Source organism: Ursus arctos, unplaced genomic scaffold, assembly GCF_023065955.2.
Source record: "Ursus arctos isolate Adak ecotype North America unplaced genomic scaffold, UrsArc2.0 scaffold_17, whole genome shotgun sequence".
Classification (NCBI taxonomy): domain Eukaryota; kingdom Metazoa; phylum Chordata; class Mammalia; order Carnivora; family Ursidae; genus Ursus; species Ursus arctos.
Window position 1 is genome coordinate 57,984,200 of NW_026622841.1, and position 72,089 is coordinate 58,056,288.

Sequence of the window (72,089 nt, forward strand, 5' to 3'; positions counted from 1 at the left end):
AATCTTTTACCCAAAGAAATCCAATCCATCAAGTCAAAGTGGAGGGTCTAAGATGGCCAAAGGTGGGCCCATGAGTAATGAGAGAAAATAGTAGTATGCAACATTCAGAATGAGAAAGAACAAATGATTACATAGGCAGAGGATGCTTTTTAAAGTTTCTTTTTCAATTTCCTCCCTATAACTCTTCATCTTTATCTTCTTCCTAAACATTATATTTGTTATATAAATTCCCTCACTGCTTCCACATAAATGCAAGTAGGACATTTCCTTAACCACATCGCCTTTGTTGCTTCACCATAGTCTGGACCCATCCATGAAATAGTCAGCATTGGCTTCTACCACCCTCATTTGGAGTCCCCTCCTTCCCCCATCCCTGTCACCTAGCATGTGCAACTCTTGTGACCACACCTCACTCTACCTCCCTCCCCACACACATGTACTAAATGACATCCATTGAAAGGAAATATGTGAACATGCCACTTGTAGCCAAAAGACCTTTGGAAAGTCAATGTCCCCTCCCTTCTGTAACATCTCCCTCGATGCTGATAACTTTCTAAAGACACAAAATCTTAGCCCAAAAGGAACAGCTCAGAACATTTCATCCTAAAGCAGCAGAATACAAATTCTTTTCAAGTGTATATGGGACATTCTCTAGAATAGATCACATACTAGGTCACAAATCAGGCCTCAACCAGTACAAAAAGATTGAGATTATACCATGCATATTTTCTGACCACAATGCTATGAAACCTGAAGTCAACCACAAGAAAAAATTTAGAAAGACTACAATATGTGGAGGTTAAACACCCTACTCAGGAATGAATGGGTCAACCAGGAAAATAAAAGAATTTTTAAAAATACATGGAAACAAATGATAATGAAAACACAGCAGTCCAAAACCTTTGGGATGCAGCAAAAGTGGCCAAAAGAGAGAAGTGTATAGCAGTACAGTCCTGCCTCAGGAAGCAAGAAAAATCTCAAATACACAACCTAAATTTACACCTAATAGAGCTAGAAAAAGAACAAAAAAATGAAGTATAAAGCCAGTAGAGGAAGGGAAATAACAAAAATTAGAGCAGAAATAAATGATATAGAAACAAACAAAAAAAAACAGTAGAAGCGATCACTGAAACTAAGAGCTGGTTCCTTGAACGACTTAATAAAATTAATAAAACCCTAAGCAGATTTATCAAAAAGAAAAGAGGAAACACCCAAATAAATAAAATTGTAAATGGGAGAAGAGCAATCACAACCAGTACCACAGAAATACAAACAATTTTAAGAGAATATTATGAAAAATTATATGCCAACATATTGGACAATCTGGAAGAAATGGAGAAATTCCTAGAAACATATAAACTACCAAAACAGAAAATGTAAGAAATAGAAAACTTGAACAGACTGATAACCAGCAAAGAAATTGAACCAATAGTCAAAAATCTCCCAACAAACAAAAGTCCAGGGCCAGATGGCTTCCCATGGGAATTCTACCAAACATTTAAAGAAGAGTTAATACCTATTCTTCTCAAACTGTTCCCAAAAAATAGAAATGTAAAGAAAACTTCCAAACTCATTCTATAAGGCCAGCATTCCCTTGATTCCAAAACCATTAAAAAAGAGAAATACAGGCCAATATCCCTGATGAACACGGATACAAAAATCCTCAACAAAATACGAGCAAAATGAAATCTAACAGTACATGAAAAGAATCACTCACCACCATCAAGTGGGATCTATTCCTGGGCTTTAAACGTGGTTCAGTATTCACAAATGAACCAGTATGATATAGCACATTAATAAAAGAAAGGATAAGAACTATATGATCCTCTGAATAGATGCAGAAAAAGTGGGGGTTTCAAGAACGCAAGACAGGGATTTGAAGATGGAGAGGGTCCATGGGAATTTTTGAAGGACACCACAGAAATACCTGTTCTACCTGGCTCCCAGAGTTTCTCTCACACCCAGATGCATTTAAGATTTGTCTGCATTGGGGTTTCTCTCTCCCTCCCTTTCCCATCAGACCCCCTGAGAGCTCTCCCTCGGTGACATCAGTTTCCTCAAGCGGACCTCACAGCAGCTATGAGCACCCGACAGCAGCATTTGGGAGCCGAGACCATCTATTGCACCTGAGCTTTTCAGGTTTTGAAGACCCCTTCAGAATAGCCTCACCAAGGTAGTTGAGCCCTTTATCAACATATGGTTTTATCACTGTTACTAGAGAGTACAACAGTGTTCATCACTGTTACTAGAGAGTAGAACTCTTTCAGTTTAGGAAAGAGCAAAGCGGTAGCTTCTACACAGAAGGCAGTTTTGTTTGGGGATAAATTAAAAACACATGCAAAACTTTCTTCCAATTCAACATAGATTTCGATGTGTAGCTTGTACCTAAGGGTATCTGAAATCAGGGAGTGCCGCATTCAAAGTGAACAGGGAGAGACATTTCGAACTTTCTCTCCTGACATTTTATCAAGTACAAGACAATAGTGGGTAAGGGCCAAGGCCAGTCTGGAGAATCTATGATGCAATTCTACCATTTTGCAAGTCACTAACTGATCCAAGCTTCAACTTATTCATTCAAAAAAGGAAGAGTAATCCAAACTCACTTCATTGTAATAGTGTAAGGAGGTGTTAACTATCACGGATAGTGTCCACTAAAATCATATGCACAGTATGGAAAGCTTTTTCAACGTATTGAGAAATTATAGAGCCAGTGAAATAATCAAGCCTTGAATTAAGTGTTTTCATTTGCATTTCCCCCACACTCCTCACCATCATGACTAACAATCACAGACTCAAAATTGAAAGGTACCTGAGTGGTCATTGCAGTACAACTGACTCAGCAGTTATCCATGATCTTGTCTTCTCCTCACATTCTTAAATACCAGTATTTTTTATCACACACTCAGAAGATGCCTAGATTCATGCCAAAATGTGCTTATGGGAGGAGATGAGACTAATAAATATCTTACCATGAAACTAACACAGAGTCATCTTCTAGAATTAGCCGAAATAAACTTACAATTTAAGAAAAAAAAAGATTAAGCTAGGACGCATTTTGATGTCATTATGGACAAAACTGAAGGAGTGCTTGTAGAAATAGGAGGAGTGGGACAAATTGAGAATTTAGAGCCAAAGCATAATTCTGCCTACCTACAGTCCATTCTTTCTGTTTTGTTTTATTTCATAGCCATTCTTCTTTTTTTTTTTAATATAATTGACATTGTCTAAGGGATCCATCCATTCTTATGGCAAAAGTGTAAATTAAGGTTTAAACTTCCAAAAGTGCAGAATAGACATTATCTAAAGTTAAATTATTATTCAAAAATAATTTCTGTTTATAAAATTCATTGTGTAGCCAGGTGTATTTTGGGGTAAATGGCTATAAATACAGATTACCCATCTGCTGCTGTCTTTGAAAAATGCAGTACTTCTAATTCTCATTTTATTTCTCCTTTGCTCTCATGCTGTCAATAGCTTCAAAGTGAGGACCATAGACAGTAAAGATATGCAGGGGATCCAGAAGTTGATGTAAATCAGGCCCACTGTGGATTGATTTTGGATGCAGCTGTTACTCAATTTTACAACACACATTCACTGTACTTTTGTGTTTTTCTAAATCACAAAAGTCAGTAATTTAACAGAGTCCTGTAAGACAGTTCAAAATAACTTCTCCTCTTTCAACCATTTGAATATTTTACTGGAGTACCTTTGATGCCAGTGAAATTATTCTCACTTTTAAAAGTAATTAACGCTTTGTGCAAAGAGGTAAAATAGGAGTATTCTTGAAGTTGATTAGTATAAGAAAAATTTATTTTATTCTTTATTGTTTGTAATTTTTTTCCTATAAAATATTATTTTAAAATTTCTAAAAGGTGTCTATGCTCTGAAGATGAAATAATTACTGTATAATCTTTACAAAGATGTTAGTTTTCCAAAACTACCAAATATAAAATATTCAGATATGAAAAAATGGTACATGTCATATATGTGATAAGTTTTATCATCGTAGGTTTAAAAATTATTCTTGAGGCTTGTCATCTCAGACATGTAAGGCATGAAATTGTTAACCACAGAGATAAGAATTTTGGCATACAAACGCAAGCTCTATCTTGAAACTAGTTCTTTTTCTTTATATGTTTATGGCAAAATATGTGATAAAAGTATAAAGTTTAAAATTTGAAGCCCTTCCAAAGGGTAGTGATTAAAATCACATTGAAATGACTACATGAAAAGGTACTCATTCTTCACATATTGTAGGAGTTATTTGTGTTAAAAATAATTCAGCTGAGTAAATTTTAAAGATCTATTGGCTTTATTCAATGATTTGTGATTCTGGCAGCATCCCATCTAGCAGTTAGAAAAGAACTCTGAAGAGCTGTATAAGATAACAAAAAGTGGATAGGTTGTGGCAAGGTCACGTTCCTGTAGGGCACTCAGGGTTCTATCAGGCAGATTACCTCACTAGTGCTGATTAGGCAGCTCCTAATTGCCTGGTTTGAGAATCCATTTCTGGGAGAGCTCAAACCATAAATTAAATTAAGTCTTGGTTTGGTGACTGTGGGGCTTAGCATAAGTGACTCCGTTGTAGGCCTGTTGTTTTGTTTTCTATATCTTGTGAGATACTGTATCCTCAAATGTTCCTGTTTTGGGTTACGTTTATTATGCTCTCTCTCTCTCTGTCAAATAATTAGCATTGTTTTTATTAACTGAAGATATTGTATTAAAATTTTACATCTAGATCCACTCTGAGTAGTTTGCAAAACCATTAGGAATTGGTTAGTAAACTAATGAAAGCTCATTTCTTGAGATCTCTAATAAAAAACTTCTCTTAACCCATTGTAGGACAAATTGCCTCCAAAGATTTTATTGAATATTTATACATTTTTATTTTAATTTCTATACAAGGGTTAATGAAGGACTTACTTGGAATCCTCTTCAATTTCTTTTCTTTTTCTTTTTCTTTTTTTTCAACCTTTTCATTCTCTTTCCCTACCATCCTCCAATTTTTAGCCTCTGGCAAGAAAAATATGAATCCAGAGGCAAACTTTTTGACCACTAATTTCAAAAGCTATCTAGTAAGAAAAGGGGTTCTACTGAAAGCTAAAAGTGAAACCAAATTAAAGTACAAAAACTGACATTGGAATCAATAATGCAAAAAGTAAGGACTTCACTGAATTTCACTTTCACTAAAATCCTTCATGTGTCTATAGAATGGTGACCTTGAAAACAGTTACATGTTTTTGCTTTTATTCCCAAGGGCTACTTGCCAACCATATTATGCTTTCCAAGTTGGATCTCATTTTGCGGTTGCCCTTTAATCACTGAAGGTCCCTTTTTATCATTTCTGTACTAATTGGTGTTAAAACACTTGACAATTTATTGTGATTTAAGTTTCATTAGCTTGCATCTCTTTCCCCATTCAATGATTAATAGAGATGTTAAATATATTACAACCTAATAACAATGCCCTCTCTACCCTGCCTGTATCTCTCCTCAACTAGTTAGCAATATGTTTTCTTGATGGAAGCAAAATATGGTTTCAGTTCAGTGTCCTGTGAAGAATTAGGCTGCTGAACTTTGATAACGTGAAGATTCGTGGTCCCAGTCAGCCTATGATATTATATAAGTTGAGAGTTGTTATTTTAATTAATGGATAAAAATTTATGTCAGTATTTGTATGAAATCAAATAATAGCCTTTTAGATATGAAACTTATTTCTAAAAAAAATTTTCACACACACACACATGCATGCACATGCACACAGTCCTTAGCATATAGATATTTTAAAAACTAATTTACAAATTCCAATTTACACTTTTCAATTTCTTGAAGACATCTTAAAGTGGATTTACTCCAAAAGGTGGGCTTCAATTAACCTCATCTCAGAATGATTCTTGCACCATTTTTAAAAACAATTTTATTGAGATGAAATTCATGTATCATAAAATTCACCCTTTTAAAATAAAAAGTGGTTTTTCATATATGCAGTGGTGCAACCATCAGCTGCTACCTTAACTGTAAGGCATGTATTGTCATATGTTGTTATTACAACATTTTTTAAATATTACTTGACTATGTTATTTATTGTAGCTTATATATTTACTTCCTGGTTATTTTATACAGACATTATTTTCTTGACATGATTCCAAGTTCATTATTGGCCCAACAGATATGCTTTTTTTTATAATTTTTATTTTGTCCAACAGATATGCTTTTAACACAATATTTAATTGGATTTTTTGAGTATAGCAACAAGGTAAAATGAATATGTGTCAGATGACATTAGGCTGATTTTATAAAGGAAATCCCCCAAAAGCCTTTATACAACTCATTGTCTCAAGTTCAGATGCTGTCCTTAGACCCTGGCAGGTGGGTCTTTATCTAGGTCTCTATTCCTCAGAGATTGCACTGGTTTGAATAGCTTCCCCCGACACCAAAAAAAAATTTGTCTACCCAGAACCTCAGTATATAATCTTATTTGTAAAGAGGGTCTTTGCTAATGTAATGAAGTTGAGATGAGGTCATACCGAAATAGGGTGTGCCCCTAAATCCAGTGTATATGGCAGTCTTATAACAAGATACAGATTTGGACACAGAGACAAAAGGCCATGTGAAGGCATAGGCAGAGATTGGTGTGAAGTGTCTACCAGACAAGGAACATCAAGGATTGCCAGCAACCACTGAAAGCTAGAAGAGGCCATAATTCCACTCTAGAGCCGTCAGAGGAAGGATGGCCCTGCCGACACCTTGATTTCAGGTTTCTAGATTGTAGAACTGATAGAATAGCTTTTCTGACATTTTAAGCCACACGTTTTGTGGTACTTTATTTATAGCAGCCCCAGGGAACAATACAGGATCTCCACACTTGGGATATCTTCCTCAAAAATGTTTAAGTTCCCCTCTGGTGTCCAGGTACGGTATCCATGGGAAACAAGATGACTGAAGCAGCATCATGTATAAATGATAAAACTAGGATTAAATACATGGCATTAGGAAAATTTAGAGGTAAGATATATATTGTTTCTAAATGGACATTCCAAAGAGTCAGAACATTCTGTAAAATAACAGTATTGCTACCTTTTTCTTTGGATGGAAGATATGAAATTAACCAGGAATGGTGCATTTGGCAAAAAAGGACATGAAAAGCTAATGAATGTCTGGGTCAGAGGATCTGAAGAGGAAAAGATGGTGCTTGAATACTGCATTTAGTATTCACATTCTGTGATTGGACAATTAACAAAATGTAAGGTTTTTTTTTCTGTACTCATTATTCTCCATCTTCATTGATGAATGATTATATATCACATGGGCCCATGGCATAGATTTTTTTTTTTGAAGAGATTTTATTTATTTGAGAGAGAGAGAGGATGCACGGGTCAGGGAGGGGGCAGAGGGAGAGTGACAAGCAGACACCCCACTGAGTGGGGAGCCCATCATGGGGCTCAATCCCAGGACCCTGAGATCATGACCTGAGCTAAAGTCAGATACTTAACCGACTGAGCCACTCAGGTGCCAAGATTTTAATAATATATTTATAGTCGAATGGTATTATAGACAAAATCACAACAGAAACCATTGACTCAAGGACCCACAGAGCCCAGGGATGGTCCAGACACACCCATACTAAATATTAGAAACTAAGGGGAAAGAGAATTTGTAAAGAGGATTGTCTGAATCCTCTTTATGTTCATTAATACTTGCCTATCCAACCTTCCAACAAAAGTAAGGGGAATCGGTAGGATGCTCTTGTCTCCAAGATGAGGTTGGGTTTCCGTGGGATAAATAGAAGAGCTTAATATATATCCTTTGGATTTTGGGGGGCATACTCGTATCTGACATATGGCTGAGGAGCCTGAAGGCAAGAGCCTGTTTCCTCAGGCAGCAGGAAAGATACAAAGATAGAAGGGGGGAGGGGCACAAGACTTTGTTGTGAAGTAACTGAACTTCCCTGAATGTAAGGTAAAGTTTGCCTTAGAGGTTCCTACGGTCCAAAGACAACCTCCAGGAGAGAGGAAGGCACTACATGGGAATCACTTAGGTCGAGCTTGACTGGTGATCATCTGATCCTGAGAGACAATCACAAACAAATAGATATAAAAACCGCATACATCCTGTTCTAGGGTAGTAACAGTGAAAAGACCAACAGTATTGTTGGTTTTGGTCAGACAGATTTAAGTTTTGGTCAGGCCCTGAGATTACAAATTAGAATTAAAAATAGCAGTCAATAAAGAACTTTCTTTTATCCCTACTTCTGGTCCCTCTCCAGGCTTTCACCAGGAATGTGAAAATGGCATTTTGTAGTGAAGGGGAAATAAACATGGAAAAAGAAAATCAACAATCTCTTCACATATTTAACCACAACTTGGTGAAGAAAGAAAAAAAGCATTTTCATACTGTTCATTATCTGCTGAGTTGAGACTGTTTGCAACTTAAAGTGAGAGTTAAAAAATGGTGGCAGCGACTTGCTGGAGGCGGAGCCCACATGCAAGAGGCAGCACCTGCACACTGGAGTCGGCCTTCGCAGCCGTGAAGGGAGCAGGGGCATGCAGGGAGTGCGCCCCTGCTGGAGGTGGGTCCAGCGCCCCCCCCCCCCACTGGAGACAGCAGGGGCAACCACGGATGCAGCGCCCCTGCTGCAGGCACGGCGGCGGTGCCCACTGAGCTGGAGGCCTACAGCAACCACAGAGGCAACACTGTGGTGGCGCCAGACCACAGAAGCGGCGCCCTTGCCGGAGCTGCAGGCGGCTGGAGGCGGCACCTGCATCAGCATCCTTCCTGGTGGCCGGTGCCCACTGCAGTGGAGGAGTGGCCCTTCACACTGGAGGCGGCAGGGGCGACCACAAAATGCAGCATCCCTGCCAGAGATGCCCACTGCGGCGCCCCTGCTGGAGGCTCCCGGGGCACCGTTCTGCAGGCGGCGCCCACCGTACAGGAGACAGCAGAGGCGACACTGGAGGCCCCGCATGCTAGATGCTTCTTCTCACTTCCGTGCTGCGCGGACTCTGGTGCGGACGGCGATAGCAGCGCTGCAGTCTTCGGCAGCGTTGATGGAGTCGTCGGCAATGGCGGGAGGTGTCCTCGGCGTTGAAGGAGTCAGCGGGAGCGGCGGCGTTCCTGGAGGCAGCACCGGCTGCGTTACTATAGGGGCTTCGACTAAAGAGGTCTCAGTGTTGGAGGCAGCCCCAGCTTCGGCAGCACTGGAGGTGGCGCCTCCCTCTGACGACCTGGTGCGCTGCCTCGGGCTTGAAGGTGGCATCGCTGGAGGCGGCATCAACAGATTCGGCCTCGGCTCTGGAGGTGGCTGCGGTGGCTGTGGAGGCAGTGGCAACGAGGGCGACGGTGAGTTCCCAAGTGGCATGGGCTGCATCCCAAGGGGCGGTGAGGGTGGTGACGGCAGCGGCGGGGAGTTCCATGGTCATGCTGTGGCGCCGGTGTTGATTTCCGTGGTGTTGACGGTGGTGGCGCGTCAGTGAGGTCAGGGGCCCTGGTGGCAACGGCACGTGCATTGTAGGTGCGCAGTGACGTCAAGGGCCATGGAGTCGTGGGTTCCCTTGCGGGGAAGAGGATGGCATGGTTGGTTAGGGCTCTGAGTCCCAGGCAGCGGTGAGGGCGAGGATTGTGAGTTGTCACCGGGTGGTGAGGGCAGCAGCAGTATGGTCCTAGGCAGAGACGGAAGAGGGCGTGGGAGGTATGTTCAGCGGTGGCCACAGCAGGAAAGGCTGTTACTTGGGTGGTGGGGAGATGGGTTGGGTTGGAAAGGGCTCTTTATGGATATATTTCTCCATGGATATGGTCTTGTAGGTTATTCTTCTCTCTTGGCTCCTCTAAGTTATGTTATGTACATACAGTCTTGTATTATAATTTGTTTTATAGATGTTTTATATATTGTATACTTGAATATGATGCTTTATATGTTAAATTAATTACATATGATTAATGCTGCAATGAAGATGTAGGTATAAATATGTTTTCAAATAGGTATTTTCATTTTGTTCCAATAAAAGCTAAGAAGAGAAATTACTGGATTGTAGGATAGCTCTCTTTTTAATTTTTCTTTTGTTTGCGGAGGCTGCATACTGCTTTCCACAGCGTGTGCACCTACTTATGTACCCACCAACAGTGCACCAGGGATCCCTTTCCTTCACATCTTAGCTAACGTTTGTTATTTCTGTCTTTTTGATACTAAGCCTTCTAAGCAGCGTGAGGCGATACCTCAGTGTTGTTTCAATTTGCATTTCCCTGATGATTATTGATGTGGAGCACCTTTTCACGGAACTGTTGACGTCTCTGTGTCTTCTCTGCATAATGTCCATTTGGAAAATCCTTCCTCTTTGTTTGTTTTTTGTTGTTGTGATTGAGTTGTAGGAATTCATTCTATATATTGGAAAGTCACCTTTTATGAGATTTATGAGTAGCAAATCTTTTCTCCCAGGCGGTAGGTTGCCTCTTTATTTAGATGGTGATTTTCATGGTTGGGCAGGAGTTTTTTAGTTTGTTGTAGCTTCGCTCATTTACTTTTGCTTTTATTGCCTTGGCTTTTGGAACATGATTCAAAAAAAAAAAAATCACGCCTCAGAACTACGTAGGGCAGCTTTGTTCCTATGTCTCCTGCTAAGAGTTGTAAGGTTTCAGGTCTTGAATTCATTTTGAGTTAATGTTTGTGTCGAGTGTAAGATAGTGGTACGGATTCATTCTTTTGCATGGGTCTGTTCAGTTTTTCCAGCACCGCTTAGTAAAGGGACTGTCCTTTCCCCCTTGTATATTCTTGGCTCCTTGGTCATAAGGTACTGGACCGTAGATGTGTGGGTTTACTTCTGGGCTCTGTCTTCTGTTCTGGTGATCTGTGTGTCTGCTTTGATGCCAGTATGCCAGCAATCAGTAGAGCTTTGTAATAGAGTTTGAAATGAGGGAACACAGATTTTTATGCATTTTTACCCTGCTACTTTACTGAATTTGTTCAGTAGTTTTTTTTTTTCTTTTGTGGTTGTATTTAGGGTTTTCTACATATAATATCATGTCATCTGAAAAAAGTGACCTTCACTTCCTGTTTTCCAGTTTGGATGCCTTTTATTGATTTATTTTTCTTGTGTAATTGCTCTGGCTAGGATTTCCAGTATTGCGGTTGACGCTTGGCCAACGTGGGTCTGAACTGGGCAGTCTGCTTATTACCTGGGTTTTTTCAGTAAATAGACGTTGCTCTAAATGTATTGTCCATAAGGTTTTTCCTTGTTATTTCTTTTCAGATTTTTATTTAAGTGTTAGTTAAGGTGACCTTATAGATGGCCTGCTGCCACCTTTACCGTGAGCGGAGAGTGGGATGGGTGCACTGCAGCGCAGGGTAGTGTTATGCTGGGGTCAGGGAAGGAGGAGGAGAACGTTCCAGCGACCCTCTGGTGACACCCACGGCCTGCCCTGCAGCCCCTCGGTGTGGTTCCAAGAGAGGGAGGTGGTCCTGGGCCAGCTGACCCCTGTTTCCTTCCGCCTGTAGGTGTGAAGAAATAGCGGCACTATGAGCTCATCCGGATGGCATACAACATCACTGGTGAGAGCCCGCCTAGTGTGCCCGTGGAGATGCTTGTTGTCGAGGCTGCTAAGCTCCAGGCACCACTACTCCTCAACCTACCTACTAAAACTTGTGGAAGCAGCAGGCCCTGGGTGGGCAAGCCCGGTACAGGTACAAGGCAGTGGCACATAGGGAGGCAGGGCCACACCTGCACAATGTGGTCACCACGCAGAGTGCCATGTTCATGCCCACTGCCCGGCAATGAGACTCGCCTCGCCAGCCAGATGAACTGCCCCAGGCTGGAAAAGCAGCATGGGTGAGAGTCCCAGCCTCGGAGTCCTGAATGCAGTTCCTTACTCCTTGAGGACAGCCCTGGGGTCAGGGAAGTGGCAGGAGAGGAACACAACACACTGGGGGATTCCTGCACCCTGAGTCCTACAAAGCCCATCCCCAGAAGGCCCAGAGTGAACATCAGTGGGCACAGAAACGGCGGGACCACAGGGGCATCGGGGACCTACATCTCTACCAGTTAGGATTCCACTGAAGGAACCTGGGGCTCTGGGTCCTCTTCTCCTTCACTGATACCCCATCCACAGGGTAATGGGGAGCTGAGCCTCTCTTGGGGGCTTGAGCCTCTGGCGCGACCCTTGCAAAAGGGCCTCTGAGCAGAGCTGGGTCCCCTGGCCAAGATTATGCAGAGGCGTGTTCATGCATTGGCTGCCTTTCCCTGCACACCTGCACCCTCACGGCCTCTGGGGCATCATCTCTCCTACAGCCACACTCTACAGAGCAGCCTACTAGGGGACAAGTGCCCAGCCTAGGCCCTAGGGGTGATGTGGCTGCTGCCTCCTGGCAGCGTGAGTCTCCAGCTGCAGACGGGCAAGCTGGAAGCATCTCTGATTGCCTTCTGAGAGATCGCCTGGTTTTTTGCCAGTTTCCAAACTGTTCCTGCGAACGGGGCAAGCTCCGGTGGTTCTGTGCATGAGTTCCATTTGCGTAGGTTAGCCTGAGACCGTATACATCCATGCGGCGGAGAGCCCTGCTTCTTGCACCTGGGAGGCAGGGGGGTGGCCCTCCTCGCTCTAGGGACTGAGCTCTGAGGGATGGCAGTGTGGCATCCCAAAAGGGTCCAGCTTGTGGGACTCCAGAGGCTTCAGGAGCCCAGCCCGGGGTAGGGCCCTCAGGTCGGGGACTAGCACCCACACTGCTGCCTGGGCTCAGGAGAAAGATGGTGGCACAGGGCTTATGGATAAGACAAACGGTGGGTCGTTCCAGAAAACAGTCTCCAACCAAGGCAGGGCCTTATTTGCTGTCAGCTATGGATGGATGCCCAACGTGTGCTTTTTGTAAATTGAGGTATTTTGGGAACCAAAAAAAAAAAAAAAAAAAAAAGAAGAAGAAAAAAAAGGAAATAAAAACTCATTGAAAATCATAAACTGATTCTAAATGGCCACAGCCTGTTGGGGGCCCAGCTCTGGAGGTCAGCATTGCTACGTTCACCCTACCAGAGTATTTGGTGTTGACTCATGCCCATGAGAACTCAGAGCCTTCCTGCCCACTCACCTTCCAGCTTGCAGGCCCTCCTCCTCATAGCCACAGCTCTGACCTCGACCAGCAGGCCGTGGTGTCCCCTGTCAGCCCCGCCAGTGCACCTCACAGGACGTCTGACTGTAGGAGAGAGAAGCCAGAGGGCCTGAGCTGACCCTTGACCCCTTGGCCTCCACCTCCTGAGCATCTGAGGTAATTCTGCCCAGGCTCTGTTCACCCTGGTTCTTACCTCTGGCACCAAGCGCTGCAGCACCATGAAAAGGCAAAGCGAGAAGAGGTTTGGAGGTTGGTGACAAGGCCTCACCATGTTAACCCAGAAAGCAGAGATTTGATGCAATGGTTGCCAGCTTCTGTGACATTCATAGTGGGTTTTAAGGGTTTGGTTCTGTGTCAAGGTGGAACTGTTCTCAGTCACTGTGTTTGGGTTGTGTGGAAGGGTTTGCAATCCTACTAATGATACAGAACACTTTCTAAAATGTTCGGTTGGCCAGATGCCTCTTGTTAAATGATCTGATCATGTCTGTGGCTTCTCTTGTACAAGTAGTTCAGGATTTGCCAAAATGTCTTTCCGTGTAATGGCTTAAGTCAGTCAACAGAGTGCTTGGGCAAAAATTCCAAGCTGTTAATTTTGGGCTCTGTGGTCTTAAAATGTCCTGCTTCTCCTCAGATGAGACCATACTCTACAGTCATTGAACAAACCACTACATTATGGAGTTGAATGTGAACCAGGTAAAAAATGCATATTTTTGAGACATCCAGCAGAAGTCATAATCACCCTGATGACTTTGGGGGCCCAGTGGGGTCCCTAAAGAGGGACCAAGAACAAAATCACATTCAGCTGGGTGAGGCCCAGAGCCTACAGCTGGGAGTCCTGTGCTCCCTCTGTCTTAGGGAACATTTTTTTCAAGAACGTTCAGGGCCAAAAGATTGGGGACTGGCTGCTCCAGAGATGAGGTGTGACAGAAGCCAGACAGAGGCCCAAACGAGCCCCTCAGAAGGCCTCCATGGACATGTCTGCTAGAGAGGTTCATCATCCACCTCACTAGGGCCACGCGCCCCCCGCGTGGGCCTGGACATAAGGCACTTCTGGCCCAGTGCCACCTGTAGCACGGATGTCCCCAGTCCCCCCGAGACAGGAAATGAAATCTGCCGTGTCCACACGCTGGAACCTACACAGCTGTTTGAACGTGTGAGCTGAAGTAACATCAGTAGGCACAGAGCAAGCCTCAGGTTATGCCCTTTGGAGGAAAAAGAAGGGTGCTCCGTCTAGTGTGTGCACCCATGTGTGTAAATGCACACATATACACACACACTCAGGATGTGTAAAGACCGCCTCTGGAATGATGGACAAGAACTCGTTAACATTGGTTACCTCCAGCCTTGGCACGGTCTGAATTTGTCACCACGCACACAGTATATCTTCTCAAACAGAAGAGGAAAATGATGCCAGGGCATCAAGGCTGACTGCCCCCCTCCCCAATGCCTATCCTATCCGGGCATCCTGGGCGCTGGTCACAGATGTGAATTGAAGAGGGTGGGCTGTGACCTAGCCATGTCATCTTGGGAGGATTGCTGCTGCTCTCCAATTTGTTAATTTTTTATAATATCGCACTAAGCTGTTTTGAGATGTAAGTGAGAAGTGGGTGGGGGAAGCTGTCTGCAGACTCCTGTTGTCCCCAGCACGATCAGCTCAGGGCACCTCGAGCAAGAACTGGTCCCTCCAGTGGGGGCCTGTCCACCCAGACGTCCACAGAAAAAGCAGAGGTGGAGGGCCCCGGCACCTGCTTAGACAAAGAAGTCCAGACTGCCGCACACCAACCACGCCAAGACTTCATTGCCAACCGCTTCCTGCTCGTAGGCTTTTAGGTAAATGTACCACCATCCAAATCAAAATCCACTACACTGGTTCAGAGCCCTCACTCTGAAAGAGAAGTGTGGTCAACATTTTGTTCTGGGACAACTTAGGCCCTTTTAGCTAAGAAATTGTACCTTGGGTCAGTCCCATCATCTGTTTAGAGTTCCGTAGTACTGGAAAGTGTCATACATTTTTTGTCTTTGTTTTTTTTTTTTAATTAGTAATGAGGTTTTAGAAATATTTGCGTATCTAACCTGTGACATGAAAACACAGGGACCAAAGCCCGTTCTCCCCTTGCCCTGTTCCCTCTTCTCCCTCCCAAACCCCCATCATGTGTACGTGTCCTGGCCTCCTGAGTAGTCTCTGCTGATGACTGTCTCTCATGATGCCAAGAACAAGCACCACTAAATGTGGTTTCTGAATTTGCTGTTGCCTTTGAGTGACTCTGAATCTAAGTGGATAAGATCTTACAAAATATGGGGTTGATGGGGACAGAGAATGATGAAAATAGCTCTTCTGAGAAAACATTTTGAAATCCAGAGCACAACACATTGTCCGATTTGGTTTATGCTAAGATCACAATCTGAGAATTTAAGGGACAGAGGTTTCCAGGAACATCCCAGGCAGGTCACTGGGTCTTGCAGTGAGAGAGCAGGCCTGGGAACACCTGCAAGGTGGGGCCGGTGAGGTCTCTGATGGAGATCAGGGCTTGGCAAACCACAGCCCAGTCCACAGGAGGAGCTGGGTGTCAGTCATAGGAGTTGAAGTCCATTCCGGTGAAAGTGGCTTTTTTTTTTTTTTAAGTGAGAAACATGGACCCATTGGTTTATTCCCTCTAATTTGGTGGCACAGGAAGTGGTGAACAGTAGCTGATGAGGTCCCTTCTGTCGTGGTTAGTCTAGAGAGTCTTTAATTTGGAGTCTCTTGCGAAATACACAATCACCTGGCATTAGTCCATGCTCTCCTTATTCTTCTTCATTTGGGCTTTCGTCGAGGACGGAGTTGGGAATTTTTAGTCAGCACAGTGTTCGTGATTTGGACAGACAGAAATCCCCCTCAGTAGTGCTGACACGTTTGGAAGTACTGATCTGTTGAAGTGAGCTTGCCTCCTTTCTTTGTTACCTGTTCCCCAGTGTTGCAGTCAGTATTTCTCAGAACACTTCACCATTGGGTATATTCGTAATGAACAATTGCCAGTGTCCCAACTCCTGTCTCCATTGCACAACCAAGAGAACAATTCCTTGTGAAGTATTTTCCCAGTTTGAGTTCTGTGATGTGAATGTCAAGGGAGGGATTTTCCACCTTGCTTTGGGATCGGTGTCCATCTGGTCCAGTGTGTCATTCAGAGTCCTTGTTTCCTTGTTGATTCTCTGCCAAATGATCTCTCCATTGCAGTGAGTGGGGTGTTAAAGTCCCCTAGTATTATTCTATTATTTTCGATGTGTTTCTTTAATTTTGTTATTAATTAGCTCAGATTAATTGGTGCTCCTGTGTTAGGGGCATAAATATTTACAATTGTTAGATAGTGTTGGAAAGACCCTTTAAGTTGGATATAGTGTCCTTCCTCATCTCTTATTAGAGTCTTTGGTTGAAAATTTAATTTGTCTGGTATGTGGATTGCCACTCCAGCTTTCTTTTGACGTCAATTAGCATGATAAATGATTTTCCATCCCCTCACTTCAAATTTGCAGGTGTCTCTGGGTCTAAAAGGAGTCTCTTGCAGAAAGCATGTTGATGGTAACTGTCTTTCTCTGCTTGACTTATTTCGCTTAGCATTATCACTCATTTATGGAACATAAGAAGTAGGAAGATCAGTAGCAGAAGAAAGGGAGGAAGAAAGGGGGGGTAAACAGAAGGGGGAATGAACCATGAGAGACTATGGACTCTGGGAAACAAACTGAGGGTTTCGGGGAGGGGGGGATGGGATAGGCTGGTGATGGGTATTAAGGAGGGCACATATTGCATGGTGCACTGGGTGTTATACGCAACTAATGAATCATGGAACATTACATCAAAAACTAGGGATGTACTGTATGGTGACTAACATAATAAAAAATATTATTATTAAAAAAAAGGAAAGCATGTTGACGGGTCTTGCTTTTTATCTAATCTGATAGGCTCCTGTCTTTGGATTGGGCCATTGAGCCTATTTACATTCAGAGTAACTACTGAGAGCTGTGAATTTACTGACATTGTATTGCTTGTAAACTCCCTGTTTCTGTATATTGGCTCTGTTCCTTTCTGATCTGTGTTCCTTCTGGGCTCTCTCTTTGCTTCATTGTCCCCTTTTAATATGTTATTTTAATAATACAATGCCAATCTAAAGAATTCTAGTATAACCGTTCTAGTAACCGATTGGTTACTCCTTAGTTTTCACTGGAGGCAAAGGTTTGTAAAAGTTAAAATTCTGCTAAGTGTACATTGAGATTGCTGGAAATGATAGGGGAAGCATCTGTGTATGCAAGAAAAATTAAGCTGTATTTTTGATAAGGGCACTATAAGGAATGAGAATACACTTTTGTTCAGGAAAGAATAAAAAGTAATTTTGTTATTTTGTTCTAAATAAAGACTGTTGATTCAGAGAGAAAAGTCTTAGGACAAAATCTGAATGAAAAAGAAAGGTGTAGGAAGTTTGTGAAGAGAAACTTCGGAAAAGACTTCTATGTATGGTCAGGACTAAGATTGAAATGAATGGATTTTATAGGTACGATGGTATAAGTCTGAAATTCTGCTTTTTTCCTCTCTGTTAAAAGGACAAAGTTTTCCTGGATGGTTGGTCTGCTCTTGATGAGAGTTGTATCCCCGAGTCCATAGTCTCTCATGGTTCATCTCCCCCTCTGTTCCCCCCCACCTTCATTTTCCCTTCCTTCTTCTAAGGATCTCCCTGCTATTCCTTATGTTCCACAAATAAGTGAAAGACTATGGATTCAGGGAAGCAAAGGAGGGTTGTAGAGGGGAGGGCGGTAGGGAAATGGGTTAGACCGGTGAAGGGTATTCAGAAGAGCACGTATTGCATGGAGAACTGCTTGTTATATGCAAACAATGAATCATGGGACACTACATCAAAAGTGAATGATGTACTGTATGGTGACTAACATACCGTTAAAAAAAAAAAGATGAAAGATTAAAAAGAGGGAGTTGTAAACAAAGATGTTATTACTATTACTATTATGTGTTTTCTTTACCTTTCCAGAAAAGCAAAGTTTCTATGTTTTGTCTTTGTCAGGTTTTTGATGACTTAAGAGGACTGAAATGTCTCAATCTGAAAGAAGCTAAGTTTTGCTAAGGATTCCATAATCTTCCCTAAAATCTCTTTTGGCCACCTTGGTTAAGTTTAAATACTGAGTTTTGTCATGATCCATATATCTATTTAGGCCTATGCTTTAAAACATTCTGAGTTTTTTAACAAATTGCCTGCGATTTAAATTGTAAGTGGAGACTTTGCTTTTCTGTTCTTTTCATTTTACTAATTAGGCTTCTTTGGTATGTTAAGTCACTTGGGAAGCATTGTCAAATAAATGATGGGAAACCATGGGTTCTGTTGTATGGGTAAATGTTATAAATGTTTTAGAAATTATGTGAATTCCTCAAGCTTTAATATGTCTCAGTATAAGGTCATCACTCGATATGCTAATTATTGAAATGTTCTGTGTCACAGAAGTAACGGGATTTCCTTGTCAAGTGCATTGTAATGAGCTCTCATCAGATCTTGAGCCATGTACATTTGTGATTCTTTTGTCATTTATGCCCTTGTCGAATGTGTTTCATCCTCAAGGAGATTCATGAAAGGAATTTTTGACAAATATAAGTTCTGATCTTTAAAATCCTAAAACTAAACTGGGTAAGAATTTCCAGAACTAATGGAGCCGGTTTTGTTGCATTCAAACAGAACAAGAATTAATACTATGGGACAGAAAGAATTGAGGACGACGATGATAGTTTTTGTGACTCTTGCTTGAAACATTGCTGGTTCTTTAATATGTGTTCTTCCAGATTTAAGGAAACTTTATCTTAAAATATCCATGATATAGGGGAATATGATAAAATATGTTTTTGTGAACAAGTGGAAACATTTCACTTTTCTCCCTACCTGAATCCTCCAGAATTCAGAAGCTCTCGGTGAGTATTCTTTCTTTCAAGGTAATTTTGATTATTTGCCTAAGTTCAACACAAGTCTGTTTTCCTTGCAACAGGTCACTCCTGGAAACTTTAGTTATTTTACCAAGGCATTGAATGAAGTGTCCTGTTAGAGAGAGAGAGACATGCATATAGACCCTGATATGACCAGACAAGTTGAAGGATATAAGGTTGACTTCATGGAGCCCCTTGGAAATATTGTCCTGATAACCTTGCTTACAGGATTCCCAGGAGCCTTGCCAGATGAGTAAAGAGTGTTACTCCCTGGCAGGTATCGGAACCTCAGGATAGTTTGGGGATCTCAAAAAGAAGAATTGACCCAAATCTACAGGTACTGCAGGCAAGTCTGTTGTGAGTATTTGGCTTGGCCTCTGGCCTCAAGACACAATTGCAAGTTCAATCTAGAAGATTCCTTATGAAAAGTTCTGGCAAAGCAAGCTTTACAAATGTATATGGTCCATTACTGTTCTTGCTGAGCTTAGTTAGAATAGATGCTATGTGAAGTAAGTCAAGCAGAGAAAGACAATTACATGGTTTCACTTATTTGTGGAACATAAGGAGTAGCAGGGAGATCATTAGGAGACGGAAGGGAAAGAGGAAGGGGGACGGATAACAGAGGGAGAGAGGAACCATGAGAGACTCTGGACTCAGGGAAACAAACTGAGGGTTTTAGAGAGGAAGGGGGTTGGGGGATGGGCTAGCCGGGAGAAGGGTATTAAGGAGGGCACGTGTTGCATGGAGCACTCGGTGTTATACACAATCAATGAATCATGGGACACTACATCAGAAGCTAATGATGTACTGTATGGTGACTCACATATTATAATAATTTAAAAAGTGTAAAAAAAAGAGTAGATGCTAAGCCAGCAAGTGTGCAATGATCGCTGCGGCCTTCTTTCATCTAAGAAACAATCACAAATCAGTGTAACTGAAAAGCATCACCCATCTGGATTAGCACACACTGCAAACATGCCTGATATTTCTGTGTCTCAAAATGGGTCCCCTTAAGCTATGAAACCATTTAGTTTGCAAATTTGGGTTGGAGACATCACTTTTGACACTGACAGTGTTTTCTGATTGGGCAAATCCTATCGGAATGCCACCCAAAGTAATCTCGGAATCCCCTAGAAGCTGGTGGTTAGAGTGCTTGCACTTTGGGTCAGTATCATAAATGTTGGTTAGGATTTAAACCCCTTTAAATCTCCTCAGAAATTTAAATTTTCATTTTGTGGTGATGAGTTTTTTGACTTTAGGTGTCTGTGAGAGGCAAATCTTAACAAGAAAAGACCACAGGCCGATTTCAGCCAAATAGAGACTTTAGAGATGGCAAAGATCAGGGTTTACTCTCAACAAGTGTTAATGCAATTTGCCTGTTGAACCTCACAGATTTCTCTTTAAGAATGAAATACTGCTAAGATGCTATTAAAAATAGAGTTGTGAAAGAAGGAATAAGACTGAGAGAGTCACTCACATAGAGTTGAAAAGACCTGGAGGAGGTAGGGTTTATGCACCTCTCCTGTTTCAGTTCCATATAATGGAAGATCCAGGGGTTGATGAATGAGAACACATTTCAAATTGAAAGAAGATTCCAGGAGGAGTAAGCGTTGCTAAGACAGTCCTGCAAAATGTTGTTGAAATAGGGTTGATGCACATCTTCTGTTTAGGTTCTGGGAGCAGCATGAACTTTGGACTTTTGTCAGTAGTTGCAAATGATCACTGACCTCTGGGCCACCTCCAGGACCACATCCTCCTGCTTTGGTCTGAAATAGACATCATGGAACACCTGGTAGCTAAACCGCCAACCACGCATTAGTTTAAGGTCTGCTAGCAGCAATCCTAATTCTTTCCCAGCTTGTGTGACCCTGTGATTTTGACCTCTTTGAGCCTGCACTCCCTGCTGGCAGTGTGGAGCACACTTTCAGTTTGGGGGTGACTCTGTGTCTCCCCGAGTGCAATCCCTAAGACCTGAACTCAATGCTGTACTTGTTTTACAGACGGTTCTTCTTGGCTCACATTCCTTGGCCTAGTGGGTAGGATGCAACACGTCTGACCTCTGCGTCTTTGCCGCAGGTTCCAGTGAGATAGGTACAAGAATGGTACACCCTGTCATCTCCCCGGTGGTTTTGCATCACAGTGGTAAGTTGTCTTGGTTCTGAACCTCCCACCAGGGTTGAGGTTCAGGCCTTTATTTGGATGTTCTCTTTTGGTGGTTTCTGTCTTTACATCTGAGGGGAAAAGATACCTTCTTCTTGGCTATGACATTGGAGCCAAGACCTTAAAAAGAAAATACACAGTTGGTTCTCTGGGGAAAAGACCTTAGTAGGACAGATTTAGAAAGTTCTGCAAATCCCCACCCCACACAAAAACTCTGAACCAGAGGTTGCTTCTGTTCGCAGAATCCTGAGTTAGTGCAGGTTTACCTCATAAATAGAGCTATCCAACATTTAGTGAGCATGTAGCAGCTGTCAGCACTGTGCTGGGTGTTCTATAGCCAAGGATCTGGTCCTAGCACAAACAGATCAGGTCTTGCTGATGAAGAAAGTTTCCATACAAGTTGCAGTCTCACCTCCCTAAGTGCTTTCCTTAGAGCCCTGGAGACACTCCCAATCCTCCCCTTCTTTTCTGAGATCACCACTTACCTACCATCTGGGGAGGGATCTTGATCTGCTTGTTTTCTGTCTCTGTGATAAGAAGAAAAGCCATCTTCTCGAAAATATGTCCAAAAGGTTAATGAGGTAATCATCTCAAACCTTGGAACCATCATCATGAATTTAGTGCCGTTAGATCTTATTGAGGTCCTTGATGTCATGTGTAAGTGGAAGAGGGGATTTGACAACTTAGTTTAATCAAAAGTTATAGGGGCGCCTGGGTGGCACAGCGGTTAAGCGTCTGCCTTCGGCTCAGGGCGTGATCCCGGCATTATGGGATCGAGCCCCACATCAGGCTCCTCCACTATGAGCCTGCTTCTTCCTCTCCCACTCCCCCTGCTTGTGTTCCCTCTCTCGCTGGCTGTCTCTATCTCTGTCAAATAAATAAAATCTTTAAAAAAAAAAAGTTATAGAGGTGCTGAGATCTATAAACAAATCACACAGTTGGAAGAGAATATGGTGCTCCTTTATTCTGGTTCTGGCTTAACACCTTTTGCTCATGATTTGTCCGTGGTCTTTTAAATCTGAGCTTCTCGGTGATTCCATTTCAGCCACCTCAGGTCTCTGTGTTGAGTACTTTCAGGACCAAGTTCAAACTATCTAACAGGGCATACGAGGCTCTTTACCATCACTATATTAATTTGGTGTCCTCTCTCCAACCCCCTTATGGTCCAGTCACAGTAAGCGTTGCTGTGTCTGTTGTTTGCATTCACACCCTCCCTGTGTTCCCACCCTTTGCACTCCAGGCCTTCAAGAATCGGCCATGTTCCTTTCTCTATGAAGCTCCTTAACCTCCCCCTCAGCCCACATCATCTACCCTGTACCTCCATAATGATGTCCTTGTCTTCCTTTGGTTCTCCGTAGGCTTCCAGCCATTTTCCAACAATATTTATTGCACACATACTGTGGATATGTAAACAAGAGGCGTTCTAGCAGATTAGTAAGACACCGAGCTCTAGGGCCAGACTCCCTGGGTGTGCATCTTAACCCTGCCCCTTCTCCTTAGGCAAGTCACTTGACCTCTTGGGTCCAGGTTTCCTTGCCTGTAATGCAAGGATTATAATCCTACCTGTCTCAGAGTTGCTGTTAGGATTCAGTGTTGTGGAGATTCTCCAAAGAAAGCACTCCATCATAGTCATTGTCTTTATGGTACTTGAATGGAAGCTCCACAAGGAGAGGGAATTTCCGCTTCCTGATCTAAGCCCAGGTCAGTGCCTGGCACTAGTAGATGCTTTAAACATACGGTGAATGAATATATGAATTTGCCAGGCGTTCTTCTAGTCTCAGGGCAAGCAGCTTTGAATAAAATAAACAAGATCCCTTTCTCATGGCTTCTACTGTAAGCTTTAGACAGAAGCACACACTTTCATGTAATAGCAGGTGCTGTGAAGAATGTACAACAGGGAAGTGGGATTGAGGCTAGGGATGGAGGAGCAGTATTAAGTGAGGATGGGCCAACCACACAGAGGATCCAGGTGAGGATTTCAGCCAAGGGCCCAGAATTCCCGAGGGAAAAAGAAGCTCTGCTGGTTAATAGAGCCTCCCCATTTTCTCCAAAGGGCTCTTGGAATGTCTGTCTTCCCCACTAGACTAGGAACGTCTGAAAAGAGGGACTCCATCGTGTAATTATTTATAAATATCCTCGCTGGTGATTAGTTGGACACTTGATAAATACTTGTTGATTAAACAAAGGAATCCATGTAGGAAAGGGCCTTCCCGTTTGGAAATGCAGGCTCTGGACTCTTCTACCTGCCTGTTTTCTTTTCTCCTTGTATATTCTGCCTTCCTGAAGTCTAGGCCAAGGAATACATCTGAGCATTGACTCATCTTCCTTCCAGTGCTATCCCTGAACTCTAACATTAGGAGGTCACTTTTCCCCCCAGATCCCAACATTTATTAATCCCCTTTTTGGTAAGAATTAGGTTCAGAGCTGCAGAAACTGTTCTGTAAATGGAAAAAAATTTAGTAAAAGATTTTGGTTTTCAGAAAGTCATTTCATTTGACGAATTTTAAACATTTGCTCTTTGAGAAGCTCCTTTTCGGTTATCAACATAAAAATGAACCTATCATTTAAATATCCATGCTGTATTACTGTCCAGCACTGAGTTATGAACTTGTGATGTTGTGATTTATAATACACATGTGATCTTACCCCGTTTCTGCAGCAAAGCTCCTAAAGCCCTTGGAATTCCTAAGTGTGGAGGGTGATGGGGTATCTTTTGCTGTGTTAATGAGAGACTTTGGGACTGAGGAGGGGCTGGTTGCCTGCCAGTGGAACCAACCACTTGATTATTGGGTGGCAACTTTCACGCCCACCCTCCACCTCCTGGGAGGGGAGAGGGGCTGGAGACCAATGATTGTCATCGAATCATTAAATCATGCCCATGTAATGAAGCCTCCACAAATACCCTGAAGGACGGGTTCTGAGAGCTTCTGGGTTGGTGAACATTGGAGGTGCTGGGAGAGTGGCGCTCTGGAACGGAGCATGGAAACTCTATATACTCCTTTCCCCGTACCTTGCCCTACACAGATCTTCTTTCTTACTCTTCCTGAGTTGTATCCTTTTATAATAAACCGATAGGTTTGTAAGTAAAATGTTTCTCTGAATTTTGTGAGCCACTGTAACAAATTAATTGAGCCTAAGGAGGCAGTGGTTGGAACCTCCCATCTGTGGCCAGTCAAGCACAGGTGGCAAACTGGACTTGTGATGGGCATCTGAAGGGTGATGGGGGTCCAGTGTGGTGGGACTGAGCTGGGCAAGCTAACACTATCTCCAGATAGGTCGTGTCAGAAAAGGACATGCAGGTGGTGTCAAAGACTTGCTTGTCACATGGAAAAAACACATTGCAACTGGTGTCAGAATTGTAGAACTTTATTGAAAGTTGATACAGGGATTTGAAAATTAAATGAAATCATTGATGGTCTGGTTTATCTCCAGGGATGGGGGGAATGGAAGTCCATGCAATACTTGTTAAACTAACACACTTACTACGTAAGACCATCACAGAGCCCAGAGGAGGGGGATCCTTCACCCAGATTTGTAGAAAAAGAGCCAGAATGGCTTCCTGATAGAATAAGGTCCTGAGCAGGGATGTGAAGGAATTGGCTGGAGCAGAGCTAGTGTGGGAGTTGGAATGGACTTAGAAGGAGATGAGAGCAAGAAGCTGCCCTATAAGACCCTCTTTGGGTAGTTTCGTGACAACACTCTCTTGGATGGAGCCCAAGGACAGCTAGCCTTCCTTCATTCTAAATTCCTCCCCACAGCGGATAAGATTATGGTGCTTCCTTTACCTTAAGCTACCCCACAAATGATCTCAACTTGTTTGTGTTTTTAATTGTAAGACGGCCTCTAGTTTTTAGCAGCTAATTAAGAAGGAACCCTGCATTGTCATCAGAAGAACTTTTAAGCCAGGGAGCACAGGAATGTAAACGTTTTTTGTTATTTAGATCCGGGAGTGGCACTGTTAGAAAGATTGGAGGCTGGAGAAAACTTGTGAGTGTATAAACTAATGCCAGCTTATTTTAGGCAGTTGTAAAGATTTCCCCATGAGACCTTTACTCTTCCCGGAAGGTGGGTGGGAGGGACTAGAAATGTCTAAGGAAAACTTTCTCAAGGCTGTTTAGGATGGCGTTTTCAGGTGGATAAGTCCCACCACTCCACTGCCCCACAAAGCCTACAAAGGAAAGTGAAGAGGTCAGGAGAGGAAAGCCAGGGATGTTCATGGGGGGCGATGGTGTGTGTTTTGTTTTTTGTTTTTCTCTTTGTTTTTACTTCAAATGGATGCTTTAAATAGTTGAACTCCTTTGATGAAAAAGCTAATGTGTTGAATTGACTTTACCATTCTACAATGGAGGGCAGGGTGCCCTGGGTGCGGAACAGCTGGAGGGAGCCCGAGCCCCACCTCCCTTAGTGCCTCCTTGGGTTCCCCAGAAGAGGAGCCAGGGTGGAATGGGCTGGGCCCCAAAGCAGGCTGAGGTTGCAGAGAAGCTCTGTTTGAAAAGTAGGAGTGGTTCGGGCCTGGCGACACAGACCTAGGAACCCCGTGCTGACAGAGCCGCCACGTTCATAAGGCGTCTTCAGTCACTACTGACAGCGAGAGCGCCAAGGACCAGCCCGCATATTCCAGGGAGAGTTTATATGGAAAAGCAACACCCTCAGACCCGCAGGGTGAGCCATTTAGTAAGTGAAGGACAGTGTCGTGTACCTGCTTCCCAGGATTATGTGGAGCTCAAACTGTGGAACGGACATGAAGTCACCATACAGTGTGTGACACCAAATTAATGCAGTCATTCTTGACTGTAACTGGGCGAGAACTCTACACGGTAGCTTGTAGGTAGTGAGAATAATGGATGCTTGTGGGTAACTCATGGCTAACGGAGGGCTTCGGTGGATGTTTGCTCCTTTGCTCTTCCCAGCAACCTTGGAAGGTAAGGGGAGTTTCCCGTTTCCAAATAAGGGAACTGCAGGTCAGCTATCCACACAGCCAGTGAATGGCATTTCTGGTGTGTAAATCTAGGTATTGTCCAGGTTGCTGTTCAAAGTGTGGCACCCAGACCCACAGCCTCAGCTCTCTGCACTCTCTTCCTCTTCTGTAAGCCTAAAGTTATTTCAAAATAATCAGTTTAAAACAAGAGTCAAGGCGCACCTGACTGCTCTGTCGTAGAGCACGTGCCTCTTGGTCTCTGGTTTGTCAGTTTGAGGCCACACCTCCCAGCACAGGGTGGAGAGCAGAAGAAAGGAGGGAATGGAGAGGAAATTTAAGAAGCTAGGTAACTTTTCAGATCCACCGGCTTCTGCAGTTTTTAGTGAAATTGACAGAACACTGGAATCACCAACTCTCCCTGCACACCGTGTGCTCTGTCACATTCTGAAGCAGTGGTTCTTGACCTTGGCTGGACATCAGAATCCCCTGGGGAGTCTTATAAAATCCTGATGGCCGAGTTCTCCTGCAAGATTCTGATTTAATTGGTTTGCTCGTGACCTGGGCAACAGGACTTTTACAAGCTCCGAGATGATTTTGTGTGCAGGCCAGGGTCAGAACCATTGTTCTAAAAAGACTTCAAGTGACTTTGGAGGTGCATCATTTCCTTAGGCTAACTCTGATAATGATGGGCCAGTTTTTACTCCATTTATCCAGCAGGTGATGTCTCACAGCAGGGCAGCTTTTCAGAATATCTAGTTCACCATGGGAAGGGGGGCCTAGAAAACTGAGCGCTCCGTTGCATGCGAGCAGCAGGCTGGTTTGGCTGCTGCTTATCTCCTTGGCGGTTTCAGTGCTGTTATCAGAGTCAGACAGTATGGACATATTTCTGCATCAGTTTTGGTGGTGTTCGTGAAAGTTGGAATACCACAATACTTTAGGAAAAGTACTAACCTGAGGCCGCGCAATTCAGTCTTTCAATCCTGTCACTAGCGCAGAAGTTCCTTGAGCCTAGTGCTTTGTATTTGTTTTGTTCACTGTTGAATCCCCAGTGTCTAAACTTGGGGTAAGATAGTAGGTATTCAATACATGTTGAATAAAGGAATGAATAATTAAGAGTAGATTATAATGTGCCCTGTGGGAAAGGGGAACCTTCACACTGGTGGAAACCCAGCCTCTCCCTGCCACCCTCCCCCTCGGGATCTCCAACAGGGAGAGGTGACGGTCTAGCTCATAGGTCCCCCAGCCTCAAGGAGAATCTTTTTGTCCCTTGGCTGAGATCGTCCAAATTGTCGTCTTCTCAAATTGCCCCTTACACTCACATCCTACCATCACAACAACTGAGACTGAGAATAAATGTTCCGTTTAATTGTATCCTCTCCCACAGTCGTCTCCCAGGCAGTGGTAGGGATAGTATTCTATCACCGGCTGTGTGACCTTGGAAAATTCACTTAACCTCTCTGAGCATCAGTTTTCTCATCTGTCAACTGAAGCTGCTACCTACCTCACAAGTTGGTTGTGAGAGTTACGCTGAGTGAATGTATTTTAAATGTTTAGCACCACGTTTGGCCCACAATTGGCCCTTCCTAAAGATTACTTCTGCTCTGCGTTTCCCTTCACTTGAACAGCAATAGAGGAAGGCACAGATTCACTTCATTCTCATTATTCGTGGTCCTGCAAACCCTGAGTTAGTGAGCACTGAATCATTGCTCTGAGGGGCAGCCCAGTTAGGTCCCTCCTCACCTATCTGTCAACCAGTCAGTACATCACTTTACTTTATGTGTGTTTTTCCTTAAAGACAACTTATTTAACATATGCATCGTTGATTTGTTCACATTGAGCTCATGGCCAACAACCTGTAACTGCTGCCTGGATGAAGCTTATCTAACACACATTTCCTCCATGAGACACACAGCCTTTTCTTGCTTGGAAGACTAGAGAGCACTTCAGCACTACACCTGAGGACTGTTTTAAATGGAAATCACCAGCAGGGATGAAAAAAAAAAGCCAAAAAATGCAGCAATAATTGACTGTGAAGGGGATTCCTGTTTACAGTAGGAGAGCTGAAACAAGGCAGTTTGGCCTTCTTTGACCTCAGCTGGGACCCCCCCTTTTTTTTTTTTTTGCCACTCTGCATGTATAAGAACATTTGATTTGGGGGTTACAAATTTTACTGAGTGGGTAGCTCCACAGGTACGGAATCCATGGGGAATAAGGATCAACTGTTGGAAGTAGATCAGGGACAAGCGTTAGGGAACTACAAGGTTCCGGAGGGCAGAGCACATGTTGGGTTTGCTTCCTTGGTAGGCCCCGAAGCTAGAACAGTTAAGGGCACAGAGCAGGTTCTTAGTAGATAACTGTTGGGCTCTTGATCCAATTGAACAAACACGTGTCCTATCCCTATGTCGGCCGTCCCTGTGACAAGCATCTGGTTTTACCCTGCACTCATCTGCTAGCAGGGTTCCCATTCCACAGCTGTTAGAAAGATAGATTTTACTGACTTTTTATAGGGACAGCAGGAGGGTCCCTCCCGTTTCTCTCTCCAGCCTTCCCACCACCTAGAGTCTGCTGTGTGACTTTTCCCTCACACTAGCCAGGCTGGCAGGCACCATTCTTCACCTTCTCAGAAACCAGCCCTCCCTCTCTGTCTAGATTTACACTCAGCAATTAGGCTCTATCCTGGCTTCTCCGGGTTAACCCGTCACTTCGCTCAGGGAACGAAGTACCTGTGGGATACTGCAAAAGCAGTCCTAAGGGGAAAATACATAGCCATCCAAGCCTCACTCAAAAGAATAGAAAAATCTAAAATGCAGTTTTTATATTCTCACCTCAAGAAGCTGGAACAGCAACAGAGGAACAGGCCTAATCCACACACGAGAGAGCAGTTGATCAAGATTAGAGCAGAAATCAATGAATTAGAAACCAGGAGTACAGTAGAGCAGATCAACAGAACTAGAAACTGGTTCTTTGAAGAGTAAACAAAATTGGCAAACCACTGGCAAGACTTATCCAAAAGAATAGAGAAAGGACCCAAATTAATAAAATTATGAATGAAAAGGGAGAGGTCACAGCCAACACCAATGAAATTGGAAGGATTATTATAAACTTATATCAACAGCTTTATGCCAATAAATTAAGCAAACTGGAAGAGATGGAGGCCTTCCTTGAAACCTATAAACTACCAAGACTGAAACAGGAAGAAATTGAATTTTTAAAGAGGCCAATTAATTATGAAGAGATTGAAACAGTGATAAACAACCTTCCAAAAAACAAAACACCAGGACTGGATGGTTTTCCTGGGGAATCCTACCAAACATTCAAAGAAGAAGTAATACCTATTCTCCTAAAGCTATTTCAAAAAATAGAAACAGAAGGAAAGCTACCAAACTCATTCTATGAGGCCAATATTACCTTGATCCCCAAACCAGCTAACGACTCCATCAATACGGAGAATTACAGAACAATTTCCCTAATGAATATGGACGCCAAAATTCTCAACAAGATCCAGGCTAATAGAATCCAACAGTACATTAAAAGGATTATCCATCATGACCAAGTGGGATTCATCCCTGGGATGCAAGGGTGGTTCAACATTCGCAAATCTATCAGTGTCATAGATTTTATCCAGAAGGAAAAACCCAAAAATCATATGATCCTCTCAATAGATGCAGAAAAAGCATTTGACAAAATACAGCATCCTTTCCTGATTAAAACCCTTCAGAGTGTAGGGATAGAGGGTACATTCCTCAATCTCATAAAAACCATCTATGAAAAGCCTACAGCAAATACCATTCTCAATGGGGAAGAGCTGGAAGCCTTTCCCTTAAGATCAGGAACACGACAAGGATGCCCACTCTCGCCATTATTATTCAGCATAGTACTAGAAGTCCTTGCAACAGCAATCAGACAAAAAAAGGGATAAAAGGTATCCAAATCGGCAAAGAAGAAGTCAAAATGTCTCTCTTCGCAGATGACATGATACTCTATATGGAAAACCCAAAAGACTCCACCCCCAAACTACTAGAACTTAGCAATTCAGTAATGTGGCGGGATACAAAATCAATGCTCAGAAATCAGTTGCATTTCTATACACGAACAATGAGACTGAAGAAAGGGAAATTAGGGAATCCATCCCATTTACAATAGCACCAAAAATCATACGTTATCTTGGAGTTAACTTAACCAGAGACGTAAAGGACCTATATTCTAGAAACTATAAATCACTCTTGAAAGACATTGAGGAAGACACAAAAAGATGGAAAAATACTCCATGCTCATGGATAGGAAGAATAAACATAGTTAAAATGTCCATGCTACCCAGAGCAATCTACACTTTTAATGCTATCCCGATCAAAATACCAATGACATTTTTCAAAGAACTGGAACAAATAGCCCTTAAATTTGTGTGGAACCAGAAAAGGCCCCACATTGCCAAGCAATTGTTGAAAAGGAAAAACAAAGCTGGGGGCATCACAATGCCGGATTTCAAGCTGTACTACAAAGCTGTGATCACAAAGACAGCGTGGTACTGGCACAAAAACAGATACAGAGACCAATGGAACAGAATAGAGAACCCAGAAATGGACCCTCGGCTCTTTGGGCAACTAATTTTTGACAAAGCAGGAAAAAACATCCAGTGGAAAAAAAGACAGTCTCTTCAATAAATGGTGCTGGGAAAATTGGACAGCTACATGCAAAAGAATGAAACTTGACCACTCTCTCACACCATACACAAAGATAAACTCCAAATGGATGAAAGACCTCAGTGTGAGACAGGAATCCATCAAAATCATAGAGGAGAACATAGGCAGCAACCTCTATGACATTGGCCAAAGCAACCTTTTTCATGACACATCCCCAAAGCCAAGAGAAACAAAAGATAAAATGAACTTATGGGACTTCATCAAGATTAAAAGCTTCTGCACAGCCAAGGAAACAGTCAGAAAAACTAAGAGGAAGCCCACGGAATGGGAGAATATATTTGCAAATGACACTACAGATAAAGGACTGGTATCCAAGATCTACAACGAACTTCTCAAACTCAATATGCGAGAAACAAATAAACAAATCATAAAATGGGCAGAAGATATGAACAGACACTTTTCTAACGAAGACATACAAATGGCTAACAGACACATGAAAAAGTGTTCAAAATTATTAGCCATCAGGGAAATTCAAATCAAAACCACACTAAGATACCAACTTATGCCAGTTAGAATGGCAAAAATTGACAAGGCAAGAAACAACAATTGCTGGAGAGGATGTGGAGAAAGGGGTTCCCTCTTACATTGTTGGTGGGAATGCAAGTTGGTACAGCCACTCTGGAAAACTGTGGAGGTCCCTTAAAAAGTTAAAAATTGAGCTACCCTATGATCCAGCCATTGCACTACTGGGTATTTACCCCAAAGATACAGACGTAGTGAAGAGAAGGGCCATATGCACCCCAATGTTCATAGCAGCTTTGTCCATAATAGCTAAATCGTGGAAGGAGCTGAGATGCCCTTCAACAGATGACTGGATTAAGAAGCTGGTCCATATATACAATGGAATATTACTCAGCTATCAAAAGGGATGATTTCTCAACATTTGCTGCAACATGGACGGCACTGGAGGAGATAATGCTAAGTGAAGTAAGTCAAGCAGAGAAAGACAATTATCATATGGTTTCTCTCATCTATGGAGCTTAAGAAGTAGGAAGATTGGTAGGAGAAGAAAGGGAAGAAGAAAGGGGGGGTAAACAGAAGGGGGAATGAACCATGAGAGACTATCGACTCTGAGAAACAAACTGAGGGCCTCAGAGGGGAGGGGGGTGGGGGAATGGGATAAGCTGGTGATGGGTATTAAGGAGGGCACGTATTGCATGGTGCACTGGGTGTTATACGCAACTAATGAATCATGGAACTTTACATCAAAAACCAGGGATATACTGTATGGTGACTAACATAATATAAGAAAAAAAAACATTAAAAAAATAATGAATGTTGCTATTAACAGTCCCCTCTTACTGTTAACTAGGACTGCTTCATTTTAGTACCGGGGTGTCTGAGTCCTGTGCGGGGCGTGGGGAAGCACATCTCCACCTCACAGAGAAGGTCTTGTGGCCTTAGAGTTTGGCTTTCACTCGGTTGGCACTGGGGAGCCTTTAAAGGTTGAGAGCAGTGAGTGACAAGAGCAAAATGCTGTATGAGGAGGACGAACCTGTTGGTGGCTGTGCAGGCGAGCAGGGAGCCCCAGGGGCCACATGACTCCAGGCTGATGGGCAATGATTTGGCCATGAATTCATGGGTTCCCTGGAGCTCTGACACTGGCCACGAGAAGGGTGGGCTGGTATGTTTGGGCGGTGCTTCATCATTCGTTCTATTCCCTCTGAGAGCTTCATAACAGCCTGCCCTGGGAGCGTGGTGCCCTGTGCATGGGACTGCATGTGAAAAGTAGTGGGGCCCAGCCCCTCTTCAGATTGCTGGTGGGGCACTGGCTAGAACAGGGCAGGTTTTGCTTGCAGTTGCTCACACATAGGGGAACTGAACGCTGGCTAGCTCGAGCTTAGCTGGTCTGAAACGCCAGCACTCAGGGCTAGGCAGAGGTGGTGGGTGGGCGGGCTGGCTCCCACCTCTGGGTCAGGTGATTTTCTGAATGGAGAGACTGAGGATGCTTCTACTCAGTGCAAGGATTCACTTTCCTCCTCTAGGTGAGAACCTGACTTCTCTTAGGTCTCTGTGCAAGTATGGTTTGTAGTATCACTCTTTTTTTAAACTCTTGATGAGCTGACATTCCTGAACGATGTCCTGTGTGTAGTTTCCCCATCTCATCTCATCATGCAGGTGGGCCTTCTTCCTTTGTCTGGGCTTTGAATGGCTGTTGTTGGAGCTCTAAGCCCAGAGCCCCTGTAGGTCTCAGGGGCACCCAGGGGAGTGGTCATAATCCACATCTTCCCTCCCTGCAGGCATTTGTGCTTTGACGTTGCTCCCAACCAGCATGGGCAAAGGAAGCACGGGTATCTTTGTCCTCCCTCTGAGGGACACAGCCCTCTCTTCTCGCCATGTTTCAGACTCTTCCTGCATGCTCACATGACTGTAACACCCTGGGGAAAGGACCCCATGCTTCTGGAATGCAGTGGGTCTTTTCCTGATGTTTCCAGATCCTGCCGTATACCTACTCCCACGCTCATCCCCTGATCACTCGACAGAGCTTCTTAAGCTTGTGACAGCCTCTGAGTCTTCACTGGGAAGCACTGCTCACCCTGACCCTCCTTTGTTTGAGGGGAAAGCCCGAGCCCCAGGACAGATCAGGGGTGAGACCCTTGTTGACCACAGCATTGGGATACTGTCCCTTGGGCATGGCTGTGACACTTGATGGGTGTCAGGAGGGCTGCACGTGCAGGGGAGGCAGCTGGCCCCATGCATGCCATGTGCTCACACTGTGGGTCCAGCCCTGCTCCTCGGGAGCATCCTGGTCAACCACCCCACAGCTGAACAAAGGGAAACCAGCTTGTAAATTCTGTCTCTGAATCAATGTTCCCACCCAAGACGGGACGTACATAAGAGAGAATTTAGACGTGTGGTTGGGAAGAACCAGGGTGTGGGGGCAGGGGACCTTGTCTGGTGCAGGGGTGGAATAAACCAGATAAAAAATGAGCTGATTAGAAGGTGAGGCATTAGGAAGAAAAATGGCAACAACGGGGACCATGAATAATTTAGGGAGATGATGATGGAGAGCAAGGGTTTGTGAGCTGTCTGCACACACACACGTTCACTCACATCTGCCCAGAAACATCTGTGAGCCCCAAGTTCCCCACTATAAGCTTATAATCTGTAACATTGTCTGTGCTGACTGCCTTGGGGGCGGTTGCGAGAGAAGACGAGGTCAAGGCCTGGAAAGCCCTGAGCTCCTACGACACACTGTGACTCTTGGTGACTTGCGGCCTAGCCCGGAAGGGGGTATGAACATCTGTGACAGCAGAGCGAGAACGACCAACAAAGCCAGCCTCGCTCGGGTGTGGCCATACCCCGGCTGTGCACAAGGTCGGTGTGATAGGCGTGCTTCAACGACTGCCAGCACAGAGACTCAGAGGGATCCTCCATCGACATGAAAAGGGGCTTTATTGGGATCTACATGGTGGGACTGCAGCAGAGGAGTTAGGGTTCCACTGTCTGTAGTGGTGGTCTCTCCAGCTGCGAGAAACAGACCCAGAGTAACACCTGAAACACAGTGCAGGGGTGTTTTTATTTTCTCCCATCAAGAGCAGGCCTTGGGCTGCATGGGGTGTTAGTGGCAGCTCCGTGGTCCCCAGAGGTTCAGGCTTCTTTTTGCTTTGCCATCTTTAGAGTTTGCCTTGGGGCTGCAAGCTGGCTACTGGGATGCCAGCTGTCATGTCCACATTCTAGAAGGAAGAAGGCACAGGGTTACATCTTATGGCCAACTATGCAAGTAACACTAGTCTTTTGAAGAACATTCTTAGAAGTTCCTTCTGCTGCCGGCTTATGCTTAGAATTCATGAAATAGCTCTGTGCAGGAAAGCCTAGAAAGGTGCTCTTTCAGCTCTATACATTTCTGTCCATTGCTAAGAAAGGAGGGGGGAGGCAGACAGTCGAAGGCAGCTAGCAGTTTCTGTCTTGCTTTCTACAGCAAATCCTGCTGAGGAGTGAAACCCAGAGGATATGCAATTTCTAGACTAAAATCATGTGACCTTCTGTGTCATGGCTGGCTGCATGCAGAGGGCCTCATGATCCTTCAGAATTGCCCACATCAGAATTAGCAGACATGAGCCCCACGGCTCCGAGGGCCGTTGGCCTCAAGGCCTCAGCTTGTGGTCTGTTTGGGCACCAGCTGAAGGTGCTTGTGGCCACTGGGTCCCCTTTCTGTGGGCTTGGGGTTCTCCATGGCTGCTAGTGTCGCGTATCGAGAAAGCCTGTAAGAGTGAGCTGGTCCTTGCAGCTGGAAAGAGAATAATTTAAATGCCTGTGTATTACAGGGGAAGAGAATAACTCATAAAATTATTTGTCAGCCTAATCTGGAAAATTATCGGAACGTATAGGCACATAATTCTGGAGTCTGTCAGGACACCGTGGGAACAGCAAGAAGCACCTGGGCTTCAGGAAGAATAAAGCTTCCAGCCAGCCCACCTGATTTTTCCTCCTCCTTTCGGCCAAGCGGCAAGCCCAATCCATTAGGGGAAATGAGATGGAATTTGTCCTGACTTTAATAAGCTCTTTGGATTTAGGTCCTCTTGAGAAAGCATCACAACGCCACGGAGAGCTGGTGCGGCTCCCGCCACTGTGAGGCGGTGTGTGACATGGTGGCTGGTCATTCTCAAAGATCACTCAGGAATGTCCCAGCCTCAGCCTCGGGGCTAGCCAAGCACATGCGGGCAGCCCTTGCTGACACCCACAGGAGACATGTGTGATGGGCAAGCGTTGTCCGCAGGGGCAGGGAGCACCCACCTGCTGCTGGGCACACAGGCTGGCTCTCGAGTGTATTTCCTTCACAGAAGCTCCCAGAATTGATGATGAGCAAGTCATCTGTACCTTGAGTTCAACATAATGTGCTATTGATCCCTGAAGTAATTTTGAACCTACTCTTCACCTGTCACATGGCCCATTCTTCTTTTCAATCCCATTTATTATCAAGATCTATTAAAACGACTGGTTTGTCTACTTGGGTTCTTTGCATTGTCAGCATGGGGTAACTTGGACATGTGGGGATTATTTAATATAAACTTTCTCACACACATACCCCTGCTCTTCATACTCCCCCTGCCCATCCACTATTCTGCCATTATCCTGTCTGCCAATTCCATTGACTAGATTTTCTTAGCAGTGCTTCCAAGACCCTTTCTGCTCTAGGCCTTTTAAAATGTGACATATTAACTTACAAATCGAGCAGCAAAACTGTAAGTTCCAGCCATGTGAACGTTCCAAGGAGGTGAGAGGAAAGTTCCCTCCTGCCACAGGAGTTGCGGCCCAAAATCCGGCTCATGTGGAATCAGCTCGTCAGATTTCCATCATGATTTCCCAAAATGAAATGGAAAATAACTTAAATTTACTCAGGAATTTCTTTCAAAACTCTCTGGCAATCAATATGCTTTCAGTTGCGAGTGGAAAAAAACCATAACGTGTAAGTTCTGCATAACTTAAATGCCCATTTTTCTTACTGCCAATGTCGACGTCAGCAACTTTCCTATCATTTAGGAGGAGAGTACTATAGTCATTTGAAGCAACAAGGGGTCCAAATCTAATGCTGAGGCAGTGTTTGGCTTCCGAGTTCATGTTTTGTTAAAAACGGTTCAGCTTCCCGTGAGAGATCCGTGCAGATGCAGTGTGACTGCGAGGTTCTCAGGGGAGCCTGAGCATGGAATCCTGTGGGAGCATGAGTGTGTGAGATGACCACTAGATCCTAAAATATGCCCTTCCATCTGTTTCTTAACTGTGGTCACAAAGACGCAGATGCTGGTGTTTCTATAAAGGGTCTAAAGACAAATGATAGTATAAATCATCATTTTGAACACAATAAGGTTTTAATTTTTTCTGGTTTTATTTCTTTATCATTTTTTCCTGTAACAGGTATTTTTGTGCTATAATGATTTATTCTGGTTTCAGAACATTACCTTCTAATGAAAAAGAAATATTTCATATTTAAAGAGAGATGGGAAAAACATTGGGTTATCCACATTTCTGAAACATTAGTAAAAGCTCCTAAATGTTCACTTGGGCTTTGAAAGGTTTTCTAAAGTAAGGATTATAAATGAACACTCAGTTGGCAAGCTCCATTCTCATCTCCTCTTGGGAAGTTGTCAATGTGGCATAAATAACATTGCACGAAAGATCTGTTTCTCAATCCTTAAGACTTCCTAGACCTCGGGCTGCACCTACAGAATAGGATAATGTTGCAGATTCTCCCAGAATCAGCTACAACATTAATTAAGAAGTGCACAAAATGATGTGGGATGTTCCATCAGGAATGGGCTCAATTCAGTCTTTAGAATTTTCAGGAAAGAAGAAAGGATAGGAAGCTAGCAGTTTGGAGTAAGCCACCCTGTAAGAGGTTTTGTTATCCTCTGCTATGCACACACATGCTATGCCTCACCTTGGTCATACCCCTGGCAGTAGTGAGAGAGAAGCTTCACTGCTCCTATTCCACAGAGATAAATGGGAGCTCTAAGAAGTAACGAACTTACCCAAAGTCACATAGCTGGAAAAGGTTGGAATTTGTGTTTTTTCCAATCTGCATGTATCAAACATGGACAGAAATTACTTCCAGATTTTCAGTGCAGGTTGGATATAGAATGGAAAAGAAGCAAGATCTCATCTTAACTTCTGTTCACATGGTAGGTGGATTTGCAGGAGTCTGTGGACATTTTGGACTACAGTCTACAATAGGACATCTATTTGACATTGAAGCCCAGTACACACACACACACACACACACACACACACACACACAGCTGAATCAAAAGGTTCATAGGGATCTGGTGGGGAAAGTATGGGACAAGGGGGCTAAGAGAAGGGTGATGCCTCTGAGTTCTGGCCCAGTTGTGTGGGACTGAGGGTGCATAGGAGGTGTGCAGGGGGCCTGTGTGGGGTCTTGGAGGAGAGAGGAGCCTGGCTTGGCTGAAGGGTACTTTCTGCATTCATCTGTAGGAAAGCACAACGGAGCCCCTTTATATGTGTAGATGGGGTGGGGAGGGAGGTGGGGAGGGACAGATGTTACGAGCACCCCCCCTTATAGCTCTTCATTATGTGGATGTTTTCCTCTATTGCGTTTATTTGAAGAAGAGGCCAGCACAGCACCTCTGTTCCAGCCACAGCCATGTCCAACTGAATATCAGATTTCATTTTTCGGAGGATATTTATTAAAAATACAAAGTGGCAAAAGAAGGCAATTCCTTCCAAAGAAGAGAGTTAAGACTCCTGCTTGAATTCCTCACTTACGAAACACACACACACACACACACACACACACACACACACAATTGTTGCCAGTTAAGCAAGCCAACAGACATAGTGGGGATACCTCCCATTAAGCTCTGTGGCCAGGAAACAGAACCTTAAGTGCATTTTTGCCCCCCATTAGGTAAAAAGAGAAATTGGAAATTTCTTTTTTGGAAATTGAGAAAACTGGAAGCAATGTCATCTTTTTAGAATTTTCTAACGGAGTCACAATTTTTTGGTAGCTGGGGAGCCTATCGATGCTGTTCAGAGCATGCGCTGTGTTATGGAAAGGTTGAAGAAGGGCAGATGGCTTGGACTGGCCAGTGCTGGAGGCACCCCCCCCCACCTGTGCTCTCCCACTGAGGGCACCTCCTCTGGCTCCACATCTTGCAGGCCTCCTTTTCCAAAGCTCCAAGTGATAAGAACTCAGGAGTGGGGCAGGGAGGGCGGGCAACACAGTAAAGAGGAAACAGAATATAAATTTTAAGCCTAGATGTTGCCAGCTGGTTCCAGCAGACCTAGAGGACAGCAGATATGGACAGGAATCCAAGAAACAGAGACACTGAGAGTATAAAAGGAGCAAAAACTCTCTTTGCTGCTCTATTGATCAAGAAAAGAACAAGTCTGTTCAAAACTCCATCAGAATGTCTTTCTGGAAACTCAAACCCAGAGGAATATGAGCTAGATTCGACAACCATTCTATTTTACCATCTCCCTGACTCAGAGAGTGGCCCTTGTCAGTGTTTGAGCTTATCCATAAAATGTCTTTTGAAAGTTTCACCCAGATGAGTATATTTGCTGAGGCTGTTTCCATCTTTGCTTCCTTTTTTGTTTGTTTTTGTTTTTTTAAAGATTTTATTTATTTGAGAGAGAGTGAGAGAGCACGAGAGGCAGGAGGGTCAGAGGGAGAAGCAGACTTCCCAGTGAGCAGGGAGCCTGATGCGGTATTCCATCCTGGGATCCTGGGACTCCGGGATCATGACCTGAGCCAAAGGCAGTGGCTTAACCAACTGAGCCACCCAGGCGCCCTGCTTCCTTTTTTTTTTTTTTTAATTTTTTTTATTATATTGTGTTAGTCACCATACAGTACATCCCTGGTTTCTGACGTAAAGTTCCATGATTCATTAGTTGCGTATAACACCCAATGCACCATGCAATACGTGCCCTCCTTACTACCCATCACCAGCCTACCCCATTCCCCCACCCCCTCCCCTCTGAAGCCCGCAGTTTGTTTCCCAGAGTCCACAGACTCTCATCCTGCTTCCTTTTTTAATTAGGAGTTGTGTTAGGGAGCTTGGTCCAAGTGGCGCTGAGCAGCGGGTACTGAATCCGCCGTCTGCAAGCGAGGCTGGCAATTGCCAGAACAGGTGAGGCTTCTCTGCGGGGATGCCCCGAGCTCTGCTCTCGGGCAGGACAACCAACACCCTTGTCTTCATGCTCTTCTACTTTAAGCTTGAAATACTGCATGTGGTATGATTAAAAAGATCTTGGTGTAGCACATTCAGGGCCTACCCAGGGGAGTCATGAGGCCAGGGCAGGTCAGGAGGAGCCTGGTGTCCCTGCTGGGCACATGGCCTGCACTTCCTCAGTCTGTGCTGAGCGAGTGGGTCCCTTGGCTCCTCTCCCTTCTCCTCCTGTTCCTCCTTCGTCACTGATTCTGCCCCTGCTTGTTCTCAGTAGAGCAGGTCAGGGAGAAGGAGGTGTGTATAAATCTCCCACTGCCTGTTTTTGGTTCTTGGCATGGCCGGGATGCAGCTGAGTAAAACAATTTACATGCTCAGACCTAGGAGGCCTTTTGCACCTCAAAATCCCTTGCCTCTTCTGAGTTTTTACTGGCATTTCCTTCGAGTTCAACCTGCAGGCCCCAGCCTGGGCTCCCACTTCCCTTCCCTGGGTAGAACTTTCTACGCACATCTGACCCAAGGAGAAGGGGGCCCTCGTGTTAACTGGTGACTTTAGTTTTCATTGCAAGAAAGAGGAGCTGTGGGACACCTGAGTTTCATGGAGATTCTGGACACATCGCTCAAGGTCAGCTTGTAAGAGCCCCTGGAGAAAAATGGCATCATTACAGGTTAGTATCCCTGTCTTTGGAAAAAGGAAAAACAATCTCACCCCAACAAGGGAGATGGGCATCACTGTAAACAGCCCAGCTGGCTGGGGGACGGGCACCGGAAGCCTCTCAGGGAAGCGGACACGTCTGCCTGGCTGTCGGCAGAGGGCAGAGAGCTCAATCACCACACCCAGCACTGACCCCTTCCCAAACCTGGGCCTCACAGCGCAGCCCGTGTGTCCTGGCTCTCACACCCTTTGTGCTCCACCCAGTGTCCCCTGGGGACTCGAAGTGAGGACAGCCAGGCTGCCAGGCAGACTGCTCACGGGCTGCAGGTGTCTGTTGTGGGGCTTTGATGATTTTTTTTAGAACAGAAGAGCTTTAACCTGAAAGGTGGAAGCTTAATTTAAATCTTGGCTTCAAAATAAAAAAATCTGGGTGGCTTCGGCCTCAGAGGAAGGTGGGAGCCTTACCTTATCTCCCAGACCCTCCATTTCTTCGTGGGCCTGCAGGGAGGAGGCACCAGGGCCACAGCTTCCAGCGGCCCCTTCCATTTCCTGAGCATTACTTGAAATGTCAAGCCAGCCGCTCATGTTTCCACAGCTCAGCCACTCAGTCTGGGACACAGTCTGTGGCAGGCGCTCTCTGGGACTCTGCCTGCAGCACCTCCTGCCATGCCTGGGGCTTCTGCCTCCATCCTCTCAACCTGCATCCTGCGGCTTCAGGGATGTGTGTTCCTGATGTTCCTGATGGGATCGGGCTCTGCCCACCTTCTTGAATGTGGGATCGGAGTGAACGCCACCACCTTAATTTCCGTAATTTCCCTCATTGGTCTTCATGCTGTACCTGCTCCCATATCACAGAAACCACCAGAAACTCAGCTTCACAAAGACAGGCTGTGTCCACAGACAGGCGTATAGCACCCCCTGACCCTGAACTTTGGAACAGCTCAAGCTTAAGCTCCCCATTGTCCCCCAGGGACACAGGCGGGAGGTGCCCAGCATCACTGTGTCTCGGTGCTGTGTCTGGGGCTCCAGGCCGTGTCCTGGGTGCCCGAGGGCATAAGCTTGGGGACTGCGTTCCTCCCCTAAACTCTTTTCTCTCCCATTAGTCAGGGAACTTCCTGGTGCCAACCCCTCCTGCTTCTTGTCTCAAAACCACACATACTTGCCTGTGCTGGGCCAGAGCCCCCTGCAGACCACCCCTACAGACCCCAGAGGACGCCTCTGCTCTGAAGCTTCCTGTGCCCCTCACTTCTAACCAGAGTGCATGTATGGGTCTGGTTCTGCCCTCAGAGCTAATGCTTTGAGATACTCACCGTCAGTAACAACGTAGCTCCAGGAAAGGGGAGAAGTCACTACTGAAACTGCAGTGCAGGAACCAGGTAGCTCATTCTCCAGTCTCTTGGCACAGGATCACCTGTGAGAGGCCTCCTGTCTCCCAGAGCAGAAGAACCAAACATGGTGCGGGGTGGGCAGAGAAGGGAGCCCGTTCAGTTTAACTTTAAGCCATACAGAGGGAGGAAAAAGCAAGCCAGGCAGTGCTAGGGAAAACAAAAAAGCTGAAACACCAAAAGTGCATAGAGGGAGGCTGCCTTTGGAAGCAAAGACTCTCAGCAGATGCCTCGGGGACCGGTCAGGCCCGTGGCTGGAATGAGAGCTGCGCTCACCATCGATTTCGGAGGCAGAGTGTCCACGGCTGCCTGCTTGGCCCGCGGACTTCACGAGGGCCAAGCCCCAGAACCCTGGCTAGGCCTGGGTAGACATACACACACGGAGACTTCCTTCCTTCAGATACACGTGTGGTCCTTGGTGAACACAACACACACCTCATTCCTGGTGTAAATCTTTGGGGAAGCCACGGGCACACGTCATCACCGAGCAGAGCCAGCATATCCCAGATGAGTGGTGGTTGCCAATATTCCATTTATGAGCCTCTGTTCTCGCCAGCTAATAGGGCTTAATGAACTCATTTTTGTATTTTATTTCAACAAATCCATGTCATTAAAGCAGCAGTCTCCGTGGAGCTTGGCCTTTTCACGGCTGCCCGCTGGGGTCCTGGGCTGGCAACACCACCGTGACCTCAGAGCTGTGGGCGATGCTCTGCAGTCCCTCCCAGCAGCGGCACGGTCCCCATCCCCATCTCGCTCTGTCTGGCCCGTGCTGTCGCCTTTTCCATGCATGGTATGAAGTGTGCCCAGCATCCCAGGAGCTCTGGGAAGGCTGCGGAGGAAGAGGGCCTACGGGAGCTGAACTCAGTGGCTGTTGTCTCCTGGGCCTCACTACTCATTCTTCCAGCCACCTTCCCGGTGACCCCTGCCCTCGGTGCAGCCTTCTCTCTGCCCCCACAGACAGGCCAGCACCCACCATGGATGGGCTCTGGGTGGGGCGTGCCAGCAGCAACACAGAGTCTATCCCAGACTGCAGGCTGAGTATCTCACCAAGGAGCACAAGAAAAGCTGGGTCTGTGGGCAAACCCAGCCTCCGAAAACCACGGACCGTCCTTCCAGAGCCTCCTTCTTACTGCAGCTGCCCTTGGAATGGCTGTGGGGCAGACGACAGCGGTCCAGTGTGGTCCTCCGCATGGGGCACCAGGTGGTCCAGACACCTGGGGGAGCCGTAACTTAGCAGCCACGATGCACAGTGAGCAGCCCCGGGCCTCTCTGTCAGTTTGGCATCAGAAAGAGGCAGCCCCGAGCAGGGGCAGCTGGCCCACCGAGTATATTGCTCATTGTGCTTATTGTGAATTTCAGCATCTTACACTCTCCCTGCATAAACTCTGATTTATGAGGGTCAGGAGGCAGACGGACAGCTTGTGATTGGACGTACTGCTCTCTTGTGGAGAATTTACTTCAGATCAACAGAAAATGGTTTCTGAAGCTCCTGCGGTCATTAGTCTCAATTACGCAGCCTTCGGAGCAGGTAGGACACCTGCCCCCTGAAGGTGCCCAGCGCCGGCTGGGCAGCCCCTCCACCTCCCCTGGCAGGCTGGAGCAGGTGGAACGTTCCTGAGCTGCCATGCACCCCCAAGGAGCGTGCCCCCTGAGGAGCAGTGCAGGAATCCAAGCGCCTCTCTACCGGCCACGTGCCCCCCGCTTTGTCCATCTGTGTGTGGCAAGCCTCCCATGTCGTTCCCCGTGATGCGTCCGGGCTGTGCTTTCTGCCACGGGGGCTTTGCTTGTGTCTTTTGGTCTTGTCCACGTCCACACCACTAGCCCACCCACATATCAAGGTGACGTAACAGACCCCAGCAACGCTGCCCTGGAGGGTGCTTGAAGCGCTGGGTTTTGGGATCCAGGTTACCATGATGAACAACATGCCGTATTTTTGTAAATTTTGATCAAGATCAGATTTTAAAAAATAAAATTCGTAGACAAGCTTGGAACATAAAGCCCTGTCCTCCTGTACGTTCAGGGAAGACTCTTTGGATCAAACCGTTCAGCCATGTATCAGGTGTGACCCACTGAGGTCAGGGGGGCGGTCAGGTGTGCACACACACATCAGCGCTTCAGAGAGAAGGCTGTGTGTGGACAGAGGCTCTGTGGGGAAGTGTGGAGCCCGGGCCAACCCTGGAAACCCTTGTTAGTTTCCAGCAAGTTCATGAACCACTCTGCACTTGAGCGTTCTCAGTTGCAAACGGGGATAGTGACTTGGAAGTTCTGCTGTGAGGACTGAATGAACTAACGTAGGCGATGTGCTCACAGCACCACAGGAACGTCGGGAACACTGGGGATACTTGAAGCTATTGATACTCATTGCCCAGAAGGTTTGATTTTTAATTGTTCCATTAGATCCAAAATTCTGAATTAACAAAATGAAAAGAACTGGTTGGTCTGGTGCACTGAGGTGGGGGAAGGCTGGACGTGGGGCAAGGGGCGTGAGGAGGGAGAGTCTGAGGTCCAGAGGGAGCAGGGCAGCAGGCAGAAGAAGCGAGGTCTGGGGGAACCCACAGCCCAGAGGGGCTGCACAGAGCCCAGGGACCTGGGTGGAGACCAGAGGTAATGGGAGAAATGCCATGTGCATGGAGGCACCTGACAGCCATGGCCAGTGCCCCTCTGCTGCCCTCCCTGGATGTCGCGTCAGCACTGCCCATCCTGGGGGCTCGGTGTCCATGCATGAGTTGGTGGGCTGTGGGACTGCAGATGGGCAGCAGATTCTGACAGGTTTTTTTTTTTTTTTTTTAATATTAAAGTCCTTGAGATGCTCTCTAAATTCTTGTTTACCTGCAAGCACAAGTTCCTAACTATATTTATTGCTTCCATCAGAATGAACTTTACGACACCTTTTGGTGTTCTGGAATCCCCGAGTTTAATGACCGGAAGGAAGGAAGAATGCATTTTCAGCCATCGTCCTTGCCTTGGGACCCATGAGTGCCTTCCATCACTGTATCGTGCTTTAGGAGACGCTCTGCCTGGTCTCTAACCACATAAGCTCCCTTCCATGGGGATTGATTCAGGATCTTCCTGGGGCTTTTGAGTCTAAAATTGTGGTGAAATCCGGGGCTAAATAAATTGTGGTCATGAGGCCCCACTGGACTGAACAGAGACCAGGGGAAAATCACATTTCTCCAGGAAAATAGGAGGTTCAGAAAGTGGGGACCCAGCAGAACTCAGACACTCTTCCAGGGGAAGAGCAGGTTTGCGGTCCCTCTTCTTACTCTTACTGCCAGGACTCTGGCCATGGGATCTTTCAGGAAACCCCATCCTGCCCCTCTCCCCTGCCCCCCCCCCACCCCGGGCATTCACCACCTTCCATGGATCACCGTCCGACTCGTGCTCCAGGAAAGGCCACAGACAAGTTCCCTGAGGGTACCTGGTGCCCAGATGAAATGGTCAGTGACATGAGGACAAATGGCACAAGTGTTGGGGTCAGAGAGATGGGACCTTGAACCCCAGCTCTGCCACGTCCCAGCGGGATGGCCACAGGCAAGCCACCCAGCTCAGGTGCTTTGACTGTGACGCACGGATGTTACTGCCTGCTCTGAGGGGTTGCTAGAGAATTAGAACACTTTGTCATATTGACTTATTTAAGATGTGTGCACCTCTGCTTTCTCTAGGCATGAGGTACTTTACAAATGAAATCCCCTCTGGTATCTGCCAGCCCTCCAGGCTGCAGGGACTGTGTCCCTGGCCTCCATGTGTACTGTCTGCCCATGTCGAGTTCCCTCCCTGAAGCCTCTCTTCAGCTCACCAGCTACTTCTCTGAGAATATCTCAGTGGGTTCCGTGGTCGAGGCAGGCTCCAACTTGCCTAAACTCAGAGCAACAGGGCCCTTGAGACTGTCACTGGGATAGGTGAAATCTCTGGAACATCCCTCACCTAATTCTCTTTGGTTGGGTGCAAGCTAAACCCAGGCTTTCTATGCCACGAGACTCCAGGTTCCCTTGTCCAGCCTCTTGCCCTTTGCCTGGCCGCAGGCCAGACGTCAGAGACGAGCAAGAGGCTGGAGCACCATGTCCGGTGAGGAGTCGGCCGTCCAAGGACTCATCACACTGAAAGCAGGGGGTGATTTCAGAGTGAGCCTGGGGTGCCAGCAGAACATAGGGAGGAGGGACCGCCCTGGCTTGGGGAGTGGTGGAGGCCCAGGAAGGAGGTGGCATCTGCGCCCCATCTCCAGGAGCTATGAAGGTTGGTCAGGGCAGGCAACAGCAGAGTGGCTTTCCAGGATTGAGGATTTGGCTCCTACCAAACACTTTGTGGCGGGACACCAGTATTTTCTTTTTTGACCCACTTCTTAATCACATCATCTTTGCAGAAAACTTTTCTTTAAATTCTGACTGCTTTGAAAGCGCACTAGGAAGGTTGTATCACTTGGCCTTATTTTCAGTGAATTACGGAAGGAAAGACCCTAATCCTTGGAGGAGCACGCGTTGCCAGGCCCTGTACTAAGCCGATGCTCAGATGTGGGTTAAAGTTCTAGAAAGCAGCTTTTATAAGTATTTCTGGCTCTGCTTTGTTTAATTAGTAATCGTTGACTGTAGAGAGAGCAAAACCTCTCTACCCGCATTTTTATGGTGCACAAAGAAGGGGAGAATGCAAATGTTTTATGTTTTCATTTGCCGCTCCCGTTTGCCTTCTCGGTCCCTCTGTAAACCCCTGCCATCTGCAGCCATTCTCTGTGCTCTAATAGCCAAGATACCATCTAGTCTTCTCTAAAGGCTGCTTCGAGCAGGTTTCCTGTAATGAAGATGCTGGTGGTACAGATAAAACTGTTTCCATTCCAAGAAATGGGAAGGGGAAAAACCTCGCTTAGTGCTTGTTTGTGCATAATAGTGCCATTTTCTTAAAAAGACCTGTTTTAGACAGTGTTATGGGCTAATAAAGAACCGGTCTGCCCACAGCTCTCTGGGTAACTACAGAGCAGTGGGGATGGCGCAGGTGGGGCGTCATGGATGCCCGGGTGGCTGAGAGTGAGGATTTCCCATTTGAGATCCAAGTCTGCAGCTCCCACAAGTTAATCTAAAAATAGACTAAGCACATTTTCTTGCTGGGTAGTTTCAGATAAAATTGAGCTCCTAAATACCCAGGATTTGTGGGATTTGTTGCTAATATTAGAGATTTACATTTCTGTTATACCTCTGCAGGCTTAATCTGATCACTCCAAAATGCTCAGAATTGGTTGCTCTTTCAAGGACAACTTGATTAGGTAAAAATTAGACCTTTATTTATTGAAGCCTTTGAACTTTGGGCACCAATCTGTTTTACTCATCCTTTGCAGTTCCTTCAGACGTTCCTGAAAACACGTCCGCTGAGGCCGTCAGCTCCACCCAGATTTTACTGACGTGGGCTTTGGTGCCTGAACAGGACCAGAATGGGCTCATACTGGGCTACAAGGTATGTGTCAGAGGTGACCGTCCTGTGCTTAGACTGTGCAGGTGCTCCTGCGTGTCACTCCCTTAGACTAAGGAGCACAGGGCGTCTTCCAGACCTGCAGCACCGTCCTGTGTTGTGATGTTCACATCTGTTTTCTCCTCTAAACTTCCTTGCCATCTGGGGACGGGGCACGACTACAACCTCCTAACATAGGCCCAAATAAGACATGGGTAGGAGCCGGCTACTTAAGCTCGAGCCTCTGCTTCCTGGCTTGTACAATGGGAGTCATCATGGTGGCTGGCTCTGATGCTGGTCTGAGAGGGAAGGGGGTTTGATTTTGTGAGCTGCGGTGTGCTCCTAGCATGTGCTGAGTGGGTGTTCTTAACTACCTGCATGCTGGTGCGCACGCCAGCATCCTGGGCCATCCAGGGCAATGGCGACAGCAGGAGGGGCGAGCACCTTTCTGCCTCTTGGGGGGCCCTTGCTGGGTTTAGTCTTACCTGCACTTATCCACCTGTGCTTTTGTTTACATCACTTCCCCGGAGCAGTGGGACGGATTTTCCTGGATGTGGCCCATAGGGCCCCACACCTGTCTGTTACTCCCTGTACAGCCTTCCAGCATCAGAACTCCAGGCTTTCCTTGGTTTTGATCCCCAGTCTCTGGTTTTCCCCCTCCTGTTCTCATGGGCATTCAGTTGCTCCCTCAGGCCCTGTTGGACGTGGGGAATCTCACTGGGCAGGTGTAGTGGCCACAACTCCACAGCACATACCTGGGTCCTGGAGAAGAGAGCTTGCCCTGCTGTTTTCAAACTCCTCCCTGAGGACCACCATCTCTTATGGCCTTCTGGGTCCTGGACTAAGGGACCAGTTCAGGAAGGATGAGCTGTGAGTGAGGACTTAGCAAACCAGCAGGAGCAGGCAGGGCCGTGGACGGGAGTTTCCCAGGGTGCTGTGTCTGTGCATGGGCAGCAGCACAGAGCCCAGGGGGACTGTGGCCCAGGGTGCAGGGAATTCCAGCAACTCTCTCGAGGCAGGAGCCCAATTTCCCAAGAATCTGGGAAACTGAGGGGGCGCTGGCTCCTTCTGTGGGAAGCACAGTGTTGGTGTTTATGACCAAGTCCTCGTTCTAGCGGATGTGGTTGGTGTGCCTGCTGTTGTGTGCCTCAGCTCTTGGAAATCACGGCTCAGGGGCAGCTCCCCCTGCCATGGGCTGGGTCCCAACTCAGCTCCTCTTCTGCTCTGGAGCACATCTTCCCCCACTAAATACCAGCATATGGAAACTAGATCCATAAGCCTTAAACACCGCTGCTGTGGGGGAGAAGCCGCAGTTGCTGGTCCTTGCCTTGTGGTTGAGAGGCCCCCTCCTGGCACCCTGCATCCCCATGACCATGCACGCTTGTGTGTGGATGCTCCAGATTCTGTTCTGGGCCAACGACCTGGACCCCCGAGCCCCGCAGTCCCATCGTGCAAGGGAACCACACACAGTCGGCTCTGCTGGCCGGTCTCCAGAAGTTCATGCTATGCGAGGTCCGGGTGCTGACGTTCGTCCGCATTGGCAATGGAGTCCCCAGCTCTCCCCTCATCCTAGAGCGGACCGAGGATGACAGTACGGTAGCGGTGTGCTTGAACAGCCCAAACAACCGGGACAGTTGTCATTTTTAACTTAATTTTCGAACCACTTTTGTACCCCTTTTTTCAGTTGAGGAAAACAAAACAGAATTGTTTTTCAGTCACTGGGCATTTATATGTCCAATTTCAGCCTGGAGTGAATTTCTACAGCCTAATTACGAACTTCTGCAAATTTCTGTCATAACTCTATGAGAGGCAGTGCAGTAAAGGCTGGGTGGGCGGGGGCCATAAAACGCCCCGCTGGCAGTGTCAGCACAGATCGGGTTAAGAGCCCCACTCCCAGCCTGGGTGCCTTGATTTCCGTGGTGCCACCCACTCCCATCGTCCACATGCCCGGAGGTCCCTAGAAGGTCCCACACAGAGTGTGGTGGGTTCCACGGGCTCCCACACTGCCCTGCACCTGTGTTTCTGGGCCAGAATCACAAGCACCTCTTGATGGCTCTGCTTTTATGGACGTCTAAATCATCAGCAAATATGTTTTTCCAGTTTGTCAGACATTTAAAGGTTATCTCTTTTTACATTTTTATTGTTACACTGACTGTAGCAAATAGTCAGGGAGGGGTGTATATCCTGGGGGAAATACTGCTCCCCCCCACACACACACGTTCAGGATCAGAAGCTTCTCACAGAAGTAGGACAACTGTAGATTTCCTGATACATGTCGGCTGAAGTCATTCAATTAGCCCCCATTGTGCTTGGCTGCTGAGCTGGAAGGCATCTCTGTGTTCTGCTGGGAGACAGCACCAGCGCTGGGCTTCAGTCAAGGAGAGGAAGGAGCTCTGCACACCATCCTTTCCTGGGTGCAGAGCCTCGGGGGGCTAGGGTCTGACGGGGGCAGTTGGAACAAGGTTGTTTGCAAAACTATGGGAAGCCATGGCGTCCCGGTTACACAAACGAAAAGAAAAAGGAGCCTCCAACCTTGGTCAGTCACAACTTCCTCTTCCTAAAGTAGAGTCTGTACGTCACAGAATACTTTTCCTTCTTCTCCTGCAGTGTGATTGGAGGCATGTTTTCCTCTCCCTCATTTCAGCGCAATCCAAATGATCAGCTTTGGGGATGGCGCAGGGGATGGAGACCCCATGAGGCTGCCATCAAAATTTGCATGTTTGTGCAGTTGGTCCTGGTGTGGGAGCCCATAGCCTCCTTACGTTTAGGTTACCAAGTGCAAGGGTCACAGATGTATTCAAACACAGGTTTAAACTTTTAAATACCATTCTCAGCTTAATAACCAGAGGCAGAATTCAGTGGCCCCAGAATGACTGTAATTCACATCCTCCTGTCTCTGTATGCATTGCTCCAAGCCCATTGCCTCTTATCTGGGAGTCAGGTAAGCTCCAACCACAAGTTCTGGTGCTGGCCGCACACTCACTCACCGGGCTGTTTACGTGAATATATTTACAACGGCTGTGAGCTGGAGGCAAAGGCGCCACATCACACGGAATTATTTTGTGCATATGTACGCACCAACTCTTAATTTTCTAAGATGGTGCATACGAGAAAAATCACTCCTTGTAAATACGTGACTTTGTCAGTGGGGAGGGACTTTAGGCCATCTGATTTATCTAACACTTGCTGGCAGGTGTCAAGCTCCCGAAAGGATTCAGCCCAGATGGGCAGAATCTTGACCTCCGGCTTGACATGCTTGCAGCCTCGCACCCCTTGCACTCATGGGCTCCCAGCACAGTGTGCGAGCACCGCTTCTGGAAGTTGGAAAAGCAGATGAGCTGGATTCTAAATGAGGTGTTTTCTTACCATCATTAGGGGACCACACGGAGCCAGCTAGATTCCAGAAGTCATTCGTGGCCTTGGAGTGTCTGGTCCATGCACAGAGTCACCTGTGGTAGAGAATGCTCGGCCGGCCCACAGAGTCCTGTGTAACAGTGTAACCTCGTCATGTCTCCATGTAACACCATAGAGACACCTGCCTCATGGTTTCCTCTCCTCCCTCCAGCCCCGGGCCTGCCAGTGAGGCTCGTGTTGCCAGAAGTGACACTCAGTCCGTGTGGATGGTGTGGCAGCCGCCGGAGGAGCCCAACGGCATCACTCTGGGTAAGGAAGCGGCCATGATTAAAGAGATCATAGCTCAGAGGGAAATCGCAATTGCATTGATTTCCTCTGTTCTTGTTACATGTCAAAGAGGTTGAACAACAACAACAACAACAAAATCCTGCCTGCCACAGCCCGGCATTTTTAGCGCTGGGAAATGTGGGACCCTCTACTGTCTTGGGAGCTGTGTTCTGAGGTTTCTTTGCAGATTGAAATTTACATTTTGTTAGCCCAGAATTTCTTCCATTTGTTCGTGGTTCACAACAAAACCATCTGTAATTGGCCCTTCCTTCAACTCTGAAATAACCAGGCTGTTTCCATGGGCGTCTGGGAAGCAGCAGCCTCATTTTTCATGGGAGCCAGAGACCCGGACTTTGCTCCCAAGTTCCAGGAAACATCCTCAGCTGCAGGGCCTTCACCTCATCCTTCTAAGATGTTTCCAGTATGAATTGTGTGCCTTGGGTCCCTAGGAAATGATTTACTTTTAATGTTTCATTCAGCGGGGGGGGAACTCTGATAGCATTGATGAAAAGCCTTATTTTTTCTTAGTTCCCCAAAGGAGGCAAGTTTTATTTAAAAAAAGAAATCATCAGTTCCTTTATTTAGTCACCCCTTCACCATGGCAAATTCAGGGCTTCCCCTATGCGTGGTGTCGCCTACATGGTGGGCAGTAAGGAGTAAAGAAGATGCACCTGTCCTCAGGATGCGTGTGGCTCACAGCACCACTGGGGAGAGGCACAAGGATGATGAAATGTGATAGGTGACTAATAATGGTTCACGAGATGCTCCACAAGCGGGTCCCCCAGGCCAAGGGGCTCTCAGAGGACGGAAGGTGGCTTTAGAGCTGGATCTTGTCGATGAGTGGCCTCTGGAGTCCTGGAGGAAGGGAAGAGGGACATCCCCTCAGCCAGAGGGAATGCCTTCTGACTGTGAGAGTGTAGACAGATCCCTGCCTGCGGATGTGGGCAGGGCCAGGCCTGGGTTGCCTGGGGATGGCCGGCTCTGCCATGCAGGGAGTGCCCAGTGCCCAGACCTGTGAAATCGGGCATCTAACGGCCAGGGCCCCAGGCTCGATCTACTCTCCAGACCCAGGCCGGCCTCTGATAGGCTATGTCCCTAATCCAGACTCGTGGCAGACCCCCAGATATGTTAGCTCGTGTACTGGGTGGTTTACAGGAAGATTATAAACCTGAGCTTACAGACAGGTAGTGAAATTCACCACTTACACCTGCTTCTGATATTAGGATTCTAAGATTCGGTTTGAAAAAGGGTTTTACTTCATTAAAAAACATTTTTAAATAATCTGTGCTGAGGGCAGTAGGGAGTCCCCCAAGGACTTTGAGCAGCAAAGTGATGGAATCAGGTTTGCCTTCTAGGTAACAACTAGAGAGGCAAATAGTTTTGAGTTCTTGAGTCATGAACATGGGGAGGACAGAGCCTGAGGCATCCCGACGTCGTCTGCTGCCAGGCTGGGCCCTCCTCAGTCTGACCCTTCCTCGTGCGATTTCTGGAGTTGCTGGGTGGGGTATTTTGCTGAGTACAGTATTTCTGAAATGGGTGACCTTTGGAACCGCAGGTTCTTGCTATTTTAAAATCTCAAGGAGCCGCCGAGGAAGCTGCTGGTGAAATGTATATTTCAGATCCTGTCGGATGAGACGGGATCCCAGACACCTCTTAGGCCCCACACCTTGTGCTCCAGACCTGGGGCGGGAGATGGTCTGCAGAGTGCATGGATGGGCCAGAAGTCTCCTGGAGCCCCTCAGCACCACGCCCCAGCTGCTGCCTCTTCTGGACAGAGCAGGGCTAAACATCTGATGACCCAGTGGGCATCCCCAGCTTGCTGTGAGGAAACCTTTCTGGAGCACAGAATGTGAATTCTGTCCTGTCACAGTACCTGGAGTCTCCAAGAAGCAGAATCTCCCCATCCTGCTGAGGAGGGAGGCCCCATCCCCACCCCGCCCTGGGCCTGGCAGCCCCGGCTCCCACCGCTCCTCCTGCTCCTGCCACAGCCTCTGCCCTCTGCTCCAGTACTGCGGTTGGTGCTAATTCTGTGCCCACCTCTGCACTCCCTGTAGCCATCCTGGGCTGATAGGAGTCATTCTGACAGGAGGACCCCCCGGGAGAGGGATGGGAGGCCAGTGAGCATTTCACATGTGTGTCTCTCTTACTGTAGACAGACATGCATTCTGATTTCATAGCCATGGCTTTGAACTACTCATCCTGGGTCCTGCTCACAAACATGGGGAGGTCGTAGCCTGAGCCAGGGCCAGCCCACTGTGCTTGCTGGTCCTTTGCCCCTTCTGTGCCTCTAAAGTCTACATTCGATGTGACTCCACAGCCGTCCCTGCCTGGTTGTGCCCACTGTCATCACACGAGTCTCACTGTCCAAAGATAAAATCTCATCATGTACTTTGAAGGGCATCTGTAACGTTTGTGCGTCTGTTTGAGAAAGCACTGTGAAAGGAGAATTCAGACCATGATGGGGTAGCATTTACATTATTCAGATTGGGAGTCCTAGAAAGACTTGATACTACCCAGGTGAGACGGGGAAGTGGGCAAACACGTGCTCATATGCTCCCAGAGAATGATATGGTCATGTCTGGGCGAGGTGACCACATCTGTCCTCTCCATCCCGGAGGCCCTTCCTGTCGGGTCTTAAAACCTGGAGTTCTCACACCTGTACCCAAGGAGACACACACGGGACACTCTTGCAGTGTCGTGTTCAATAACAGGGAAAAACAAAGAGACAGATACCCAAGTGTCCATCAATCAGGCAACAGAAATGTGTATCCTGGGCTCTTCACACAACAGAAAACATGATAGCAGTTACAGGAATGACCAAGATCTACACGAGCCAACGTGAGGAAGTCTCACAAGCATCTGTTCAGGGGGAAAACAAGTTGCAGGAGAATCCACAGAGCGTGAGAATGTTCCTGTACATTTAAACCTCTAGGAGCGTTACTATAGTCATTTACATGTACAGTCAACGTGTGAGCTCATGGACAGGAGTACACCCGGAGTTGAGACGGGGCGTGGCCTCTGAGGAAGAGGAGCTGGTGGGGCCACCAGACAAGCTCAACTTTTTCTGTCTCTTCTCTTACATGAAAACGAAAACAGTCCAATTTGGCAAAATCTCAAGATTTGTTCAGTTGGTACAATCAATATTTGGGTGTTTCATCTATATCATTCCCAGTATTTCCTGTATGCTTGAAAGATTTATAATAAAAAAGGATGATCATAAGATCACTATAGCCTTTTTAAAAAACAGAAAATTCAAACAAGTAACAGGCAGAAAATGAGAATCACCCACAATTCCACCGCCCAAAAATAATGTTACGATTTTTTTCTTCTGTTCATTTTTCTACTATTTTAATTACAAAATAGTTCCTACTTAGAAAGGATTCTCTTCGTTTTAGCACATGCCTGTTTAGCAGCGGTGGCCTGCCCATGTCCCTGCCACCCCGTCTAGCATGGACAGCCCTCCAGGCCTGCCGAGGGATTTTATGTTTATCTCTCCTTCAGTTTTCTGCATGATTTTCCTAGAGGTAAACTTAAGCCTAAAAAGCTAATACTAGTGCTGCATATTTTTAGATTTCAGGCAAACTCCTGTCCTGTGTTTTTCTGTGACTTTGCTCCTCTCTTCCCACGTCACGAATCTTTCCTACATACACACCTTGGCTGTCTAGCTCTGCACATACCTGACGGGATGCTCACAGCGCCTCCAGCATCCTGGTGCTTGCCTCCTGGCACGCAGGTGGAAGGGTTCCCCAGGTCACACACCCAGGAACAGCCTTGGTGGGCCACAGAGTTGGAGCCTTTTCAACTCTGCACAATGACGCCCGACCACTTTCCTGAGCAGTAATACCCATTTGTACTCCCACCAGCAGGTGTAAGGACCCCCATGGTTCTGCACATCTTTGCCAACATTCGATAGGCTCAGGATCGAAACTTCTTTCCTCCAGAAACTTTGGGTCAGTCAGCTCTCCTGACAGCAGTGCCCATCTCACTCCACCTTCACCAACATCGACATTAATGGGCTTTTTGTTTGTTTGGTTTTTGTTCGTTTTTATCTGGGCCAGTTTGATACATTAAATAGAACATATGAAGAGAACATTTTCAAAGTTTACTAGCCATAAGTTATTATTTTTTTTGGGGGGGGGGATTTCCAGTTTATATTCTGTAGTAGTTTGTTTCTTAAACAGCAGGAATCTATTTTCTGTCAAGTCCAGAGGCTGGAGGTGTGAGATCCAGGGATGGCTGGGCTGGTGTCTCCAGCAGCCTCTCTCCTTGCCCCCCCCCCCCTTGTCTTCCCTCACCTGGTCATCCCGCTGTGTGTGCCTGTGTCCTGATCTCCTCTTGTAAGGGTGCCAGTCCCCCTGGATCAGGGCCTACCCTAGTGACCTCATTTCACCTTAATCCCCTCTGTAAAGACCCTCTCCCCAAATACAGTCACATTGAAGATGCTCAGGGCAAGGACTGTAACCTGTGAATTTGGGGGATGCCATTCAGCCCGTAACACGTCCTTTGGCCATTTTTCTCTTGGAGAGTCACCCCTTCCTTATGGGCTCTCACATACCTTACTCGTTGGTAACATCAGAGTACCAAGTGGCTGAGAGACCTGAGTCCGCAGTTGGGCTCTGAATCTGGGTTGGAGGCCTGACTCTGCTCTGTTAGTGCTGTGACACAGGGTCCGGACAACTTAGCCCAGTAAACACCACCCAACATGATCATTAACTCATTAACAATATTCAATGTCACGGATGTTGCAAAAGTTCCCCTTTTAATTTTGGTCACAGAGACTTTCACGTGGACTTGAAACCTGTGTGTCTTCCCATCGTGTGCTGTTTCCATGGTGGATGGAGCAGGTGCTGTCACCTGCACGCAGGCCCCGTAGGCTGGGGTCAGTGGGCCCCCAGTCCCTCTCAGGGCCATTGTGGCTCCTTCCACTCCTCACTCTGAGTGGTGGCCCCTCTTGCCACCCTGCACTTGTAGCCGCGTCACTCCCTGGGCACTGAGTCCACTCAGGGCACAGTGGCAGGACTGAGGCATGTGGGAGGGTCAATGGGCTCAGCCTCTTCAGGCTGTGGAGGGCGAGACACAGCGAGAGGAAAGGCCAAACAACACCGATCTCAGGATCTGAGTCAGCCAGCTGTTCTCAGGAAGTTTCCCCAACCTCACATCGAGGTGGGGTGATTCACTCTCCCCTGCACCCCCAGCAAGCCAAGATCTGCACAATGCACTCAAGAATCCCGGGCTGCCTGCTCTGCTCTCCCCTGGGTTTGAAGCACCATGCTCCAGACAGGCTGAAGGCAATGTGGGCAACCCTGCAGACTCAGTAGCCCAGCCTGATGAATTTAGGCACGTTACTGAGCCTTTCTGTGCCTCAGTTTCCCTATCCCTCAAATGGGAATAAGACTCCTACTCCCTCCTAGTGTTGATTGAGTTGTGCCTGAGGACCTTAGGACAACGCCCAGCACGTGGTAAGCACTCAGCGAATGTTCACTGGAACACATGGCTGTTTAGTATTTCACCGTGTCTCCCGCACCAGAGAATTTCTTCTTGTCGCCCAAGACGTCACCCTGTGCCAGCATCTAGCTGGCGCTCCCCAGCAGAGGTTTCACACGGACATGACAGGGAGAAGAACCAGGAAAGGCAGGTTGGAGCCAGGTTATAAGAGCTCCTAAGGGACATTCAAAAGTTTAGATTTTGATCCATAGTCCCAGGGCAGTGAGGGGGGGTCACTAAAAATCACAAAAATCCAGGTAAGGAGAGGGCAGTATATAAATACTTTAAGCATTCCAACCATGGCAAGACAGACAAAAAGTACAATAGTGCTAGGTCTACCTGTAATGCAGAAAAACACCACATTTGAACATCTTCTTGTAATGGTCCAGCTGTAATGGTAACAAATGTTGTCAGGGTAACCTGTGACCTGAATATTATTACAGCTAGCACCCCAAATTGCAGATGCTGTAGGAGGGTTGAGAAAACAGCTTCCAAAGGTTCAGATCAGTGTTCATAGGAAATAAATGGAAACATCTCTTTGCAAGACTGGCTTCCCACACACTAATGTTTCTGATCTCGCTCGAAGTGTAATTATGTAACTAGTCTTTTCCGTCAAAACACTCTTCTCCCTCAAAACTATCTCCTGTTATTCTCTAGAAATGCAAGAACGGGTACTCAGCTGCTTGCTTTTGCCATTTAGGCACAGGAAAGGGCTCTCTTCTATTGTCCGTTGAGGCTAGGGCTTCGTAAGGACATTTGAGGTGCCTGTCTGTATGTTCACCAGGCCAGAGTGGGGACTGGGGTATATCACCCTGAGTTTAGGGCGGATAAGAGGAAGGCACGAACATACCCGCAGGCTGAGGGGCTTTCTCCCAGTGGTTCATGTGGAAGCTAGAGCAGAGGCAGGGATAATAAGCCGGGTTTCCTGCAGGTGCACATGGTGATGCTGTCCTTGCTGTCCCATGCATTGCCTCAGAGCCAGCGCCATGGCTGTAGGAAGTGGGCTTCATCGTCTCTGTGTTTCAGTGGCAGAGGAGCCCGGGAAAATCCAGCTGTGAACAACCTGCTTCTGGCTCAGTGCTGGTGGCACCTGGAAGAGCAGGTCCATGCGGTGGAATGGTACAGCCATCAAAACTCGTGTTTCTGAAAGAAAAGAATGATGCTTGGGAGATGTAGTGAGAAGACACGAATGAAAAGTCTGCACTTGGAGTAAAATCCGTTTTGTTTCATGTTCATATGCGTAGAAAAATGATGACCAGAAGCAGCCCCGAAGAGTAACCGTGACCTCTGGATGGTGGCAGATTCCGTGTGCGTGGTTGGGGCCCGGCACTCCCCACCAAGGCCCATCCCGCAGCCTCTGGGGTGCTGGCAGTGCCCTGTGCCCGAGGGTGCTCTCTGCCCTGGGGCCAGGCTTCTAGGGGAGTTGCCGGCCAGCAGTCCCCCGCCCATGACTCCTGGGGGTTGGGGGGATGCCGCCGCAGCCCCTGCCACCCCACACACACACACCCAGTGGACAGATCCTTGGTGGCCCAGCAGGGCAACTGCTTCAACAGGCCTTCTGTCAGCTTCTTCTGTTTCTGGGGCTCACCTCCTGAGAAAACTCTTCACTCTGGGCAGTCTTGGAGCTCCCTGGGCCCCTCAGGAGTCAGGCAGCAACATCCACAGTACAGAGAGCATCTCGTGTGGGCAGAGCCCCGGCGTCTCTAGCACCTGCCCCTGCGTAGCCAGCTCCTTCCTCTTCTGCTGGCCAGCACGGCCAACAGTGACCCACCACAGCCCATGTGATGTGACATGCAGAGGATCCTGGGACACCTCCCTTCCTGGTGCATTCTCTACCCCTCCTTGGTGCTCTGGGCTCCAGTGGCTGAGGGCTCTGGCATTGGACTGGGCAGGGCTACTCCTCACAGGTTGTCATGCCCATCATAGACCTAGCCATGGCTCTGGCTCCAGGCCCTGCTGTGGGGGACTTGGACCCACTGCCCTGTCCTTATTCCTGGTGCAGGTACCCCAAGGCTCTTCCAGACAACCCCGGTTTTTTTGTCCACTTTACAAAACATCTCATCCTCTCCAGAGGAACCCTGGCCCTGGAGTTTCTGCCTCTCTGCTGTGCTGGTGTTGACCCCCTGGCACTGGGATGTGCCTCCCCTTGTTCCCACATGTCTTGCAGTCTCTCTCAGTTCCTCAAAATCCCCTTCCTGGAGAGTGACCAGTTTCTTTTCCATTTGTCTCTCTTTTATTCAAATCATCAGAATGCTACCATTTTAGAGCAGGAAGGAGCTGTGTGAAGCAGGAGGGCCTCCTGGGCAGGACGGGGCTCCCACACTGAAAGCCCAGTTCTGTCCTCTGTTCACTGTGTCCCTTTCTGGCCCTCGGGGGTAAAATGGACATGCGTCCTGTGCCTGAAATGCAGAGGTGCTAATAAGAGGGGGCTAGTTGTTTTCTTGATTCATAGTGTAGGGGTGAGAACTTCTCCCTCTTCCCTTCTGGGTTCTACAGCTGGTCCAAGAATTAAGTTGACATAAGACTGATGAACAGGGAGATTGGTGGGAGAAGGAAGGGAAGAATGAAGGGGGGGTAAGCTGAAGGGGGGATGAACCATTAGAGACTATGGACTCTGGGAAACAAACTGAGGGTTTAGGAGGGGAGGGGGTGGGGGGATCTGCTGGCCTGGTAATGGGTATTAAGGACGGCATGTGTTGCATGGAGCACTGGGTGTTATACACAAACAATGAATCATGGAACACAACATCAAAAACTAATGATGTACTGTATGGTGACTAACATAACATAATAAAAAAAATTTTAAAAAGACTGATGAACAGGAAAAAAACATTTAATTTTGTATGTACAGGAGCCCCCAAAACACAAGGCTCAAAAGTGACCAAAGCGGACTGTTTTTAATGCTTTTCATGAATAGAAACAGTCAATTGGTGAAGCGTTGACAAGATGAGGGGTTTGGGCTTGGGGTGGTAATCTAGTGAAGTAACAAGGTTGTATAGCCACCTCGGCCCTAACCTGCCCATGGCTGGTGAGGAGGCTGCCTCTCTTCCTCCTGGTGCAGCGAGGGAGGGTCCGAGTGTCCTCTGGCACTGGCTGTTTCTTAAGTAACTTTAATCCAAAATAATGTGTGAAAATGGCATATTTGGGAGTGGCCTATGCTACTCTGCTTCACTGGCTGGAAATGAGAAGCTGAGAGTCACTTTGGTGTTGGGGTTGGGGTTGAAGCCTGGCTTAGGACTTCCTGACAGTTGAGGTATTGAGTATGGAGGAAGGGCCTATAGGCTGTTTTGTTTTTTAAGATTTTGTTTATTTGAGAGAGAGAGCAGGAGCAGGGGGAGGACTAGAGGAAGAGGGAGATGCAGACTCCCTGCTGAGCAGGGAGCCTGAGGTGGGGCTGGATCCCAGGACTCTGAGATCATGACCTGAGCCAAAGGTAGACATTTGACCAACTGAGCTACCCAGGGGCCCCTGATTTTTGGATTTTGAACCACGTTGTATCCATGAAATAAATCTTACTTGATCGTACTTGTTACTGTATTGTTGAATTTGGCTTGCTGATATTTTGTTGAGGATTTTTATATCTATGTTTATCACATATACTGGTCTGTAATTTTCTGTTCTTGTGGCGTCTTGGCAGCTTTTGTTAAGGGCAATGCTGGCCTCCTAAAATGATTTGGGAAGCGTTCCTTCCTCTTTTTTTTTTTTTTTTTCGTGGAAAAGTTTGAGAAGGATTGGTATTCATTTTCCTTTGAACATTTGGTAGAATTCACAGTGAAGCCATTTGGTCCTGGGCTTCTGATTATTGAGGGTCTTTCAATTACTCATTTAATTTCTCCACTGGTAACTGGTCTAGTCAGAATTACTCTCAGTTTATGATTCAGTCTTGGAAGGTTGCATGTTTCTGGGAATTTATCCTGTTCTTCTAGGTCGTCCAGTGTGTTGGGGAGTAGTTGTCCATAGTAGTCTCTTGTGAGCTTTTGTATATCTACGGAATCAGTGGGAACATCTCTTCCATTGCCGCTTATGAGTTTTCATTCTTTTTTTCACCCTGAGTCCAGCTGAAAATTTGTCAGCTTTGTTCTTTTTAAAGAACCGGGTCTTTTGTTGATCTTTCTATTGTCTTTTTAAAAATCTTTACATTGTCTCTTTAGTCTGTATTTCATCTCTTTCTGTTCTGATATGTTACTTCCTTCTACTAACTTTGGCCTTCCTTTGTTCTTTTTTCTGTTTCCTTGAGGTGTAAATTTAGGTCGCTTATCCAAGACATTTCTTGTTTCTTGAGTTAGGCCTGTATCACTCTAAACTTCCCTCTTAGACATACCTTTTTTAAAGATTTTATTATTTATTTTAGAGTGAGAGCACTCACAAGCAGGGAGAGGAGCAGAGAGAGAGAGAGAGAGAGAGAGAGAGGAACATACTCCTTCCTGAGTGTGGAACTGACACAGGGCTGGATCCCAGGACCCTGAGATCATGACCTGAGCTGAAACCAAGAATCCAACGCCCATCCGACTGAAGCACCCAGGTACCCAACTTATAAACATTTCTAATAGAATCGGTTACTATTCTTTTCTTTTTGGATGGGTGTGGTCTTAATTCTTTTTGAATGAGACAAATTTAATAGCTGGGTCTGTGGTCTTGATTTTGGATATCAACTACAAGGAGTATCCAGCAAAAAGTAGACAACAAATAGTTATTACTGGATTGATGTAGAATTTAATTTTATAACTTGAAATCAATCTGATTTCCCTTATATTATCTCTTGATTTTCATGCTCCCTACACTTTCCTGCTTATCTAGGAGTAATGTAAAACAATATAACATAATTGAAGGGAGAAAACTTGATTGGACATTATGCAAAGAATAAACCAAAGGAGGGGCGCCTGGGTGGCACAGCGGTTAAGCATCTGCCTTCGGCTCAGGGCGTGATCCCGGCGTTATGGGATCGAGCCCCACGTCAGGCTCCTCCGCTATGAGCCTGCTTTTTCCTCTCCCACTCCCCCTGCTTATGTTCCCTCTCTCGCTGGCTGTCTCTATCTCTGTGGAATAAATAAATAAAATCTAAAAAAAAAAAAAAAAGAATAAACCAAAGGCCATTTACCTAAGTTGTGGTATGATGTCAAGAAGGGAAATATGAAGATGTTATGAAAATTATTTGTAATTTCTCATCTCAGAAGTAAAGTCTACAATTCTCATTATTCTTGGACATTTTCAAATGTATCCAAACTTGTGGCGAAAGCAAATACGAAACTCGTGAGTTGCAATATTTAGAAATGGTGGTTGGATTTGACTGTGAGGCACACAGCCTTCTAACAGGCTATACATGCTGTGGGGTCACACTTTCGTCAGCCACCCGCAGATTCAAAACTCATACACTTTATTAGCATTAACAAGGGGTGAAAAATTGTGTGAAATGGCTGATCAGTAATAATTGTTCTGTGAATATGAATTTTAGTTTGGATAAAAGACATGATATGATTTACTGCAACTTTAGATGTCTCGTTTCTATTATGCTCTCTTGCAAAATTTTCAAAAAGGAAAGGCTGTTGTCCAATTTCGGGTGGTCTGGGGCCCGTTCCAGTTTGTCTAACAATGCTTGAAAATACATATTTGCAATCATAGAGAAAAACAGTTGGGGAGAAATGACTGGGTCCAGAGAGTGAGCTTTGAGAGAACACTTCCCAAAACACTTTCGCTACTTTGAAAAAATTGAAATATAAGAATAGGTGTATTCCTTTTTACATCAGTGGGGTCTGTGACTAATTCCATAGAGATAGATATTGGCCGTTTAATATTGGGTTAAAAGAGATCAGGAGGAATCCCCATTTTTCATTCTTTTTTTTTTTAAGATGATTTATTTGTATATTTTAGAGAGAGAGAGACAGCGTGAGTTGGAGGAGCAGAGGGAGAGGGAGAATCTCAAGCAGACTCCATGTTGAATGCAGAGCCCAATGCAGGGCTCCCCTAGGAACCCCCATTTTTCTTACAGGGGGTTAGCAGACATGGCTTAAGACAGGGCTTCTCAACCTTGGCTCTGTTGACATTTGGGGCAAGGGAACTCTTGTGGGAGCTGCAGGGAGCCTGGTAGTGTGTGGAGCAGCATCCCCGGCCTCTACCCACCAAATGCCAGTAGCACCCGCCCCACAGTTGGGAACCTTCAATGTACCCAGACATTGCCAAGTGTTCCCTGGGGGCCAAAGCACTCCCTGCTTAGGGACCACTGGAAGCCAATATAATGTGTCCAGAGAACTGGGAAGATACACCCTCTGGGTATAATATTCTATTATGTACCCCTTAATGGAGTAAAAATAATCTCAGACCGAAGAGACATTGACAGGATGTGAATACAGGGAGAGCAAGAACGCCAATGGAAGCCTCATCACCGTGTGAACGCCTGGAGGCCAGGATTCAAGGCTAGTAGAGAGGAGCCCTACATTAATTTATTTTCATTCATTAAAATGATTGATAATCATTCATTCCATTCATGGGTTTCTCACATTCTCCAGAGGGTGGCTAAGGAAAGAGCAAGATGGAGAGTTTAGACGAGGTTGATTAAACTGTTACTGAGCCACTACCACCCATGCCTGGCAACATGTATGTAATTTTGTCCCACATTGACTCTGGGTTTGAGAATCCCAGGCACAGATATGAGTATCAGCACTCAGTCTGAAGAAGTGGATTATTTCAGGATGTTCATAAATCAAAGTGCAGTATAGCCTGAGAGAGCCTGAACAGCACTGGCCGATAGGATTCCGTGATGTAAACGATCTCTGCCCTGTCCAATATGGTAGCACCAGCTCGGAGTGGCTCTTGAGCCCTTGAAATGTGGCCACCTTTCTTGTGTCACATGTGGAAATGTGAACATTTGGGGGATAGTGAATTAAAAATACATTGTTTAGTGTGCCTGGGTGGCTCAGCTGGTTAAAAGGCCATCTCTTGATCTCAGCTCAGGTCTTGATGGTTGTGTGTGCAATCTCTGCCTTGGGCTCCACACTGGGCAGGAGCCTCCTTAAAAAACAAAACCAAACCCAAAACATCATTTACATTTACTTCACCATTTTCATTGCTCTTGTTTCCAGTGTGCTTATTAGAAAACATGAAACCATGTCTGTGTCTTGCATTAGGTTTTTATCAGAGAGCCCTGATCTAGAAGGTGGAGAACTCTGCCCTGTCAGGACACCTTAAACTCAACCCTGCTCTGGGTTAGTGTCTGGGCCAGGCAGGACCTGCAGGCAGAGCTGGGGATCTGCCTAAGTTCTGATCCTTCTCCCGTCTCAGCTCAAAGCCCAGTGAGGATTCTAGACTTGGTTTCCAATTGGCATTTCAGATCTCTCTCAGTTTGGACCATGTGCCCTTGATTTTGTGTGTTCATTCGTTAGCACTAGAAAGGACATTTAGTTAGGACCCATTAGGTATTTCCACTTTAAGGATGAAAGGATTTCAGGAAACAATAGCATTTAAATCACAGATGATCCTGCCATTCAGCTGTCCAGGTGATCTCCCTCTGGGAAGCCACCATGAAGTAGTTTAAAGAGGCAACCCAATGTCCTGTCTGCCTAGCCTTCCTGGAGAAGTGCTTTGTGGAAAATTTATAAATAAATAATAAATAAATAAATAAATAAATAAATAAATAAATAAATAAATAAATTTCTCGTTCCTGGCACAGGACTCCTAAAATCCTTGCAGTTTCCTGAGGGATAGGAGAGCCTTTTGTTAGTCATAAAATCTCCAACAGACCTCTCCAGAGTTTAGGCTAAAGAGCTGACATGGGGTGGGGCCCAGAAATGGCATCACAGTGGGGCTGGTCACCAGAAGGACCAAACTGGGAGTCAAGGATTGGAAATTTCAGCCCCAGCCACTGGCCATCTGTGAGGGGAGGGGGCTGAAGATCGGGTTATAAAAAGTCTTGACCAAGAGGTTGGTGAACACATTAATATTCTGGAAAAGTGATTTTCCCCTAGAGAGGGCGTGGAAGCTCTCCACCACTCCCCACCCCTTTTAGACCTTCCTTGCTACACACATCTCTTCCATTGGGCGTTTCCTGAGTTGTATTCTTTATAATAAACTAGTCGATGTAAGTAAAGTGCTTTCCTGACTTCTGAGTTGATCTTTTTTTCCCCTTCATTCATATAAATTTTATTACAGTGTATTTATAATTGTTTTTTCCTTTTTTAAATTTTAAATTCAATTAGGCAGCATATAGTACATCGTTAGTTTCAGATGTAGTGTTCAATAATATATCATTTGCGTATACCCTCCAGGGCTCATCGCATCACGCGCCCCCCTTAATGCCCATCACCCAATTACCTCATCCCCCCACCCACCTCACCTCCAGCAACCCTCAGTTTGTTTCATATACTTAAATGTCTCTCATGGTTTTTCTCCCTCTCTGATGACCTCCAGTTCAGTTTTCCCCTCCCTTCCCCTATGATCCTCTGCACTGTTTCTTAGAGTCTACCTATGAGTGAAACCATATACTTGTCTTTCTCTGACTGCTGTGTTTCACTCAGTATAATACACTCCAGTTCCGTCCAGGTTGATGTAAGTGGTAAGAATTCATCTTTTCGAATGGCTGAGTCATATTCCTTTTTATACATGGAGCCCATCTTCTTTATCCATCCACTTGTGGATGTGAGTCATTCTAGTGAAATTATCAACCCTAAGGAGGGGGTCTGAGGGAATACCTGACCTTGTGGTTGGGCAGAAGTGTGGGTAGCTTGAACACCCCATTTGTGACTGGCCTCTGCAGTGGGGACAGACTTGTGGGACTGAGCCCTGAAATCCGTGGAGTATGAATTGAATCGTTGGAGAACTTGGCGAGTTGGTTGTGGTTGGTGTCAGGAAATAGAGCACATGGGTGTACTTGAAACATGAACACATCTCCTCCCTCCACTGCACCAATTGACTACATAAAGCCCCCCCATGGGGGTCCTCTGTGCTCTGTGGTCTCTTGGAAGAACGGAGTCAGGTTCGACTGGCAGTAGGGGAAGTTGGTTTCCAAGATCAAAGATGCGGAGCCTAGCTGAGAGCTATTCCCTAGGTGAAGCCATGGATGCTGAAACGACCCCACTGCCCCCTTCCTCACTAAGGACTCAGAGATTGTGATATCACAGTTGGTTCCCCAAGAAAGGTGGGAATTATCTGACTTTGGGCATTTTATGGGCCTGTGCCCCTCAGTCCCAAATGCAGAGTAGAGTGACCTGGTAGGTCTCTGATAAAGACTGACGGTTGAGTCCTGCTCTGGACACAAGTGAGCCACCCGACAGAGTCCATTATCAGGACAGCTCGGTTTCTTGTGAGACATCTATTCTTTGGAGGAGCGATCGCCTCATACACTCTTCCTTTCCCGTTGCTTCCCCACCTTCTTTGGGCTCTTGATTGGTGCCCTTGTGGAAGGTCTCCCTGCCATGCCAAACCTCAGGTGCAATTTATTCCCTATGGAAAGCACCTGCCTTGTCTCTTGATTTCCCTCGCAAGACATGTAACACAGTCTCGTCCTTTTTCTTGGCTTTGTGGGGGAAAAATGATACTACTAATGTGTGTCTTAACCTTTTGATATGGAAAAGGATGTGGCTACCCCAGAGTGCAAAAAAAAGCAAAGGCTTCAAAAATCATACTGCCCCTTATGTCTGGTCTTGCTTATTTCCCTCCTTACAACATTTTTACTGATTCACTGCTTAATGATCATGAGACAAGGTCTCTCTTATAGGCATCATTAATTGAGTCCTGAGTTCGATGTTCGGGACAGATTTTTGTGGGAAGGTTTATTGACTGTGGAAAAAGCAGAGAGAAGCCACTGAAATGCAAAAGGATTATGTGGGCCTCTTCTATGTCCAGGCTCTGCATTCTGACCAGTGGCTGAATTTGTTTTTTCTCTCCAATGGGTATGACCTCAGATGTAGATACACCCAATGACAGCCTCATGATTTCTGCTACCCTGAGGAGTGTCCAAAGTGGGCATTCGGTTCAGATAGAATCCGAAAGAGGTGCTGGGAGGTTCAGCTACACAATTGGCATCATGGACTCCCCTTGGTTGCCCTCTGGCCACCCTACCAGGAAGTAGATCTGGGGAACATGCAAAGAATAGATGTGGGCATTTGCAAAGAATCTGTTCACTAACACGGGAAGTTCCAACTGCCTGCAAAACTTGGATTCTGGATTGTGGATTTGAGAAATAAGAAAGCCCTCATTTATTTATTGGCACTGGGCCTAGGGCTGCTCTTTTCATGGACCCCAAGTTCTACCTAGTGGGGATCATCCTGGGTGTGGATATTTGAAACCTTTCATTTTCTAACGTCAGCATTGTGTCCTGGATGAATTCCTAACCTTGTGACCAGGTTTACCAAAGTAGTACTTTACCAAAGTAAAGGGGTTGTTTTATGCCATTATTTTCTGGGGCTTAATCTCACGAATCTGAGATCATGACCTGAGCCAAAATTCAGAGGCCAAGGATTCACCAGGTTCCCCAACTACATACACTTTTTTTTTTTTTTTACTATGTATTGTAGTTGCTTGGTTAAGTCCATGGCACTTGGTTTTGTTCTAAAAGGTTTCCGTCTTTATGTATATTTGGAGCTGGTTCCTTCCGTTTCCATTGCTACTTTTCATGAACAGATCAAAATCCTGTGTCTATTGAGTGCCCATCCATGAGCCAGAACACACACTGAACCCTGTATTTTGGGGAGTATTTAAAGTACTTCATTTAGAAAAGTACTAGTTGTATGTATTGCCCTCAACCCGTTCACTATTACAGAAATGCAGTGGTGAAAATACGGTGATATTTCCCCCCTCATTATTCAGGGAAGAGTCTGCTTTACATACACGTACTGAGCAAGAAATTCACAAAGGTTGAGAGGTAACTAAGTACGTCCTCTCAGCTATACACAGAGAAAAATCAGGTAGTATGCACAGACGGTGAGAGAATGACATAATTTCATTAGTATATGCTTAGAGAAATATGATTTGAAGAATGGAATTTCTGTGAACACTGCTCTTCATTTCACCTGGGACCCATTTTAAACTTTGTTCTAGAAATGTCTGGTGACTCCGGAGGATAGAATGGGTGGGGATGGTGTTTTAAATCAAGAGTGGGACCTCTATTTATTCTCAATCTGTTTTTCTTTTCCCTCTTCACCCTGAAGTTTGGCTAGTGACTCTATTTGGGGGGTGGCAGGTCATCCCCCCTCATGTCTTTTATTTTCAAAAAAAAAAAAAAGAGTGAGAATGTGTGAGACTGGGGTTCAACTTTCAAAACAAAGCATTTACTCTCCCATGCCCCCCTTGTCTGTGAAGACAGGCCCCTGTCGACACCAGAAGTTGGCCACTGTGCAGCTGCGTTGACTCTGAAAGGTCTATGATGACACCGTCGCCATGGTGACTTGAGCCACACTTCTGCTGTCCTTTCCAGCTGGGACTCTTTGAGCTGACCCATTCCTGTGGATTGGTGTTTGCTCTGCTGCTCCAACTCAGAATGGGAAATTGCTGTGGTTCCTGCTGTGGTTCCTGCTGTGGTTCCTGCTGTGGTTCCTGCTGTGATGGTATGTTCATAATGATCTTCTGAATGCTGTTTGCTATGACTCAGTTCACTCTTTCTCAAACTATTTTTCTCATCGTTGAAAATGTCCTCTCTCCCAATTTCATCTACATATGTTTTATAGTTTTGTTTTATCCCTTGATTTCTACTGTTGGTGGTTCTACTGAGCTAGCAGCCTTGGCTTTTGTCCTCCATGAGAACAATGGACTACTTCCTATGATATCCTGCACCCCTCACTTGTCACCCCTAAGTTCTCAAGGGGGAAAATACGGCAGTGTCTATGTTCATTTAAGTTTTTTTAAGCATCCTAAATTCTATATTCACATTATGCATTTCTGAAATTTAGAGTGAACCCAGAAAGGTTGATATGGAGGACATTTATCATTGTTTTTTCAATGTCTTACAATGTCTGCCCTGTACCGTTCATCCCCAAAGGGGTATGGATTTCAGGATTTGGGGGACATGTGGGTTTATTACTATCAATAGTTGCCCCAAAGAGATCCTCAGGATATGAGAGTCTACGTTTCAATTTATGACCCCCAAACACACATTTCCATTTCTAAGAACTTTGGGTGTTATCCAAAATGACATTTTCTAGAGATTTCAATGGTATGCTACCACCCGTCCCATTCAGCGCCCCAGACGTAAGTATGGTGACAATAGCATGACCTTTTTTTCTCAGTGACGCCATGAATAGCCGGCCTTTAATGTATGGTGAAAGATGGGTAACTGGTTAATGGGTCGAGTTAACGAGTGATTGATAACCAAGTACACAGATTATTAGTGATGCACAAAGAAAAATAGGTGATGTAGACACAAGAACAGACACACACACACACACACACACACACACACACACACACATATATATATATATAATGTGTGTGTTATATATACTTATATATATATAAGTATATATGTATATGTAGATGATTGCATACGTTTGCACATAGGATTGTAGCTTGAAAACAGAAGGTGTCTACATTAAAGTGGTTTTGATGTAATGTGTTTCTTAGTTCTCCTGAACTTTCATCCAGATCTCTTCCCAAAAGCTAAGCTATGTTGTTGTTGTTTTTTTCTATGAGTTTACAAGGGTCTCAGGAACTCCTAGTTTGTTTGGAGGCACTTCTATTTGTGTGAGGAATAAATAATGCAAGATGGCATTGTTTCACATGTTTGAAAACACAAGACTTTGTAACAGTGACCCTCCCTTCCTTTACACTGGGATTCATCTCATTTGATCTGCTGACCTTAAGACAGGCAACTGGAACATTCTAGAGAACAGTCATGGATATTTGTGGACAAGGGCCCCAGAGAGTGGATTCAGGGAGACAGCAATAGGTTTGCGCGTTTGCTTTTTGTTGTTGTTGTTTGCCTCTGATTCTGTCCAAACGAAATCGTGTTGGGGTAAAATGCTTGTATTTAGGCAAAGCAGCTGTGTGTCACAGAGCAATGGTCTGGGAAATCAGACTCCCAGATTTGAATCCAGCTCTGGAACTTGTGAAATTGTGAGATCTCAGACAAGATCTAGACCCTCTAATTCACCTTTCTGACCATGTGACAGGTGTTCATTCATTCAATGCTCATCACACACTTATGCCATGATTTGTTTCCTCTCCCTGTTCCTCAGGTGGAGGAATGGAGGCACAGAGATGAATGTGACCAGGTTCATGAATTCCTCTAAGTAAAGGAGCCAGAAGGTGAACCCAGGCCTGCAGTCCAGTGCTCGTGCTCTAACTACTGAACCGAACTGCACTTATGACTCAGCCATGGGATCAGTAGTTACTGTGCAAAGAAGCTTTAGCATCTGCGTGGATGTCAGGAATTCCCTGAGCCAAGGGGAATCCCAAACACTGTTTGTCATTATGAGGTCAGCTCGGTGGTCACATAGCCCAGGGAAGCTCTTGAGCCATAGAAGTCCAGATCTTGCCATAGTCATTCGTCTGAAAAGGACATAGAAAGCCTGGTCCGTTTGAAGCCATGATTGTGTTCAGTTCAAAGATTCTGAGGGTTTGGAGGCACCGTTTAAAACGGACAAGCCAGTCAAACTCTGTTTGAACACTGGGCTACTCCTCAGCACCTGACCTCAATCTGGTCAGAATGGAGGAGACCCTTTCATGGTATTTGATGGCATTGTCAGTATGAGTAAGCCCTAGTCATGCCGACATCCTGTGACCTTAGGGATACTCCTGGGACAAGGAAAAATAAGACTCAAAGAATCAGTTCATGATTAACCTTCTGTCCAGAGCTGGTCAGTGCCTGGCCAATCAGTGTCATGGCATGGTCACTCTTCAGGGCGTGGCACAAATAGAATAAGAATAGGGAGCATGCTGGGCTGTGCCTGGCTGGCTCCGCCAGTGGAGCATTTGACTCTTGATCTCAGGGTCGTGAGTTCAGTCCCCATGTTGGGCATGGAGCCTATTTTAAAAACAGAGAGAAAAGAATCAGGGACATAGTGTTGTAGATTTGATAACATTCTCCCCATAAGCCCTAAAAAAATGCTTGAATGCCATGAACTACACACTTTAGGGACAGTGACCAACAAGAACTCAAACACTCGTAATAGCCTGTTGTCCATCATCCTTGTTTGGATGCGCTTGTCCAGCTGGGCCAGGGAGTGTCCATGCTCCAGTGGGGGCCTTTGCTCCTTCCGAAGCTCTCCCATTGTTGGCTAGTAAGTGCAAGCAATGGAGAGAGGCCATGCTTCATGATTATATACACATAGCCTTGCAAAGCAAGACTAGAGGTCAAACAGCATCAAATGAATAATGGTGCTTTGTTTTCAATGATAGAACTTCATTATTGACAAATCGTCAACAATTGATGAGCTTCCTCACAAAGGATGTGAGATGAAATGCAACAGAAAGTCATGCTTAGATCTGAATCTAAGTCTCTCAATAAAAGGTTGCTTATTATCACGTGCAAAATAGTATACAGCAGATGATAGATTTAATGCAAAAGCGCGTCTGGGTGATCCTTATGGAGAGTCATGATGGGGGAGCTTCTCCAGGGTGTGGGTATGGAAGGGTCCCTCTCTATGTGTCCTTTGTATATTCCCTGATTTTTTTAAAAAAAGATTTTATTTGAGAGAGAATGAGAGAGCAGAAGCGGTGAGTAAGGGGGATGTGGGGGGGGGGGAAGAAGAGGGACAAGCAGGCACCAAGCTGAGTGCAGAAACAGAGGCCCGGCTCAATCCCAGGACCCTGAGATCATAACCTGAGCCAGGTCAGACACGTGACCCACTGAGCCACACAGGCGCCCCTGAGGGGTCCCTCTCAAAGGAGGTGGGGCTTGGTCCCCTGCCACTGCAGGGTCTAGAGAAGGATGAGGAGTCTATAAAGACTGGATCTGGGGGGAGGAAGGAAGGAACAGGGAAGGTGCCCATTCAGAGCCAGTGTAGTCCCGGTTCACTCTTAGCCAGGCCTTAGCCCAGGCAGTTTGGAGACTTACTTAGATCAATACCAGTGAGATACTAGAGGTCATAGGCTTAATTTATTAAACCAGCAAAGCACTAGCCCAGGTGGCCATTTTCCCAGTTAATTCACAGGAACTGCTCAGCCAGGGTTGGTCAGTTGAAGGGAAGCTAATTCTTGGTAGAGCTGTCCTGTGACAATTAGTTTGGAAAGTCCTGTGTTCTGAATCAGCTTGGGAGCCCCGCAGACCACTGGTCCCTGAGGGTGCTCAACTGGTCCCGGGGAAGGCTTCACGTCAGACAGCTAGTAGGGTGAATGCTGTGGGAGGATGGCCACAGTTGGGCTTCCCCTGGCCCTTCAGAGGGGCTTGTCAAGGGGCATCTGCACTGTGTTCTGGGTCAGGGGTTGAAACCTAGATGTGCGAAGGTGAGCTAGGATTTGTACTTTGCTGTTGGCTCAGGCACCTCCCCCAGGGCATCCACTGTCTCCCACAGACAACTCGGGGCTGGAGGATATGAGAAAGAGACGAGGGAGCCCAGGTTCAGGGCTGCAGGGCGTGATCTCAGGTGTCTGGGCAGGTGTCAGGTGTTCTGGGACCTCTCTCCCCAAGGAACCAACTCCATTCCTGTCCCGGCTCCCCCACTCAACATTAAGTTGTCTCTATAGCATGGCTTTGGTAAATAGTGCTGCCGAACATGGGCAGATGTTTCTCTGAAATCTAGACTTGAATTCAAATGGATTTCTTATCCAAGAGTGGGATTGCTGGGTGTAATGGTAGTTCTTTTGTGAATTTTTTTGATGAAGTCCCATATTGTGTTTTCATAGTGACTGCATCAGTTTACATTCTCTGTGGGGTATTTGAAGGCTATATGAACCCTAAGACCTTCCTAAAGCCCTCTCTGACTCAGGTGGCTTTGCTAGGCAAATGATGAACCAAGGGATCAAATGTTTGAACTCTGATGAACTTATCACTCCTTTTCCTATGGTCTTCTGATAGCAAGATGTCAACAGCTCTTTCTGTTGTCATGCATTTCCCACAGTCTCTGAGAAAACAAAAAACGAAAGT